The sequence below is a fragment of the Megalobrama amblycephala genome, linkage group LG5, assembly GCF_018812025.1.
Source record: "Megalobrama amblycephala isolate DHTTF-2021 linkage group LG5, ASM1881202v1, whole genome shotgun sequence".
Lineage (NCBI taxonomy): Eukaryota > Metazoa > Chordata > Actinopteri > Cypriniformes > Xenocyprididae > Megalobrama > Megalobrama amblycephala.
Window position 1 is genome coordinate 41886928 of NC_063048.1, and position 72089 is coordinate 41959016.

Genomic DNA, 72089 nt, shown 5'->3' on the forward strand with positions numbered 1-72089 from the left:
ATTTTAAAATGTAATTTAATGTTGTGATGGCAAAACTGAATTTTCAGCAGCCATTTCTCCAGTCTCAAGTATTGTTTATTTTCTTTTAAAGTCTTTACTGTTACTTTTGATCAATTTAGAGCATCCTTGCTAAAAGAAAAAGTAAAAGTATAAATGTAAAAATACTTACTGGCCCCATACTTTTAAACAGTTTTCTTGTTGATTTTTGGGCAGACTGTGGCTGCATATTGAATTTTACCCAGATAAAAACAAGGCTGTGAGGGACTGTCTGACAGTCTATTTAATGGCACACACTGTATAAAGGTCCTAGATCATGTAATGTTCACAACTTTAAACTGTTTTATGGAGTTTTTGTGAACTGAGAGTTTTTTCGTCAGCTGAACAATTGCCATTTTTTTAAGAGTACAAGAGTACAATCCATTGAACTCACTGTACTTTCACCCCTCACAGCTATCATTCCTGTCAGAAATTAAATATGGCGCTACCTTCATCTGTAGCCCAATTTTGTCAATTTAAGTGCATGGTCTGAGGCTCATGGCACAAGTGCACTTAGGGCATGTCCGAATTCACTTTTGCTAGTTTAACGACGGAAAAAATGGTCAGTGGGCCAGATGCATGGTCCAAAAGAGTTGCACCTATTCTCTTAATGAGTCATGGGTGTGTTTTGGCTGTAACATGCAATAAACCAACCAGAGTGTCATCTCCCATTCCCTTTAAAAGCCAGGTGTCCTTGCAACATAGCGGATTCACTATTTACATGGTGGAATATAGACACTCTCAAACTGACGAGTCAGTTTAAAGGGTTAGTTCACCCAAAAATGAAAATAATGTTATTAATTACTCACCCTCACCTTCGTTCATCTTCGGAACACAAATTAAGATATTTTTGATGAAATCCGATGGCTCAGTGAGGCCTCTATAGCCAGCAAGTTAATTTACATTTTCAATGCCCAGAAAGCTACAAAAAACATATTTAAAACAAAGTATTCTTGTCACTTTATAACATTAAGGTTGAACCACTGTAGTCACATGAACTGTTTTAAATATGTTTTTAGTAACTTTCTGGGCACTGAAAGTGTAAATTAACTTGCTGGCTATACAGCCTTCACTGAGCCATTAGATTTTAATCAAAAATATCTTAATTTGTGTTCTGAAGATGAACGAAGGTCTTACAGGTGTAGAACAACATGAGGGTGAGTAATTAATGACAGAATTTCCATTTTTGGGTGAACTAACCCTTTAAATACATGCGTGTATTTCCACAATTGGTCAAATAATTAGCCAGTTTCATTCATCATTATGGCAAATATATGCAATGACTATCCATTATGACATGTTGGCATTTTTATCCTTATGTACACAATAATAACCTTTTAAATTGTAATCCTTTTATTTTTAATATTTGGCATGTTTGTGTGCTGCTGCGCATCCCTGTGTGTGTAACAAGCAGAGTGTTTGAGCGTTGTGCACCCGCCTATAGGAGCATATCACTAACTCACCCTTTTAAATAATAATAAAATACTGACTTTAGAGCAGGTTTTTGTTGGTCAATGGTGCAGTCGTTTTCAGTTCACTCAAAATAGCAACACGCCAACAATGCACCTGAACACACCTCGTTTTCAGACCAGCACGCCCATGAGTGAACAGATGGGCATGAGTACATTTTCTATTTAAACAATGCGTCGCAGGATGTGAAAATGATAACTGCGTCGGGCTCAAACTAGCAAAAAACACTTGCGTCGCGCCTAGTGTCACATTGCACCGGGTGTATGATAGGGCCCTAAATCTTACACGGGTTGGCCGTAGCATAATCCAAAAACAATGCGTGGTGCAGAATGAACAATAACGTTATGCACAGAGGGAAGAAAATCAACAGAACCAGGAACAGGTGTGGATCTAAAACTTACACGACAACGATATGCTTAAAACAGAGTTTTTTCCTTTGAGTTTTCTGCGTACAGACGACACCATTGCCAAAACGATCTCCATTCACAACAATCCTCGAAAACGACTAAAAATGCTGTATTCTGCTGCCAGGCCATCAGATGGCGATGAAACACCATAGACTGCACATGTAATACGCATGTGCATGACGTCATCATTTTCACAGATTCATGTTTTTGTTGTTTACACGGAGGCAGTTTTCAAAAGCTTGCGTTTTAAGGCACCCAAAACGCTGTTGTCGTGTAAATGATCAGCCAAAACGCATTAAAAGCTTTACATTTTTAGTTGAAAATGGTGTCGTGTAAACGGCCATTCAAACTGAAAACTAAACAAGACAGAAACAACATGACCGTGACAATAGCAGTGATACCTTCAAGGTGGAAATGAGAATTGCACCTATAGATCACCTTTTTTAGTCTCCAATATTTTCCCAGATCACTTTTCTCTGTCTCTGCCCTCTCACTCTATCTTTCTTTCTTGAAATGGCGTTTTGAAATGAACAAGACGAATACAATGCACGAACACAATACCAGTGAACCTTGGCTTTTTTGTTAGTAGTGTTTCTTAAGCACACAACAGTGAGGCTGTCAGTTGTCCTTTGTGATAATTGTGTTCCAGCCCAATGTTCTGCCTCCCTTCCTCTGTGCCTCCGCATATGAGCCCTGGAGACACTGCTTTGATCGCTTCATGTTGTGGCTGTTACACATGGGAGCATACCTTTATTTCATCACGTAAGCCGAGCATTGATGACTGCATCTTTACTGTGAGGAATGACAGAAAGGAAATAGGGTATCAGTAATACAAAAGAACTTGGACCTGAATTTGAATCTGCTGAACGTTGCAATTTTAAGTTGCTGCATTTCAGGGGTTGTTTTGTCATCACCAAGTTTTAATGGGTGATTTTCTATCACTACATGACTTGAAGTCAAATGAAGTACTGAGTGTTTCTTTTAGGGAGCATGGAGGTACTTCATGGTACCAGACATTTAGCGCAATGTCATTAGATTAAAGAGGTCATATACGTTTTCCCACTGTGGTCTACTTGTAATCATCATACTCTCATACATCATACATGCCGATTCATAAATATTTCATGTTTTGGCAAATTGGTAGCAAATTTCGTAATAAATTCGTATGATCTCATTTATACATTTTTAAGATCTGCTTACACCCAACTGAGGGTTATGTTTAGGGGTGGACCTTAGAGCTTTTTTTCTAAAAATCATACATTTTCATACTGCTGAAATCTTAATTAAAATTTCTTATTTGGTATTTTTTTGTCATGTTTCCAGTCAAAATATCTAAAAATTCTTAAATCAAGATACATTTTCTATACAAATAAATGACATAAGATATTTAGTCTTGTTTCCTGGGGGAAAAAAATCTAAAATTTAAAAGTAAAATGATCTGCCAGTGAGGTAAGAAAAAAATCTTGTTTTCCGTTTGCATTAAGATTATTAAGGGAACTGAAACACCTAAAAATATTTTTATTTTTATTACATTGCATGAAATGTATAGCTAATATTATAACATTAGTAACCTATATTACATGTTTTACCATGGCCGATTCTTTTTGGAGGGCTCTTAAAGCATGAAATGGAGTTTGTTGTCATTAGTTTTCTAAACAGTGTTTAGAAAATGTGTTGAAATGTGCCAGTTAAAGGCACAATATGTAAGATATTTGGATTAAAATATCCAAAAACCACTAGAACAGTGTTATATATTTTGTTGACTTGTTTACTCACATATTTACTTTACCAAATGTTTCAATGAGCAACTGTTTGGATACATTGATCGACAGAAAACTAATCATGTTATACATCTCAACACAGTGAGTCTTATTGTTTAAATCTTGTTTTCTTGATTTACCGCAAGTACCATGTTTTACCATACCTAATATCAATCTGGCTTACTACAGTGTGCGACAAGTGTCTCATGCAGCCGCCGAGAGTAGCATTATAACAACTTTCAACACACAAATGTATCTAATATAATAAACAGCGCTGCTTTACCTCACATATGCTTGACCGGAAGAAGCGGAAGTGGCGACTGCGGCATAATAAAAGCTCCGCTGCCCTCCAGCCATGTGTCGTGCTCGTCTCTCATTAGCAATCACTCCAGCAGCCTCTCGCCGGATTCTTTTCCACTGGCTGTAGATCTGAAGACAACACCTCCTATGATTCCGCAAAATTTTGAATAAGCGACCTCTAGCGGCGAAAACTACATGTTGTGCCTTAAAGCTGTTAAAGGTGCCATCGAAATGAAAATTGAATTTACCTCAGCATAGTTGAATAACAAGAGTTCAGTACATGGAAATGACATACAGTGAGTCTCAAACTCCATTGTTTCCTCCTTCTTGTGTAAATCTCATTTGTTTAAAAGACCTCTGAAGAACAGGCGAATCTCAACATAACACCGACTGTTACGTAACAGTCAGGATCATTAATATGTACGCCCCCAATATTTGCATATGCCAGCCCATGTTCAAGGCATTAGACAAGGGCAGCCAGTATTAACGTCTGGATCTGTGCACAGCTGAATCATCAGACTAGGTAAGCAAGCAAGAACAATAGCGAAAAATGGCAGATGGAGCAATAATAATGATCCATGATAACATGATATTTTTAGTGATATTTGTAAATTGTCTTTCTAAATGTTTCGTTAGCATGTTGCTAATGTACTGTTAAATGTGGTTAAAGTTACCATCGTTTCTTACTGTATTCACGGAGACAAGACTCGTTATTTTCATTTTTTAAACACTTGCAGTCTGTATAATTCATAAACACAACTTCATTCTTTATAAATCTCTCCAACAGTGTAGCATTAGCCGTTAGCCACGGAGCACAGCCTCAAACTCATTCAGAATCAAATGTAAACATCCAAAAAAATACAATATTTACGCGATTAGACATGCTGCATGACGAACACTTTGTAAAGATCCATTTTGAGGGTTATATTAGCTGTGTGAACTTTGTTTATGCAGTGATAGAGTCGAGAGCTCAGGAGGGGGCGGAGAGTGTGAGCAATTAAAGGGGCCGCAGCCTGAATCGGCGCATTTCTAATTATGCCTCAAAATAGGCAGTTAAAAAAAATTAATAAAAAAAAATCTATGGGGTATTTTGAGCTGCAACATCACAGACACATTCAGGGGACACCTTAGACTTATATTACATCTTGTAAAAAAACGTTCGATGGCACCTTTAAGATCACACAACCAGGAACATTGTTTAGGAATAATAATATCGATGAATCTTTTAGTTTCTCATTGTGAATTGACAAGTTCAGTTTCTGATTACCCAGAAATTATATCAGTATAACTGACATGGTGAGAACAAGTCATTTTTTGGAGCTCAGTTTAAACTTAAAAAAGGAGAGCTAAGGAAGTTTTGAGTTCTGAAAGTTACAATATGTTTTCATAGTGCAGTAAGTTCATGTGTCTCAAAAGATCAAGGAAGATTAGATTTCTCAAATAACCCCTCTAACCGCAGGAGAGGAATGAGAGTTGTTTCATTAAGCAGGTTAATTATAAGTATGTTCAGGTTCTGATGACTAAATTCTAAATCAACTGTAGAAATTCGTAAAAGACTGAAGAGAAACTAGCCACCCGTTTCAGCATGAAAACTCTCTCTCTCTAGCTTCATTTAATACCCTTATTTCACCTTTATTCTCTCGTTTTATCTATCTGTCTGACATGATCGACAGCCGGTTCTGGGGGGTGGGGAACAGAGATGCTGATTATCTGGGTTGAGCTGGAACAGTAGAGAAAAAGTGCAAATGTCAGTGAAACTGTCTGCTTCATTTACCCAGGACCAAAAAAGTGGCTTATTACAAAAGATTGATTCAGGATAGAGAGCTCAGGAGACCTTGAGGACCTGCAATGAAGGCAACAGGAATTCATACTGAGCCAAGCATCCTAATAGAACAAATGATTGCTCCATTGAAGAAACTCAATGCAACTTTTTTTGTTGCTTTTGACCTAAAGCTAACAACTAATAACTGATATAAAGGACAGAAAATGAAGGTATAGTTCACCCAAAAATGAAAATCCTCATGTCATTCCAGACATCATTCTGTATGACTTCTTCCATATATGAAACACAAATCAAGCTATTTTGAGCAAATGTTAATTACATATTGTCAAATAGACTGAAATCTCACAAAGCTAAAATAAACATCACAATAACAGCTCCCAGTTTATTTTGAATCAGACAGCTCTCAGTATTTTCCTATATGCCATCATTCTGTATGACTCCATTCATGTGTGGAACACAAATAATGCTTTTTTGAACAAATGTTAATTACACACTGTTATATGAGTCAGTAGACTGAAATCTCACAAAGCCAAAATAAACATCACAGTAACAGTTCCCGGTTTATTTTGAATCAGACATAATTGAAAAACTACTCATATGATTCATTTTCTGTCCATCATTATTCTCCTTTTATATGTAGAACACAAATATCAACTTTTAAATACATATTAATAACATATACAACTGTTTTGGGGAAGAAATTTAATTAATGTTAATAACACATATGACTCATATGTCTGAGTTAGCAAATATACTAAAATCTCACAAATCTGAAATGCATCACAGTGACCCGAGAGTCAGTGAGGGAGTCAGTAGTGTACTTAGCTCTGAATAATGGACTGACTAAGTCTGATTCAAACTGCAAGTTTCAGAATATTTTGTGATTATTTTTCAAAATGGTTCATAAGAGTAATTTGTTCATGAATTGGACATTACGAATCATGCTGTAGCCTATGGGTTGTTCCATGAAGTAAACACTGGTTCTGAAATAACTCACAGCAGCTCACAAAATGATATCTGAAGAAGCCTCATATTTACTGATGCAGAGTTTTCCTGATTGATTTTAGTTTTAGTTGAAGTTTGGATCTGATAGCTTTACATGAAGAACATTTTTTACTACATAAGAAAAAGAAATCATGCTAATGTAAATCATTTAATGAGTCAAAATTATGACATAAAACACTGAAATTATGACATTAAGGGCCCTATAATACATCCGGCGCAATGCGGCGCAAGGCGCAGCGCAAGTGTGTCTACTAGTGTGTCGCCGTTTTCCCGTTCAGCGCCACGTCCTTAAATTAGTAAATGCATTTGCGCCAGTTAGTGCGCCCGTGGGCGTGCTGGTCTAAAAAAGAGGTGTGTTCAGGCGCATTGCCGGCACATTGCTATTTTAAGGAGCTGAAAATAGACTGCGCCATAGACCAACTCAAACCTGGTCTAAAGTCTAAAGTCAATGGCGCAATATTTTTTTGTTAGAGCGCATTGGTAGAAACTGCACCTCTGGGCGCGTCCACAGTGCGCGTTGACTTTGCTTATTACACACAGGGATGCGCATCACACAAACATGCCAAATATTAAAAACAAAAGGATTACAGTATAAAAGAATATTATTGTGTAGGCTACATAAATATAAAAGCGTTCAGCTTTTCCGCCAACAAATTCCACCATGTAAATAGCAATCCGCCGTGGCGCGAGCGCATCCGCTCTTAAAGGGAATGGGAGATGACACTCTGATTGGTTTATTGAACGTTACGCCCATTACTCATTAAGAGAATCGGGACAACCCATTTCAAAAATGCGCCCCGGCGCACGGACCGTTTTTCCGTCGTTAAAATAGCAAAAGTGGATTTGGACACGCCCTGAGTGCACCTGCGCCGTGCGCTTTACACTTTGCGTTTAGATCGTTAAAATAGGGCCCTAAAAGTCTAAATGTAAATGAAAAATCATAATTATGACTTATCTCACAATTTTACCTTTTAAGACCTTTTTATTTCGATTTGTTATCTCAATTTATTTTTTGTCATAATTTATTTTTTGTCAATTATAACGTCCGTCAAAATTTCGACTCATGTCATAATTTCATGTGATATGAAATTTTGACTTTAATCTCATAATTATGACTAAATATCGCATTTCAACTCTCTATGTCTCAAAATTATGATCAAAGCATGACTAGTGAAAAGTAGTGAAAATCAGGAATAACATTGGTTCTCATAAATGAATGATGCAGCAGCACAGAAAAGTTGATATGTGTGAACAGAAATTAAAGAAATTACAGGATTTTGATTGTTGAATGAATAAATCTTTTTCAAGCCATAAATGTTTCAAGCCATGCTATGAGAAGGTTATACAAGGTTATACAAGTCCTGAAATGCAGTGCAATACTGACCTTTCTAGAAGAATTAGGCTATTCATGCTCATCCTAGAATATATTAAAATAAATGAAGGAACATTGTTTGCATCATATGGCCTTGGTTCAGTAAAATTACCTAATGTTCCTGAACATTCATCTACAATGGATAGCAAGCTTCAAACCAAATTACTCCTGTGAGAAGGCTGCATGTGCCATTGTGAACCTCCAGCAGGTTTAGCAGCTGGTCACAGATGTGAACCAACAGCATTCTTTGGCTTTCCCCAAACATAAACCCTTCATGGTGGAGAAACGATGACACATCAGACCATATTGGGCAATGCGATTTTGTGCTTTGGATTTGAATATAAGCGATCTGCCGAATGGCAGCCCTGCCACAAATTCCCCAACTCCATGAAGTTGACAACAACAGTTTAAGATTTGAATGAGTTTAGGATCACAAAACAGCTGATTCAGGAGATGTAAAAAACTATCTGAAAACATTTAAAGCATGCACTTCTGTGCAGTGTTGGGGGTAATGCATTACAATTAATGTGAGTTATGTAATCAGGTGAGTTATTTTTCAATTACTTTAAAATTTACAACAACGTGGATTCATCAGATATTTTAAACAACCAACAAGGACTTTAAATACTTAGTAACTGAGAGTACATTTGAGCCACGCATCTCATAACCATAAGCGGCGCTGCCATACTAGCCATTAGCATCTGCTCTAGAGTTTTGTTTTGTGTGAAACATGACAGGGGATCAGGGATGAATATAAAAGTGCATAATCAACATAATCGATTATGCAGACAGGTCGTTCCAGCCATAATGTGAGCTTTTGTCTTGAGACTTTCTTACCTTTTCACTAATATAATTTGTTTAGTTTTGCATGTGCTTTCAGATTTTTTTTGTAACTGCTGCTCCTACAATTTTAGCATAGCCTTTTGGCCTCTGTTCCTTTATTTGGTTTTGAAAACACATGTCAAAGTGTTAATTGTCACACCTCTTCTGTTGCTCACATGTGCTGTTAATTGGCAGTCATTGTGACTGAGCTGTGCTTGCAGGTTAGAAGTATCAAATTTCTGAAACATTTTCAGTTTTATAGAAAGCATTTAGTTTACTTGTAGCAAGTAAACTAGATATCCGTGAGCAGTGTATCCCACTTTTCACACTCTAAAAAATGCTGGGTTAAAAACAACCAGTTGGGTTAAATATGGAAAACCCAGACACTGGGTTGTTTTAACCCAGCGGTTGGGTTAAATGTTTGACCAACCTGCCGGGTAGTCTTATTTAACTCAACTATTGTTTAAAAATTACTATATGTCTGGCTTAAAATGAACCCAAAGTATGTTGGAAATTAAACAAATCAGACACATAATTACTAGAGGCAACAATAATAATCAAAAGGTGAACATTTATTAATAAGCAATTTAATTAATGTTTATTATTTAATTATTATTTATTCAATGTATTAATAAATGTGAAACGGATTTATAAATGTTAATTTCCAACCTGTTTTGGGTTCATTTTAGGTGAGCAATACAGTCATTTTTAAACAATAGTTGAGTTAAATAAAACTACCCAACAGCTTGGGCAATCATTTAACCCAACCGCTGGGTTTGTCCATTTTCAACCCAACTTGGGTTATTTTTAACCCAGCATTTTTAGAGTGGAGTATTGCTTTTAGTTGGACAAATTACCGATTACAAAATCTACATATTTTTCACATAACCTCTTAAAGTGTTCTGTACAGCCTTTTGTGGATGTGAATCATGATTGTGGTAGCCCATCATAAATTTAAGAAATATCACACTCACAAACATGATATTCATCCTAAAGGCTGTGCTTAACTGCTGCATACAACAATTTAATAAACACAAAGTTAATATTAAGTAAATTACACTTTAGACCCAATAACAAAACCAAACCACGATAGATCTGAATCACAAAGTAAAAAAGGTTAAGTGAGGGATTCAATGACTCACAATGTGCATCAATAATGCGATTATTTCTCATAATCAGAGTAAGGTCTTAATTGTAGTAAGATGTTTACATGACATGAGCAGAACTCTTCACTTCAGTTTACATGCAATTTTCTTTACTCTGATTTTTCGCTAACAAGTATGGTTATACAACACTCAGTATGCATGTAACCAGCCATTGTTTTAATCTACTAACATCAAATTCAAAATAAAGTTTTATGGATGTACTGGATATTATTTGGTGCTGTGATGAACATCACAACACGAGTTGTGTTGACAGAGTTTAGTGATTTGGAGAAGAGAAAACATCAGAATAATGTCACGGAGTTCATTCATGAATGTGTGAGCAACACACGGTATCCGTGTACGTCCGAGCACATGCGCACTTTGGTCAGAGCAGGAATAATGTGATTAAGGTGTTTATTGCGATTAAAATCAGCGTGCACCACCAAATTTAATGCGATTATGGTTACTACGAGTAAGAGCGTAATCGCATTCATTTGATCTAAGTACTGCGTTTACTTGAGGTAAAGTTCAAAATCCCATTATAATCACATTATGAGGGTGCATGTAAACGCACTCAATGACTCAGTCACTTGCTTGTTTCATTGATTAGTGAATCAGTGTTTTGAATGAGTCGTTTTAATGGATGTTCATTTATAAAGACAGTCACTTGTTATATTAATGTTCCCTGCAGATCCCCGCCACTATTACAGTCTGTCTGGAAGGAGCAGACAAGCCGAGTGATACAAACAGTAAAAGTCCCAGAGCTGTCTGCTAATGCTGCAAGGAGAAAAGTGCTACCTGAAAGAGTGACAGTACTTTAATGATGTTAGTATGCTAATTGTTCTGGGTTCTGGGCTTTAACAAAAAGGTTAAAAGTTCCTCCCTAAATTGGTGTGAACCCTGGACTGAAGTTAATGAGATCGCAATGCTTCTCCATCACCAGTGTGCCCTTCGCACTCAAGGTTACTCCAAGAAGACTGTCCTTGCAATCAGTATACTGTCATTATCATTGGATTAACAGCATATGTTTAAATGACAATTAGCTGAATGCATGGTAGATAAGAGAATAAATAGCATGAAATCTAAAGCGAGTAAGGTAAAAGATAAAGGTAATATATTCATCTATTTGGTTAGAACTGTTATTTAAGACATTCGACAAAGGCTTCTGTCTTCTGCTTCTTCCATTTTCTCATTACCTGTTCTCATAATGTGTTAACATCACCAGAAATAGAACAGTAGCATCAAATATACTTACAGTAAATATTAACAAATCTAACTTTTAATAATGATAATTAAATTTGAATTTGAGAATACATTGTTCAAACCGGAGTCGACACTGATGGAGAGACTCAGGAAGAAGTTACAACTTTTAGAATGAAACTGGACATTTCTGAATGGTTAGTGGATAAATTTATATAGTTGCTGTGGAGTTGATTCAACTCATCCACTAGCATGTGCCGTCATGTTCATCTTTTGTGCAAATCCAGTGTTGAATTGATCCTCGTTTGTGAATCATAATCAGCCGCCCCTTTAACAGTTACAAATAGATCCTACTTAAAATGAGAGAAAGTACCTAAAAAACACTATTTAGGGGCCATTTACACTATAACTAAAAACTGAAAACTTTTTATGCATTTTGGCCATTCATTTACACAACTGCGGTTTGGGGGCCTGAAAACACAAATTTTTGAAAACGGGTTTCAAAGTGCAAGTTTTTGAAAACTATATCGTTATAGCCTCCATGTAAACTACAAAAATGTGAATTTGTGAAAAAATATGAAAATACATTCTATATTCATGTTGTGATCCACTAACTTAGTGATGCATTAAAATTAATTTAGAAATCCATTAACAGTTGAAATTTTGCTATTTTCAAAATGGAAAGTAAAATATATATATCAAGAATCATTGTGATATTCTCACTAGGCAGTAATACCAACAAACTTTAAAAGCAGCAGAAAGTCTAGGCTCAGATCAGCTCTTGCATCCGGCTTTGATTTAAATGAATTTTGCAAACATAAGCTGCTTCATTTTTCTCTGTGGATGTTCCCACGTCCTTTTACCCTTTTGGTGCATGATGAAGATAAAGTAAGACAGCGGAAGAAGAAAATAACAAATTATTGCTGCAGAGTCACTGATGAACACGCGGCTGCATGTCTACTGTTATCCTACTGGAGAAATATACACCCAAATATCATTAATGGGGGAATTATGCGTGCCAACAGCCAAGTCATTTAATGACTTATACAGCAGTATAACATCTCGGAGCATTTTAAATGAGACTCTGGAGAGCTGTTCATATTTATGGATGCGTGAACATCACAGACATAAACAGATCACATAATCTTAAAAATACTTGAGACATAATATGCACCGTGCCATCTGAACAGTTGCACAAACAAAGGTGACAGGCACCTTAATTGAGTTGTATTTTTCATACTCAACATATAGACAGTCAAAGTGACACAGATCCATCTTGCACTTACAAGTTTTTGAAAAGTTGGAATTGTTAAAAAACATCTTTTGAGGCTAATGGCAGCAAAAAAAAAGCCCAAAAGAGCTCACTGAAAACAGATCTCCTGGAGCAGCTCAGCTTGTGGTTTGAATATTTGTAGAAATAAAGATACATTAAAGAATTTGAAAAACTTTGTTGGTAAATTCATCATACTTATCTTCTTTAAATAGCAGTAATGCAACAAGAAAATGTTTTACGGTCAACAGCACAGTTCTCTGCCTGGGGATCTTCAGCTCTGACTAATTCTGAACCACCCAGAGGAAAACTGTATTTCTTAAGACATCGCTTTTATGTATAGCTCAGGAGAATTAATACATTTCCAATTATGTTTCTTTTAAGTATCGACTTTGTCTGTGATGTTTCTGCTAAAAAGTCTTTGGAGAAATTAAACTAGACTCAAATGAGACATTTGTTGACATACAGTAAAGACTATAGAGCTGATTAAGCATCAGAGAATTCTGATGAGAAACATTTGTGTTCATATTAAAATATCTGACGCTTGACAGCAGTATCTTCAAATCTGAGCACAGTGTGAGGTAATATCGATTTGCTCTGGAACTCTAAAGGTAAGTCTTTTTCTCGTGAGAAAAGTACGAGCGGTAGATTTAAGAAAAAATATCTAATCTAATACTTAATTTTATACTATTGGCACAATAAAGGTGTAAGAGATTTCACTGGTCATTTTTTTCTAAGGGTACAGCTTAATTTAAAATGTGTTTTGAGCAATCTCTCACCATGTAAATGCCCATGTAAATATCTTTGTATTCTTTCATGCTAGAGTTGTACAAATGAAGGTACTTTCTAACCTCTTTGCACAATCTCTTGTCTACGTAGGCCTCCATCGTCAATGTAGCTTGCATGTGTTCCGTTCTGTTATGTTTATGCAGTTTTTCTTTGACTACCTTGTGAATTGACACCCCTGGGCATGGTTGCCACCTTGTGGATAAACTAATTACTGCAACAACAAAAAAAAGTGTGACCTGCGTGTACAAAGTACAAAAATGCTAATGAATAGCTATTGAAAATAGCTAAGTGAAAATGGCAATATATTCTATTTACACTAGCCTATATAAAAGTAGCAGTTCTTTGGAAGTAGTTGTTAGATGCAATTTATTCTTAGAAATAGCAGCAGGATACTATTTCCACCTGAGTATTGTTGTACATTAGCAGGATGCAATAATAACATAGAGTGTAAATGATTAAATTATTAAATGGATGCTGCATTATTGGCCCTCCCTACACCTACCCCTAACCCTACCCGATAAATACTTTATTATTAAACACTAGTTAGGCACTTTGTTTCCACTTTATCAAATATTTTCTTCATTTTTATTGAAAATAAATGCCTTTCCAATCTGATAAGTGATGAGAAAAGGGAGGTCCTGTTTCCACCTGGTATTAAGATGTGTTTTAGTCGATCGGATCACAAGTAGACGAAGGAGACAGATTTTACCTGGTGTTTTAATCCGTCTCTTTTGTCCACTTGCAAACACTTCTGTCCTGATTTCTTCGAGGGGAGGGTTTATGGGCGGGTAAATGTAAGGGTTTTTTGTCAGATCTTTCGATCTAATGGACAAAATAAGCTTGTGTAATATGAATGCATCCAGAGACGACTGAAAAACACACGGAGAGGAGCAGCTTTTGTTTCTTCTCTGACAGCCACAAGAGCACAAGTGTGTGTTAGAAATCAGGAATGGTGAAAGAAAATTGTGCTTAGTACATTTTTCATCTTCGAACCAAACTTGGGTCTTCAGCGACAAAGTTTAAATCCTGTCTGGCTAGTGTGCTTCCCATAATGTCTACGTGTTGGGTCAGTAGGTGGAGAGTAGGCGGTCTTTTGTGGCTGAACATTAGTGAATGTGTTTTCTACTACCTCTGGAAGTGATTGAAAGTGGATAAGCTCAAAAAGTTTTACACCCCGTTTACACCTATATTTAGCGTCTTCCACTTGTGATCCGAATGACCAAAACGCATCTTAAAGGTGCCGAAGAACATGTTTTCAAAAGATGTAATATAAGTCTCAAGTGTCCCCTGAATGTGTCTGTGAAGTTTCAAGCTCAAAATACCCCATAGTTTTTTTTTAATTAAATTTTTTTAACTACCTATCATTATAAATGCGCCGATTCAGGGTGTGCGGCCCCTTTAAATCTCGTGCTCCATGCCCCAAGAGCTCGCACTTGCCTTAAATAGCATAAACAAAGTTCAGACAGCTAATAAAACCCTCAAAATGGATCTTTACAAAGTGTTCGTCATGCAGCATGTCTAATCGCGTAAGTATGGTATTTATTTGGATGTTTACATTTGATTCTGAATGAGTTTGATGGTGCTCCTGTGGCTAAAGCTAACATTACACACTGTTGGAGAGGATTTATAAAGAATGAAGTTGTGTTTATGAATTATACAGACTGCAAGTGTTTAAAAAATGAAAATAACGACAGTCTTGTCTCCGTGAATACAGTAAGAAACGATGGTAACTTTAACCACATTTAACAGTACATTAGCAACATGCTAACGAAACATTTTGAAAGACAATTTACAAATATCACTAAAAATATCATGTTATCATGGATCATGTCAGTTATTATTGCTCCATCTGCCATTTTTCGCTATTGTCCTTGCTTGCTTACCTAGTCTGATGATTCAGCTGTGCACAGATCCAGAGGTTAATACTGGCTGCCCTTGTGTAATGCCTTGAACATGAGCTGGCATATGCAAATATTGGGGGCGTACATATTAATGATCCTGACTGTTACGTAACAGTCGGTGTTATGTTGAGATTCGCCTGTTCCTCGGAGGTCTTTTAAACAAATGAGATTTATATAAGAAGGAGGAATCAATGGAGTTTGAGACTCACTGTATGTCATTTCCATGTACTGAACTCTTGTTATTCAACTATGCCGAGGTAAATTAAATTTTTGAATCTAGGGCGGCTTTAATACCAGGTGGAAACAGGGCCGGAGAAGAGCTAGTTTGTCAAAAGCTACTTTGACACACCATTTTCCCTATGGACTATGCCACTACAGATGTTGAGTGATGTGCATCTTTTTTAATCTCATGTGGCACAACCAGACATTGGTGGGTGGAGTTAGTGTAAATAGACACTCCAAAAAAGTAAACAGAAGGTCTATAATGTGTTTAAGTTGAGCTTCTTTTAACTTGAGCCTCACATTTTTAGAACGCTGTGTCATGCGTGAGATTACAAAAGACAGCAGGCGCAAACACAAATGCACTAGACATGGCTGTCTAGTGCATATTTACATAGAAAACAGAGAAAAACCATTGTACAGTGGAATACAAAAATGCCAAAAACACTCCTAAACTCTACTGAGTTAGCAGTTGCCGACACAATGTGATGTACATAGTTTGAGATAGTAGAGGTCTAATACAGTAGACTTATGTGAAAAAAAGCTATCAGTTTGCATTCATCACCCATTCATCTCAGTGACAGTTGCTTGGCTGGCACAACCTCACATAAGTATACAATGGTACATTCAAGTACTCCTGGGATTTTTATTTTTACAAGTTGGGAAGTTGTAATTACAAAATCATGTGTGTTCAAGTGTAACTTTAGACAAAGCAAGGTGGTAATGTACCTTTTGTACAAAACAAAGAAAATATTTTAGCTCTACATCTACAAGATGATGAATAAATAATGTGCCTCAGGTGTGGTTTTGCTTTGTTATGTTTTTATCCAATGAACAAAGGTGTTGTAAATTGAGTCTTTATATGTATTTGAGTATAATTGTACTATACTGTTGTATTTTGTACATGCAGCTTAGCTTTAATTTCTTTAAATTCAGCAAATTTTCTGATGGACGCTGAGGCACGTCCTGATATTGCTGATTTATATGCGTTCCTGGGTCAACATGTTTTGTTGATCCTGAAACAACATTCTAGTCTGAAAATTTAGTCTTAACTCTATTCCTACCCCTAAACCTAACCCTACCCATAAGTTATCCCTAAAATCAGAGGGAAATCATAGATGAATAACACTGATATAGAAGCACCAATTCATGATTTTAAGCCTAAACGTGACATAATCTGTAAACTTGTCCCTCAAATCTTATTGGTTGATTTGAATGTTGTTCCAGGATCAACAAAAATGTTGACCCAGGAACATGTTGAACTCAGCAATATCAGGTTATGTGACGCGGCACAGATGTTGTTGCATCTATTGTGTCCCTTGTATTTTCTTTTAGTAATATGCCCCCAACTTGGAAACTCAGGGCTTAAAAATGAGTAAATGAGTTTAGAGTTTCCCACTCATAATTACGACATTGTGGTGTCAACTTGTAAATACAATCTTTCCGACATGACTCAAAATCAATGATTTTTTGAGAGAATCACCTCTGGCTTACAGAAACTTCCTATCTTAATTCTTTAATTAAGATTTGAAAAAGTTGGTTTGGTTACTAAACTATTATGAGATTTTCTTTCTGTAGTACAGCCCCTGGAGGTGTAAATGTCATGTGACTAATACTACAACAATGACATCGTATCAAAGCTGATTGACAAAGCTGATTGCCTTAAATACCAACTATTCTGAGCTGTGATATGAAAAATATTTCATATTTTCAATAAGTCAATTTTCACTTTTAAAAGCCTTCAGGCACTGGTAAAATATGTTATTTTATAGAATACATGCCCATCAGTGGATTCTTTTGTACCAATAATGGTTTATTTATCTGCACAGGCTAACTGGTCCACACTAGCCATCCAAATCTAGCCACTGAATGAATACTGAAATGTAATATCATGATTTTAAATTTCAATCTCCTCACTAAACAACAGGTATAACCCCAGTGAACAGGAAAATGTCTCTCTCTGTACCGAGAAAAGTGGAGAGATTTTTTAAGAAGCTGACTTCTGAAATCCAGGGCTCATGTGATATTGCCAGTGCTGGGGCTGCATTTTTGTGTTAAACCCTGCTGTAGGCGACTGTACGAAAACTCAATGCAGCTCTTTAACACCTTGCCGTCAGACAGAATTTAAGTTTTAAATCTGTATCCCAGCCAAATACAGGTAGTGTAACCTGTAAAGTCTATTATACTGTGCTTAAAAATGGAATCACTGCCATTCAGACTGATGAAAGCTTTAAAGAAGAGCACAAAATAGGTTTTTAGGCCAATTAGTGATGTTTTTAGGTGTAATGTTTTACTTGTTTTGTGTGTATGTGTGTGTGTGGTCCTGCTAAACCCTATGTTATGGGGACAAAATGTCCTCACAAAGATGGCAATATACAAAATCTTTGTCCATTTTATTGGTAACCATGAGAAAAATTGCTTATACATCATACATCTGTGATGTTTTTTGACAATGGAAAAAGCATACTCTTTTCTGTAATGGGTAGGTTTAGGGTTAGGGGATATAATCTATCCTGCAGTTTGTATAAAAATCATTATATGTCTATGGAATTTCCCCATAAAACATGAAAACTCAACATACTGTATTGTGTACTTGGTATGGTGAACAAATCCCCCAAATGAGAGTAATACCAGTCATTTTTGACCTTGTGGGGACATTTTTTGGTCCCTACAAGGGAAACAACTTGCAATTCATATTAAATTACATGTAAGTGTTTTGAAAATCTAAAAATGCAGAAAGTTTTCTGTTCCTTCAAGTGCTGTTCCAGTGTGGAAAAGCCAACAGCCATACAACCAAAAGTCACACACTGCCATCTGCTGGCCACATATTTCAGGAGTATTTCTATTACATGGCTGAAACCTTGTGCTCAATCTTTCTTAAAAAAAAAAAAAAAAAAAAAAAAAGTCTTAAAGTGAACAAGTGCATTAATGTCTTTGAGTGACTCTATTATTACCAGATGAGAAAATGACAAAGTGTAGCTGACAAAGCAATTTCTCTCTCCTCTCACACGGACCTCCCATCTGAATGAGATGACAAGACAATTACGGCGCCAAGATTGATCTTTCAAAAGGCTCTTCACTTTTTCTGTAATTACATACTTGATATAAGGTCTAATAAAGATATTGTCAAGTTTGCAATGCAGTTAAGGGGGGAAAGGAAGAAAGTTACTCCTCCCACTATTTCTTTTTCTGTCTTAGTTCTAAGATGCTGCTGTCATTTTATTATTTTTTTTATATTCTCTTAAGTCCCCCTGGGGTGAAAATCAAGGTTTTCTTTTATTAATGTTGTTTATAGTATGTCTATGTTGTGTTTTTAATATGCTTTAAGAAAAACCAAGTGCAAATTCATAAGTCAACATCACAGTGATCTAAAGACAAGCAACCTTGTAGCCAATCACGTCAACTTGCTTCAGCATATCATTAACTATGACCGAATCTCAAAGAGAAGGTTATCCCGGTAAATTTTTCTGTTGATGTGAAAAATCGGGTAGATTTAGCAATATAGCGGGTGTATGATGTATATTACAATTTTGATGAATATGCCTTCACTGATGTTCTAAGGTGTTCAAAGCATTTCTAAGGATACTGATTTTTAAAAGGCGGCTGTCTGACTCACGAACAGGAGCATGGTTTGTGTAACAATAGCAAGATATTATTAACTGTTTGATAAAGTAGTCAAGCATAAGGCTAATCATATTAATTACCATAGTTATATGTCCGACATTGTAAAAAAAAAAACATTGATTGTGCAGCATTTACCTTGGTAAGTTGACCGAGTGGATCTTTGAGCTTGTGCAAGTGAGTGGGGGCGGGGCTAATTGGCATATTCATAGATCCATGTATACTAAAGGAAGCAAGGGTGTAGAGTTACATTCTTTAATACGTTAATTCTTTAATAAGTTATTTTAAGGCATGAATGTATTTTTTCCACAGGAAAAAAACATTTAAATATGTAATTTTGTTGATCAAAGATGAGTTTTAAGGGATAAAATTATTGACTGCATAGGGACTTTAAGGAAGAATACATTGATTTGGTATACAAACCCAATTCCAAAAAAGTTGGGACACTGTACAAATTGTGAATAAAAACAGAATGCAATGATGTGGAAGTTTCAAATTTCAATATTTTATTCAGAATACAACATAGATGACATATCAAATGTTTAAACTGAGAAAATCTATCATTTTAAGGGAAAAATAAGTTGATTTTAAATTTCATGGCATCAACACATCTCAAAAAAGTTGGGACAAGGCCATGTTTACCACTGTGTGGCATCCCCTCTTCTTTTTATAACAAATGTCTGGGGACTGAGGAGACAAGTTGCTCAAGTTTAGGAATAGGAATGTTGTCCCGTTCTTGTCTAATACAGGCTTCTAGTTGCTCAACTGTCTTAGGTCTTCTTTGTTGCATCTTCCTCTTTATGATGCACCAAATGTTTTCTATGGGTGAAAGATCTGGACGGCAGGCTGGCCATTGCAGTACCCGGATCCTTCTTCTACGCAGCCATGATGTTGTAATTGATGCAGTATGTGGTCTGGCATTGTCATGTTGGAAAATGCAAGGTCTTCCCTGAAAGAGACGATGTATGGATGGGAGCATATGTTGTTCTAGAACTTGGATATACCTTTCAGCATTGATGGTGCCTTTCCCACCTCTTATTGCTACCTGTCCCAACTTTTTTGAAATCCAAAATGAGCCAATATTTGGCATGACATTTAAAAATGTCTCACTTTCAACATTTGGTATGTTATCTATATTCTATTGTGAATAAAATATAAGTTTATGAGATTTGTAAATTATTGCATTCCTTTTTTATTCACAATTTGTACAGTGTCCCAACTTTTTTGGAATCAGGTTTGTCATCTTGCTTCTGTGTGTATAAGCGCATACAGCATCATTCAGAGACAACTTATGAGCTAATTAACGTTTCTTGAGTTAAATAAAAAAGGAACTAACATCATACCAAATTTATCTTCCTCAGGTACAAATAGCAAATTTGTTGTCAGTGTCCATGAATAAGACACTATTAGCCTTGCGTTCATTACACAGCAGTCTTGCATATATTGAGAAGAGATTTTTCTCTCTCTACCACTTCTGTGATCTCACATATGGAATCGTCCAGGAGATTAATAAGCATACACTGGCTTTATGTGTGAAAATGTCAGCTGAGACTGCAGACCTGACTGAACAAACAAGTCACATTTCCATATTTCATCAGTCTGTGGTGTAGCCTACCTGCCGTGGCATCATGCATTATTGGGTTTTTATGTCTCTGGCTTTTGAAAAAAAGTAAATGTGATGCAGTATCTCACTGCTAGAATCTCATTAGGGGTGAATGCAAATGTGCTTCCAACCTGTTAGAGCTTTGAAGGTGGGAGTAGAGCATGTCCTAGATGGGCTCTAATGAAGTACGGCGTAGGAGAGGAGACACTTTCATTGATGGAACTGACTTACTCGCATAAAGAGCACTTTATGTCTTTATCTCATTAATCTTAATAAAAAACATGGGAAAATAACCACAATTTAGCACATAAACACTTAGACAAATCTGTCATGATGGACAGGAGAAGTATGAGAGCTGGTCTGAGGAGTTATTACACTGTCAGGTAGATTAATGACTGCAGATGAAAACAAATCAAGTAGTTATGGTATCAGCTGAACCCCCTTTTGCCTTCAGAACTGCCTTAATTTTTCATGGAATAGATTCAACAAGGTGTTAGAAACTTTCCTCAGAGATTTTGGTCCATATTGACATGGCAGAATCACACAGTTGCTGCAGATTTGTCGGCTGCACATCCATGATGGGAATCTCCCATTCCTCCACATCCCAAAGCTGAGCTGGATTGAGATCTGGTGACTGTGGAGGACATTTGAGTTTAGTGAAATAAATGTCATGTTTAAGAAACCAGCTTGAGATGATTTGAGCTTTGTGACATGGTGCATTATCCTGCTTGAAGTAGCCATCAGAAAATGGGTTCACTGTGGTCATGAAGGGCTGGACATGGTCAGCAACAATACTCAGGTCGGCTGTGGCGTTTAACGGACCTCAATTGGTATTAAGAGAAAAGTGTGTCCAAGAAAATATCCTTCACACCAGCAGAAGAAGCCTGAACTGTTGATACAGGATGGATCCATGACCCCTCCTGTTCGAACTTCCCACTCTAAGCGTGATTCGAACCCTGGTCCATCTACATGGGAGTCAGGGGCTCTAACAAGAAGGATAAAGTCTCCAGTGTCGGTCGCTAGAGCACCTCTTGAGTTCAGGGGAGGTTTACACACACAGCTCGTGCTGGCTTACGATAGTTACACTCACCCCCCTAAAGCTCACTCCCATCCGGGTCACGGCACCAATGTAAACCCTCCTGTTCAAACCACCCGCTCTAAAACCCAAAGTATAGTTCACTTTTTACGTGTACACGAGGGTCAGCGTACAGCGTGTTGCGAATTTCATCATCAGAAGAGTAAGCACGTACTGCACAAGCATCGCAGGATTTTTGTAACTGTACTTTATGCGCAGATCGCACATGCACATTTAATTGTTTATGCAGTACTTTGTTTATCCACAAGGTGGCAACTGTGCTCTGGGGGCATCGATTCACAAGGTAGCCAAAGAAAAACTGCATAAACAGAACAGAACAGAACGCATGCAAGCTACAGTGTATACAAGTATACACAGGGCTTAAGTGGGACTCAACCCGGGTTCATCCACATGGGAGTCAGGCGCTCAAACAAGGAGGCTAAAGGCCACCTTCTACAGTGTCAGTCGCTAGAGCACCTCTTGAGTTCAGGGGAGTGAGGTTTACATGCTCAGCTCTTACTGGCCTACAGCAGTTACACTTTCATATTGTTTACTAGAGCTGGGACAATATATCAATGCATCGCGATTCGTTGAGCGATTCTGATATTTTCCAAATGCATCGCAAATCGATTCTGAGCTTAGTTTTTAATCACAGATGGCAGTCTAGGCTATTTTTTTTTACTGCATTCTCAAATGCTCATGAAAAAGAACACTTGTGCATTCGGCTGAGACTGTATTTGCACCTCAGAATGCTTTTATGACATGAGATTAATGTAAATAGCCCACTGCAAACAGCCTTCTAATTTGCTTCAACCTTTTTGAAATTTATGAATGATTATTTTATAGAAGGTTCAAGTGGTGTGTGTAAGGATTTGGAAGGAAGCAGAATACAGCTGTTTCTAAAGCATGCAGTGCCATCTGCTGTTGAAAACTAAGCTCAGAAGAGAGAGAGAATCGCATTACATATGGAAAATATCAGAATCGATCCAGAATCATTTCTCAAATCACAGTGCATCGATGTATTGTCCCAGCCCTGTTGTTTACGCCAAATTCAAACCTTACCATCTGAATGTTACAGCAGAAATTGAGACTCATTAGACCAGGGAACATTTTTCCAATCTTTTTGGTGAGCCCGTGTGAATTGCCACCTCAGTTTCCTGTTCTCAGCTAACAGGAGTGTCACCAGTGTGTCTTCTGCTTCTGTAGCACATCTGCTTCAAGGTTGGTCGTGTTGTGTGTTCAGAAATGCTCTTCTGCAGACCTCAGTTATGAATTACTGTTGCCTTTCTATCAGCTCGAACCTGTCTGGCCATTCTCCTCTGACAACCTGCCATCAACAAGGCATTTTCACCCACATTTTCTCTTTTTTCAAACGATTCTCTATAAACCCTAGAGATGGTTGTCTGTGAAAATCCCAGTAGATCAGCAGTTTCTGAAATACTCAGACCAGCCTGTCTGGCATCAACAACCATGCCACGTTCAAAGTCACTTAAGTTTGAACTTCAGCAGATCGTCTTGACCATGTCTACATGCTTAAAGGGTTAGTTCACCCAAAAATGAAAATAAGGAAATTTATTACTCACCCTCATGCTGTTCCACACCTGTAAGACCTTCATTAATCTTCAGAACACAATTTAAGATATTTTTGTTGAAATCTGATGGCTCTGTGAGGCATGCATGACAGCAAGATCATTTCATTTTTCAATGCCCAGAAAGGAACTAAAAACATATTTAAATCAGTTCATGTGAGTACAGTGGTTCAATATTAATATTATAAAGTGACAAGGATATTTCTGGTGCGGCAAAAAAACAAAATAACGACTTATATAGCGATGGCCGATTCATTATGCTCCGAAGCTTCATGAAACAGTGTTTTGAAATCGGCCATCACTATATAAGTCATTATTTTGTTTTTTTTTGGTGCACCAAAAATATTCTCGTCGCTTTATAATATTAATATTGAACCACTGTACTCATATGAACTGATTTAAATATGTTTTTAGCACATTAATGTATTTTGAGAGAGGAAATGTCATTGCTGGCTATGGAGGCCTCACAGAGCCATCGGATTTCAACAAAAATATCTTAATTTGAGTTCCAAAGATTAACGAAGGTCTTACGGGTGTGGAACGACATGAGGGTGAGTAATTAATGACATTATTTTCATTTTTGGGTGAACTAACCCTTTAAATGCATTGATTTGCAGCCATGTGATTACTCATAAATTATTATAGATATAATACATTTGATCAAATACAGTACAGTTCAAAAGTTTGGAACCACTAAGATTTTTAATGTTTTTAAAAGAAGTTTCGTCTGCTCACCAAGGCTACATTTATTTAATTAAAAATACAGTAAAAACAGTAATATTGTGAAATATTATTACAATTTAAAATAACCGTTTTCTATTTGAATATATTTCACAAAGTAATTTATTCCTGTGATGCAAAGCTGAATTTTCAGCATCATTACTCCAGTCTTCAGTGTCACATGATCCTTCAGAAATCATTCTAATATGCTGATCTGCTACTCAAGAAACATTTAATGTGTACAATTGTACAAAATATTTGTGTACAATATTTTTTTTTCAGGATTATTTGATGAATAGAAAGTTCAAAAGAACAGTGTTTATGTGAAATCTAATCTTTTGTAAGATTATAAATGTCTTTACTGCCACTTTTGATTGATTTAATGCATCCTTGCTGAATAAAAGTATTCATTTCTTTAATTGCATTTCAAAAAAATAAAAATAAAAATTCTTACTGACCCCAAACTTTTGAACGGTAGTGTATAATGCTACAGAAGCTTTGTATTTCAGATAAATGCTGTTCTTTTGAACTTTCTATTCATCAAGGAATCCTGAAAAAAAAAAGTACACAACTGTTTTCAACATTGAAAATAATCATAAATGTTTATTGAGCAGCAAATCAGCATATTAGAATGATTTCTGAAGGATCATGTGACACTGAAGACTGGAGTAACGATGCTGAAAATTCAGCTTTGCATCACAGGAATAAATAACTTTGTCAAATATATTTAAATAGTACACAGTTATTTTAAATTGTAATTATATTTCACAATATTACTGTTTTTTACTGTATTTTTAATTAAATAAATGTAGCCTTGGTGAGCAGACAAAACTTCTTTTAAAAACATTAAAAATCTTAGTGGTTCCAAACTTTTGGACTGTACTGTATATAACCATTATTACAATTATTTAAAAGATAAAAGCAATAAAACATAGTTTCAGAATACCAACTAGACTATTTCACTGAAATAGTGTGAGATTCAAAATATAATGTAGCCTAGAAAAATTCTAGTTGGAGAAAACTACAATAATTAATGTTATTTTACTGAAGTGAATGTAAAGCTGCATTAAACCAGTCACTAAAAAGTGAAAGTGAAACTCTGCAAGATTTTTGTGAAAAATCAAATGATAGCCTATGTGACACTGCACTGAACTCTAGAATAGTGTAATTGTAGAATTAGACAACACAAATTCATCAATACCTACAAGCAAAAAAAAAATATATTTATTTCATTCCAAAACATAAAATATAAATGCCTAGTTTCATTTTACAGACACCGAGCTAAAATACGTCGATGCATTTTCAAGGCTTGTACCGCCATCTTTAGGAAGCATAGTGATTTACAAGCATAGTCTCTTTTGCAATGTATCACACACACACACATTCTCATAATTGCAGATTTTTAAGACTGTAAACCTCACAATTGTGACTTATTATATGTTTTTTTTTTTTTTTTTTTTTTTTTTTTTTTAAGATTAAATATGACCTATTTTAAAAATTTCAAAAGAAATATGGGGCACAAACAATAACACGTGGGGGAACATAGCAAACGAAAATGACCGGACCATGTGTTGTGCCGATTTCTGACCCCTGTCAGATTATCACCCCCCCAGTATTGGTAGGTTCAGGATTAGATGTGGGGTACAGCATAAACATTATAATGTCTATGGGGGAGAGGGGTTAGGATTAGGCAATCAAGTAGCGATTTAATCGAGGGGGGTAAGAATTTGGCAGCGGAACACCGGAACCATTGTTTCGAGGTCTCGTGTTACCCGTGCCGTTCTACTGCTGCGCTCTGACAGCAGGCGGCGCTGAGCAGCTTTGCGGCTCGTGAAGTAGTTTGGTGCTGGAAGTGTGACAGGGCCACTACGAGAAGACCGGGAGCAACGACATGGCACTAAACTTGACTATAAACAGCAGCAACCCACCTCTAGGTAAGTACAAATGCGGTGTTTTGCATATATTACAAGCTACATTGCATTTTGCAGATGATCTCGCGCATCGGCTCAATTGACTGACACGCAGAATATCCTCGTGCCGTCGTGGCATGATCTAAAATTATCTGTCTGCCATTCACAGTGTTCATAGGGCTTTTCACCGCTTTTCAATTTTAATAGATTCAAAGCAAGATCATTTACAGTAGTGCTAGTTTGGCACTGCTTCCCTAAAAGTGATTCAGAAGTTAAATTTTTGCATGTTTTCATTATTATGAAGGGAGCTTTGTGAGTTTTGCAGTGATGCACAGAGCAAAACGAAGGTTTCCTTGAGTTTAGAGATGTTCTACCATGTATCTAAGATGTGAAAAATGTCGTTATAGCTGCTGAATGAGATTTATTGTTTGCTTAATGAATTAAAGTGCGCCATCCAGTGCTGGAGAAGCTGTGTCACCGGCTGATGCAAGTCATTTGAAAGAGCTGTCTGAATCTGTTTACTCCACGCCTCTCTTAAGCAGCAGGATCATCACTCTCTTTCTGTTATAAATCTTTGTTTGTATATGTGTAATCTTTTTAATAGTGTTGCCAGAGTAAAATTAGAAATTAAAAATTAAGTGGACTTGCTTACTAAAATCTTTGCAAAATCAGTGAGATAAACCAAAACGAAAATGGGTGTGACAGGTTTTGTGCAGTAAATTTTGGTTACACCTTAATTGTCAAACCTGATTTTCATCATAAATGAAATTCAGAGAACTAACATACATGCCAAATGCTTGCATAATATTCATGCAGATGTGTATTGAGGCAATAGTATCTAGCTGCAGTATCTAGTTTCAGCTTTTAAAAAAAGTTTAATTTTAAAATTCTAGTGAGAATTTTATATTAATAAATGCTATAAACAGTGCTTATTGATATTAGTTTTATCTAGTGTATTTAACTAATGTAGCCCTGTTGTAAAGTGTGTCCCATTTGACTGTATTGTGTGATAACATTATTTCCTTCATGTTCATATTGTTACAAGTAGCACAGAGTATAAATATATTGTATTTGATTAAGTCAAATTCAAAATAAACATTTAATACAAAGTCTTGAAAAAGTGGAATGTGCATTTGAAAACCAATAACACATTTAAATAATAAAATGAAACCAAAACAATCATTTTAAAAACATATAATTAAGCTCATAATTAAATAAACTTAAAAAAAATAGATAATTTATTTTTTGGATATTTTCTCATTGCATTCTTGCAGAAAGATCTCCATGTCTTACCTAAAAACAAAACTTTTCTAAATAAATTGAGAATCACTATTGTTTTGTTGTTGTTGTTGTTTCAAACTGATCATGATTCTCTTACAATTCTGGACAGACAACTAAATAATATAATAATTTGTTTACTAGAGATTCTGACAAAATGTTAATTGCTGCAGTCTATTAAAAAAAATAAAAAAAATAAAGGGTTAGTTCACCCTAAAATTAAATTTCTGTCATTAATTACTCACCCTCATGTTGTTCCAAATCCGTGAGACCTTCATTCATCTTCAGAACACAAATGAAGATATTCATCGACCCCCTCCCCCCAGTGGTGAACCATTGAAATTTCAAAACACTTATGACATAAGCCTCGTTTACTGAAATCATGTGACTTTGGCAGTTTGATACACGCTCCGAACCACTGATTCGAAACAAAAGATTCATAAAGCTTCGAAGCTTCATGAAGCAGTGTTTTGAAATTGTCCATCACTAGAAATTGTTGAATAAAGTCGTTATTTTGTTTTTTTGGCGCACAAAAAGTATTTTCGTCGCTTCATAACATTAAGGTTGAACCACTGTAGTCACATGATCTGTTTTAAATATGGCTTTAGTAGCTTTCTGGGCATCTGAAAGTGTTAAATATCTTGTTGTCAATGAAGGCCTCACTGATTTTATCAAAAAAAAATCTTAATTTGTGTTCCGAAGATGAACGAAGGTCTTACGGGTGTGTAAGACCGAAAAATCTGTTTCTTTGAATGAATGATTCAATGACTTGCTCATAAATACTTCACTTCTTTTATTACTGAATAAATCAGTGTTTTTTTTTTAAATGATTCAGGGGGTGGGGGGGCTTGACAAGGTTTTTTTTTTTAATTTTATTAATTTTTTTAGGGTGGCTGTTATTTTTATTTAAAGAAATTAAACATTGGTTTATAATGGATTTAAGGGAATAAAAAATAAATAAGAACAGTAGAAGAAGTTCTAGGTCTGATTATAGTATATAGTCCATTAAAATATGCACACATTTACTCCTGTTTGTATGTCTAATATGTCAAAAAAATGAAAAAAAAAAAAAAAACAACATATCTTTTCTCATCACTTTCAGTTATGAGTGACCTCATTTAAATGATAGCATATTTTCAATTCAAAATGTAGAAATTCCATAAGCTGAGTATTTTGCATCACTGCATGTTACTGTGGGTCGTTAAACATTTCCATCGTAAAATAATAAATCAGTGTTTAGCTAATTATATCTTACCATGCACACACTCTTTCACTTTAAAAACTAAGTGTTGCGTTGTAAATTCACACGCGTCTTCAGTGAGCAGTAGGCCCCGCCTTCTTTTATCTGATTGGCCATCATTTTGACATTGACGTTAGAGAGCTGAGGCAGACCAGCCTAAAACTGTAAACTATCTGTCATCCTGACAGTGCTGTGTAATGGAGAGCAGCATGAAGAAATGAATGGGAGTGGCTTGTCCCCCTCAATGCCTGTGGTGGTTACGGCCCTGCTCTGCTGTTTGCGATATAGGATCAGAATAATACAGGCTGTTCATAAAGGTTTATTCAGAAGCAGATGAACCACAAAAATGATTTGCAAAGTGTTTCATAAGCACAGAATCTAGATGGACCAGTTTGGTTTGTCTTATTTTTTTGTTGTTGTTTTGAGGCCTTGACATGTTATTATGACTATGACATTATTATGAAAGCACACCTGTTTCTGTTACATTTAAGGTTGGGCTTGTTATTGTCTGCTCGCTCAACCTTTCATGATTAAAGAAAATGTGTAAATTAATATTATTGTGACAGTTCAGTTTAAGGAGTATTTGTTTGCAATGCATCAATTTAATTTTTCAATGTATTAGGTAATGTTGTACATAAAAGAAGGGCAACAGTGAAGTATAAATCAGGAAGTTATGTTAATTTTTTATAATGCAGGAGCATGTAAATTTCAGCTTGGTTTTGTGTTTGCATGGCTTTGCATACAGCTGGTACAGTATTAGATTTACATTGCCTGTTTTCTCTGTAATTCACCTCTCTGCCTGTAGGGGCACTGTTGACTGCTGAACATGTGAAGGGCAGCGTCAATCTTTCTGTGGAGGAGGGCAAAGACACCATGCTCCATGTCTCTGAGTGAGTATATGGCCTGTTTGAGAGTAGAAGAGCATGTCTTATCTATAATATAATAATTATAGAGTTTTATCGACACATCAGGAGTATACACATACACACATTTTTCTTGTTTTGTCATTTATATGCATCATTCTGTCTTATTTCTTCCATTCGGTGTGTCTCCTTCAGTCAGGTGCAGTTCAGTGACGTGAACTCCATCACGCGTTATCTCGCCCGAGTGGCTCCGGCGTTGGGACTGTATGGTTCCAACATGATGGAGCAAACTGAGGTTAGGTTTGGGAATCATTTAGATGACGACATTCCACTGACTCTCTATAGCATGTTACAGTTATTTCATCGGTTAACAATGTTGTTGATTATGTTCTGTCTTTTGCAGGTTGATCACTGGCTGGAGTTCAGTGCCCGTCGTCTCTGTGGTCAGTCAGATCTGTCTTCTGCTCTGGCAGATCTGGATAAAGCTCTGGCACTGAGAACCTTCCTGGTGGGTCACAGTGTGACACTGGCTGACCTCTGCATCTGGGCTGCTCTTAAAGGTCAGTAATTTGGCTATGAGAGAAATTAGACTATATATTTTTTTTATTTATTTGAGATGCACCGATTGACCGGCCAGGGATCAGAAATGGGCCGCATGATTGGCCCGGATCGGTGACCGGATGGTCAGTCTTGCATCATTCCGATTCTGAGCCGATCATGTTTTATTGAAAATTAATCAACACTTGATCAAAGTTTAATAACTGCCTTAAAGGATTAGTTCACTTCAGAATTAAAATGTCCTGATAATTTACTCACCCCCATGTCATCTAAGATGTTCATGTCTTTCTTTCTTCAGTCGAAAAGAAATTAAAGTTTTTGAGGAAATTATTCCAGGATTTTTCTCCATATAGTGGATTTCAACAGGGTTCATTGGGTTGAAGGTCCAAATGTCAGTTTCAGTGCAGCTTCAAAGAGCTCTACATGATCCCAGACGAGGAATAAGAGTCTTATCTAGAGAAACCGTCGGTCATTTTCTAAAAAACATAAAAATGTATGTACTTATTAACCACAAATGGTCGTCTTATACACTTATAACAAAAATCTTTTATTTAAACCCCTGAAAATGCAGATCCTGTTGTAAATAATAGTGAAAAATGTATAAAACTGTTGTTCCATCATTACTCCTTAGCAGATTTTGATGCATAAATATATGCCAAATCAAGACATCTTAACATTTGCATAACATAATTCCTCAAGGAAATGGCGAGTCACAGGCCAAGCCAAGCTCCCACCCGCATCTGTGCCGCTGGTTTTCGTTCCTGAGCTCTCAGGTGCCATTCAGTTCTGTGGGCAGTAAATGGGCCAGCAAGATCGCCCCCAGCAAAGCCACTGTGAGTTTATTATTTTGTTTGCTTATTGACAGACTATTGCAGTTGTGCCTGTCCTTTTGGGAAAAAAAAAAAGAAGAAAAAAAAGTTTGAAAGCAAGCCACTTTTATGTTTAAAGCTAAAATTGACTTTGAACTTGGAGCATACCTTTTAAATGTTAATGAAGTTGTTCATTTGCATGGTTTTTAGTAACTTTAAACCACAAACATGCAATGCATCTCCTACACTGATCCCTTTTTAAAGTTCCAAACTATGTTTTTAGCCTGTGGAGAAGGAAAAAAAGCAGGATCTAGGAAAGTTTGTGGAGCTGCCTGGTGCTGAGATGGGCAAAGTGATTGTGCGGTTTCCACCTGAGGCTAGTGGGTAAGTAGCCTTAATGCTTAGACAATAAAAGTCTTTCACACAATATATCTAAGCCTTACATTGTTCAAACCGGAGTCGACACTGATGGAGAGACTCAGGAAGAAGTTACAACTTTTAGAATGAAACTGGACGTTTCTGAATGGTTAGTGGATAAATTTATGTAGTTGCTGTGGAGTTGATTCAACTCATCCACTAGCATGTGCCGTCATCTAATTTCTTTTGTGCAAAACCGTGTATGGACGGCCACTATGTATAGCGTACCTGTTTGCCAAACAGAGACATACACACCAAGTTAACATTTATGATTGCTGTCAAATGCTGTGAATGGCCTAATGTTTTTTTCCAAAATATCACTCTGGCAGAAACGCTCCTTTTTTAGCAGTCAAGCTTGCCAGGATCAACTTTCAGGCTATCGAAGCTAACGAGACTCTAAATAGTGTTCTGTGCTTGTTTGTGCAGCCAATGACAGAACAGTTAGCATGCTTTGCTCAAACGGCGCTGTGTGTGGAAACGTGTAGATTAAGCAGCAGTGATATTATAATAAGATGCCCTTCCTACATGACTAGGGGAAAGAAATCTGAGCAGCTCCTTTTTTACATGCTTGCAGAGAAAGGCTTGCCAAAACAAAGTTACTGGGTGTCCTTTTTTATTTATTTATTTATTTATTTTTTACATTTTTTAAGTTGGTGGATGCACTGGGGACCCGGTTATAGCACTTAAACATGGAAAAAGTCACATTTTCATGATATGTCCCCTTTTAATTTTTTTTTTTTAAAAGACTTTTGAAAGATTGTGTAAATTAGTGCGTCTCTGATATGGTTTTTTTTTTTTTTTTTTTATTTGTTTATTTGACAGGGACAATGCAATCAAACATAGTTACAGAACAAAGTTTGCAGCCGATGTGATGCACATAGAGTTTATAGCAAGTGCTAATTTTCAACTCCCGTCCCTGGATGGGCCTTTCTACTATAAAAACACAATATTCAGTTCTAAGAAAAAATACACAATGCCATTTTACATATTCAAAACTCACTTATTCACGTTCAGACATCTACAAAATGGGTACAGTTTTGGTTTGTTTTCAGCCAAGCCTTAAGCCTAGAGGTGAACATTTTAAACTCAGAAATGATCTTAATCTCTGTGGGCAATGAGTTCCACAGTTTACAAGCCCTGTAAGAAAAGGCTGATTTGCCAAAAGATGTTCTGCACTGTGGGATTTTACAGTTTTGATTTGAGGAACCTCTTGTCACTCTACTGCTGTTTGGTCTCTGGATAAATGTACTCAGGGGTTCAGGAGCCAAACTATTGATGCACTTAAATAACAATTTGAGAAAACATAAATTGCTAAAGCTTTCAAAACTTAATTTCCATCGCAGATACCTGCACATTGGTCATGCCAAGGCAGCTCTACTCAACCAGCACTACCAGGTCAATTTCAGGGGCAAGCTCATCATGCGTTTTGATGACACCAACCCTGAGAAGGAGAAAGAGGACTTCGAGAAGGTATTTTGCCTGCTTTCATACACAGTTATTTCTCATGTACTCTATAAATAGCCCATTTATACTCTTTTACCCCAAAAAATAAAGTTTTATTTAGGGTTTCCTCACATTAATTAACCCTTTAAGACCGGATGGAGCGTCGGCGCTCCCATTTGCTTGTCTCTTTTTAAGAGCCAATAAAAATTGAATCCATATAGATAGCACAAAAATTATTTTTGCATACAAAACCAGAGACTTTAAACTTTCATATCAAGCCTCCAACATGCTTCTGTTGCGTTGTTTTCACCCTCTAATGAGTCTGAGTCATATGCATTTACAACAAAAATAGCACAGCCGCTAACTGAATACAAATATGTATATTTCATGTGCTCATAACTTCATGAAAAATGCATAGATAAAAAATGGCACATCAATATTTAAATCAGATTCTCAAGATTAAAATGAATCCAAAATCAACATAATATATTACGTTGATCACAAGATATTACTCACGGAATGATTTAACATACTTTGCTCTATCCAATATCCAATGTTCCCAGACCCATCCCTCCACAAAATAGATATCATATAAAAGCTTAGAATCTCATCTTTTTAATGCATCTAACCATTTTGAAAAACTCCTATTGAGTGTTGAGAAGTGCCTCTAAACTGGAGTTTACCGCCCGTTGGCGCCACCTAGCTGCGGAAAAAATGAATAACAATTTATTAAACTATACTTTATGCTATCTCCATGAAATTTCAACCAGATGCAGCTCACATGTAGGAGAGCATCACCAAAAAAGAATTTTAATCCAATCTTATTGCGTTCCTGAGTTATTCCATGTCAAATAAAAAAAAAAATATTATTAAAAAAATTATATATATTTTTTGTCTTTTATCAGCTGTTTCTCAGCAAGAAAATGTCCAAATGTAATGTAATTTATATTTTCTTAAAAAGGGTTCTATCAAATGATACCTACCTTTTGACTCTCCTTGCTACAGTTTTGGAGTTATGAGTCTTTACTTTTGTGTGTGTCGCTCAGAGAAAAAAAAAAAAAACCTCTAAAAAAGCCTTCAGGTCTTAAAGGGTTAACACAGTATTTAAACTGTACCTGCATCTTTGGCATGAGCACCAAGGCTCAATACATGTCTAAAACATGCAACTTCCAAATAATTATCTTTTGCACCCCTGGCTAAGCTAACAACTTTTGCTGCAGGTCATCTTGGAGGACGTGGCCATGCTACAGATCAAACCAGACCAGTTCACCTACACAAGCGATCACTTTCCTGCTATCCAGCGCATGGGGGAGAAACTTCTACAGGAGGGCAAGGCCTACATAGACGACACTCCTCCAGACGTCATGAAACAAGAAAGGGAGCAAAGGGTCGAGTCTCGCAACCGTACCAACTGTGAGCATTACCAGTATTGGTCTTGTTATTGTTTTTTCACAGTAATTTGAGGTTTTATACTGAACATATTGTTCGTCTCTTGTCAGCTGTGGAGAAGAACATGCAGATGTGGGAGGAGATGAAGAAAGGCACAGAGTTTGGCCAGACCTGCTGCATGAGAGCGAAGATTGACATGAGCTCCAACAACGGCTGCATGCGTGACCCTACACTGTACCGCTGCAAGAACGCTGCTCATCCTCGCACCGGCAACACTTACAAGTGAGTGAACGACATACAGTTGTGGTCAGAATTAAAATTCTTTTCCTTCAATGAAAGGTTAGATTTTTGCTAATTTTATGAATTAAAGATCAAAAGGATAAACAATGCAGATTTATTTTTACAGTCACATTTGATCATATTTACCAAGGGCGCCAATAATTCTGACCACAACTGTACTAGTTTTTCCAGCATACTAGCTATTTTTTATTTGGTCTTAGTCTTGTCAAATGTCCTTTTTTATTTTTTTATTTTTTTTTAAAAAACAGGAAAATCCCGCACACTATCAACTTGCAAAACAATAAAAAAGGTACCTTTTTCATTGTTTTGCAAGTTGATAGTGTGTGGGATTTTCCTGTTTTTTCATATTTTGACTATACCAGTCTTTTTTTCCTACGCACCTATCTATTACCTACAGGTGTGCAACGCTAATTGTTCATATATATATTTTTTTTTTTTTATCATTTTAGTCAACCAATCTGTTTGTTGTTGGGTTTTTTTAGTCATGTTTTAGTTGACTTAGGCCCGGTTTTACATATATATCTTAGATTAAGCCAGGATTAGGCCTAGGGCTGCACGATATATCGCACGATACCAAAAATAACATTGAACTTGAACGTGATTAACGCTTTAATGCGATTCTTAGTGCGATTATGAAATCGCAAAGGCTGTGATTGTTTTTTATGCGTGACTTGTCAATGAAGTATGGCTCCAAATGCTAATCTATCTAAAAGCACTGCGAGTTTGAGTTGCTTATAATGTACATTTCAAAAAAGCAACACACGTCAAACATCTTTTCAGACATGAGAAGCATTTATTGCCCAACAAAAGAAAACATTTAATAACATTTTACTCCCAACTCACTTCATAACGACAGTTGAGCATCCTTCTGTTAGATGATGTGGCTTCTTACACAGAATAAGGCAGTCTCTGTATTAGTCATGTTTAATCAATCAAAGCATTTCAATCTTCTGTTTATTCAGCTACAGCAATAGGATGCATGCTATCTTCTGCGGCAGGGCATATTTTGAGTTTCTGCGCAAGAGCGCCATCTGGCTTTCAGGTGGAGAAGCATTTACTACTGATTATAGAGCCGTAAAGCACTGACAAGCTGCGCATTAAATAATTGCAGCCTTTGCTATATCGTGTGCGATTTTTATCGTGATAAATCGTGCAGCCCTAATTAGTAGGGGTGTAAATCGGACAGTTCATCACGATTCGATACAATATCAATTCTCTTAGCCAGCGATTCGATATTTTCCGATACCTCAAAAAGTTCTGTGATATGATTATGATTCGATTCGATCAATATTTCAATATTTTGAGCCTATTTTACACAACCAGTTACATTTTTATTAACTCACAACTGCAACCAAAATATATAACAAACATTTATTTCAAAATTTCACATCCTGAACCCTGATTCGGACATCCACAAATAAAAAATTCACACAGTAATCTAATGACAGCTTATGACATGACAACAGTCAAGAAAGTATTTTAGTTCTGTGCTAAAATGTGTAATGTCAAAAAACTGATAAACAAGGAATACATATACACACACACATAATTAAAAGACATTTCTTTTAAATGTATAGCGCAGGTTTTTAATGAAGCAACAACATATTATAGGTAGGACAAAACAGGACAGACAGGCTATTAATATTCTTTCATTGTGCAAATGTATTATAAAGGCTCTAATACAGAGCGGCACAAAGCACTTACGCGCTTTCCGTGTGCAGAATGATGCGCTTGAAGCAACACAGAGTCACAGCGCACGGCGCTCCTATGCGGCAGTTTATTGACCATATTCTTTCAGTGACAGTTCCATCAACTGTCCCGAGTGTCTTTCACAAGTTCTGAAAGGTAGTTTAAATGAGAATGCACGCGTTGGCGATAATGCATAGACTGATATTGTGTGAAAATGTGAAGAGTGTTAAAACAAAGGTGCCTCTATAATTAGCCCACAGGTATCGATTTTTTTTTTTTACGCATTGCATCGATGCATCGGATCGTTAGACATTAGATCGATGATCTATATCGATGTATTGTTACACCCCTACTAATTAGGCCTTACATCAATTAGGACATTTAAAGGATTAGGACATTTTCTTCAATACTGAGTGTTGATATATTCACAGTAAGTGTTTAGGGATGTTGGTGTCATCTGTGTCCTAGTCACGGGGAAAAAAAGGTTGTCATCAAACATTTTCCATCATTGTTTTTATTAACAAATTTGTCACTGTGTTATACATGCTACTGAATATGGCCAAATGATGGCCCTCATTGATGTTCTTCTTATACTTTTCTTTTTCACTCCTTCCATCCAGAGTGTACCCCACATACGATTTTGCATGCCCCATTGTGGACAGTGTTGAGGGGGTGACTCATGCCTTGCGTACCACTGAGTACCATGACAGAGACGAGCAGTACTACTGGGTAATAAATGCAATTGGTCTGCGTAAACCGTACATCTGGGAGTACGCCCGACTCAATCTTAACAACACTGTGCTCTCCAAGAGGAAGCTCACCTGGTTTGTCGACCAGGGCTATGTGGATGGCTGGTGAGTATCATGAGAGCCCTCACTGTCTTCGCTTTATAGAAAAGAACTCTTTTGGATTGCATGGTAAAATGTTTTTCTTGCTCTCCCCATCTTTCCTTCCTGCAGGGATGACCCGCGTTTTCCCACAGTCAGAGGTGTGCTACGTAGAGGAATGACTGTGGAGGGACTCAAACAATTCATTGCAGCTCAGGTATGTGTATTTCTTGTAGGAGCTGTCAAACGATTAATCGCGATTAATCGCATACAAAATAAAAGTTTGAGTTTGCATAATATATATGTGAGTAATGTGTGTAAATAATATGCATATATATAAATACACACAAATTAATGTATGTATTTAAGAGAAATATGTTATTTATGTACAAAAAATGTATTTATATATATATATAATATAAATTTGTATAAAAATATAAATAAATACTGATAAATATTTCTCAAATATATACACGGATGTGTTTGTATTTATATATACATAATAATTACACACAGTACACCCACATATATACGGCAAACTCAAACTTTTATTTTGTATGCGATTAATTGTTTGACAGCCCTAATTTCTTGCAATGACTCTTGGGCAAGAATACAAAAGTTGTTTCAATGATTTTACCATAGCAATGGCTGTTTTTTGCTGTGGCACTGGTAAAATCTCTGTAAATTGCACATTTTATAAAATGGCGCAGACAGCAGATTTATAGAAGACATCAGTAGCTATGTTTCCATCGACTTATTTTTATGCACATTTTGGGAAATCGCATAAAAATAACGCTGGATAGAAACGCCAAGATGCGCATAAATTCTGAAAATGGGGATGAACTTAGGAGCTCAACTGAGACGGATAAATTTTAATACGATAGGAAAACGTGCATAAACTACGATGGAAACACTAAATTCCTTGATTTGCATAAAAAAAAAACGTGACTTTGCGATGGGACAGCTTAACTGGACCAACCAGCTGACTGATCTTGTTTCACAGCATCTGAAATGCTGTTTCGGTCATTCTGTAATGCCTGAGCAAAGTCTGTTAAAGTGGTTCGGTATAATTCCCTCCCAGAAGCGCCAAACACCAGGCATCTGAGTGCATGGTAACATTACAGCGTTTGAGTTTAGTAATTTATTATATACGAAATTATTATATACAGTGGCTACTGTAGCTACTTCCATTTTTCTTAGTGATATTTAGCGCTAGTTTATCAGGAAGTGATGATTTTGTTCTCTTCGACTCACTGGATGGAAACAGTGCTTTATTAGCAAATGTTTTATGTGATTTCCCAAATTTGCGCACAAGTTAAATTCGTACCTTTGATGGAAACACAGCTATTGGTCCATAAACAGTTTTTTTTAATCAGCTTTTATAGCTATTAAACCTTTTCTTTTTTTAATATATAAATTATAGTTAGTTTTTTTCCTCCACATCTGCAGTCTTTACACTTCAGATTAAATTTTTTTTTTTATCAATCTGATTCACATTTTTCTTTTCTGTCCATTCCACTGTGTTACAGGGAGGCTCGAGATCTGTAGTCAATATGGAGTGGGACAAGATCTGGGCTTTCAACAAGAAGGTAAATATTAAAACCACGTCCAGGGTCCATCATGGCTGCACCTGTTCTCCAGCTGGTCCTTGTCATCCCACTCATTCACTGGTTTAAATACCCTGAATAGCTGGCTAACATCTCTGTATTCTTTCAGCAATATTCTGTTAAGCAAAACTTTAATTTGAAACTAATTTTCAACAGTTTAGCCTCTAATCTCTCTAGCCCTCAGTATGCCATTCAAAATTTGTGCTTCACTCTGCCTTTTACATTTGCACGTCACCCTCCCTCCCACTCTTTCTCATTCTCTGTGACTAACTTAAAAGCACTTGCATTTACTTGTTGTTTATTAAAGTCAGAGTAATTGAGAGTTTTCCTAATATTAACTAAGTAGTAATAATTAAAATAGGAGCCACTTGTTCTGTGTTGCTTTTGTGCTTTCATGTCTTATAGCCACCATCTTTCAAAAGCTGCACACATTTGTAATTCTGCGTCTGACACGTTATCTAGACCTCATTTCCTGCATCAAGCATGACCTGAGCTCTTTAACACACTGCTCATTAGCTGCAAACTTTAGTTTTTCCATTCATTTCTTCACCCATTTCTTAAATGGAATACTTCACCCAAAAATGCATCATTTACATTTGTTTTCATTTTTGGGTCAATTATTGATTTAAAGGGCTAGTTCACTCAAAAATGAAAGTTCTGTCATCAATTACTAGCCCTCATGTCCTTCCAAAGTTCATCTTGGAAATACTAATTTAAGGAATAGTTCACTTCAGAATTAAAATTTCCTTATTTTCTCACCCCCATGTCATTCAAGATGTTTGTCTTTCTTTCTTCAGTCAAAAAGAAATGAAGGTTTTTGAGGAAAACATTCAGGATTTTTCTCCATATAGTGGACTTCAACAGTTACCAATGGGTTAAAGGTCCAAATGTCAGTTTCAGTGCAGATTCAAGGAGCTCTACGTGATCCCAGACGAGGAATAAGAGTCTTACCTAGAGAAACCATCGGTCATTTTCTCATTTTCTTTAAAAATAAACATTTATTTACTTTTTAAACACAAATGCTCATCTTGCATTGCTCTGCGATGCGCCACGCATTACGTAATCATGTTGGAAAGGTCACACATGAAGTAGGAGGAAGTACCAATCTCATTATCTCCTCCAACTTGAAAATCGTTGTTTTACCTTTTTTTTGTAAAGGGCGTTTGACTAGTCTTTGCACGTCCGCTTTGTAAACACTTGCTCGGTACTTCCGCCTACATCATGTGTGACCATTCCAATGTTTCCAATGTTTCCAATGTAATGTGTGGCGCATCGCAGAGCTAGTTGCAGGACGGTCATTTGTGGTTAAAAAGTATATACATTTTAATTTTTTTTTAGAAAATGACTGATCATTTCACTAGATAAGACTCTTATTCCTCATCTGGGATCATGTAGAGCTCTTTGAAGCTGCTCTGAAACTGACATTTGGATCTTCAACCCGTTGAACCCCAGTGAAGTCCACTATATGGAGAAAAATCCTGGAATGTTTTCCTCAAAAACCTTCATTTCTTTTCGACTGAAGAAAGAAAGACATAAACATCTTAGATGACACAGGGGTTTATAAATTATCAGGAAATTTTAATTCTAAAGTGAACTAATCCTTTAAGATATTTTTAATGATACCCAAGAGATTTCTTTTACTCCATTGAAAGTCCATTCCAACAAAACCTTTGACCTTTTAAAAGATTTCATAAAGACGTTGTTAAAAATAATCCATATAAATCAAACCGTTTATAATTACATATAAACATTGATCACAGCACATACAAAAATGATGTACAGAAGCTCAAACATGCATGCTTGACACATGCAAACCTCATATGTTCTTGCAAGTACGGATGAGCTTTCGTTGATCATATATGATATGCTCTACATACAGTGCTTAACAAATTTATTAGCGCTTTTCATAATAAAGAGAGAAAACAAATATTCTAGGAATCTGTCAAACACGTTTAAAACTAAAAATTTTACTGTCATTTATTAGACAAATAACAAACTGAAATGACCAAATAGTCTTTATTTACACATAATAACCAAAAAACGTAGATGTTTTATTTTTTATTTTGTATGGTCTGTTTTGTTCTTAATAAGAGCTTGTGTTCTTGCTGGCATTGTTTATGTACTTTTCCACAGTCTCAAATAGTTTCTAGTTGTTCCCAAAGACTTGCTTTTGTTGCGATCTATCTTTCAATCCATTAAATCCGAACAATAATTATATTTTAGCATTAGAAACACTACTGTGACACTACTCGTGTGGATTAACCATTACAGAAACATAAAAAAAAGATTTTTGTAATCACCAATACTGTTAGTCTAGGGCAGCTGTAACACAAACCTTACATTGGGCAGTGGTCTAAAAAAAAGCACTATGTGCTTTGATCAATGTTCATATGTAGAGCCTAATTTGGATCTTTACATCTTATAAAGTGAACTTGTCAGATTAAATCGCTCGATTCAAATGGGCCCCTTTTTGAAAATGTCTTTATGAAGCTTTTAAAGTTTGGAGGAGCTTTCAGTGGAGTTAAAGAAATCAGGTTTCATTATTTCAAAGATGAACAAAAGTCATACAGGTTTGGAATGACATGAGGGTCAGAAAATGATGACAGAGTTTTCATTTTGGGGTAAACTAACCCTTTCACATCATCAACTCTTGGTACTAATTTGTCTAAGAGCAGGAATGTTGTTTTTGTAGCAAGGAATTATAAAGCATCTTAATTTGTTCAGAGAAATTTTAGCCATTGCCTCTGGTGGCTCAACTTCTGGTCCGAGTGCCCTGATTTAGGTTGGCACATGAGCGGTAATGCTTGTGATTTCATATCACATTGAAACACTTCCCGTTCTGTCTGTCTCTGAGCTCTGTGTCCCCAGTTCTACATTAAATTGCATCTCACTCTTCTGTTTACAAGCTGCCAGTTAGCTGTAAAAAGGTACTCCTCTTCCTCCTTCCTCTTGTTCCTCTTCCTCGTGTTTCCCCTGCCCCTGTGTTGTCTGCTCTTTCTTTCCCTATAACTTTCTATTTCCTGATCTACGGCTTTCACAAAAATCCAAATTGTTCATCTGGCAGATGGATTCTTCACTCAAAAATGAAAAATCCCTCATCATTTAGTCGTTCCAAACCATATGATTTTCTTAATTTCTGTGAAACACAAATATTTTGCAATTTCCTGGCTGCTTTTAACATAAAAGTTTGACCTTACAACCTGAAAGACCTGCTGTCTGTTATGATGTTAACATGAATATGAGATTTCAAATCTTTTTTTTCTTTTTTCTGACTACTTAAATCATTACATGGGAGGAAAAAAACAAATATCTGCCGATATGTCTGCCTTGCATATATATCGGTTAACCACTATTTAACAGCATGTTCGTTTTTGATGTGCTTAAGAACTGTAAAATTTCAGTGGTATTGTATCGCCTACTGAAATGATTGATATTTGGACAACCCTGGTCTGGAATCTTGCTCTTTTTTCCTTCTGACTTCCTCTCATTTGCAGCTTCTATCTGTGTTTATCGCTCATTTCCACCCCTCATACAGCTTCTGGCAGATTCTATATTTTAAAGTGAAAATACATTAGAGCAATTCATGGTGTTCAGTCAAACTTACTCAGCTTTAGCGCTCCCCAGTGACACATTTCAAAACTCTTGATTTCTCTCTGAAAACCTGATAACTGTTGTCAGCTCCCTCATTTCCCAGTCAGATAACATTAATACTTACTGTTTATGTTATAAACCTACCAAAATAAAGGCTCCAAGCAGTTTTGGGCAGTAATTATGTTTGGCTTCCCCTGCTCTTCATATCACTCTTCTCTACCTGTCCTTGTTCATCCTGTTTCATCAGTTGATCTGTCCACCATTCAGAGCAATGTGAGAGCAAAGAAGCTGGTTTTATGTGGACTCTTATCTAAAGAATCATTTGTTCCCCTCTCTCTCTCTCGCCCTCCCTGTATAGGTTATTGACCCAATTGCCCCAAGATACACTGCCCTACTAAGCTCGCAGGTTGTGCCAGTCTTTATTTCTGAAGCCAAGGAGGAAATGAAAGAGGTTGCCAAGCATCCCAAGGTAATAAAATCTGCATGCACACATCTCTAAAGAACTTGGCAGTAGTTAAATTCATATGTAGGTAGGTAATATACTGTATAAAGAGAGACGGTATAAATTAGGCCTTGTGATTTGTGTTGCATCCTATTTTGTGGGGATTTGCAGAATGCAGATGTGGGAATGAAGCAGGTGTGGTACGGGCCAAAGGTCTTTATCGAGGGTGCTGACGCAGAAACTTTCACAGAGGGTGAGACCGTGACCTTCATCAACTGGGGAAACATCATCATCACAAAAATCCACAGGTAAAACTTTCAAAATACAAGACTCCTTTGCAACTCTGGTACAATTTTAAATATCTATTTTCAGATGTAATACATTTTGAAATGTTATTTATTATTTTGATGTCAAAGCTAAATTTTCAGCAGGCATTACACCAGTCTTCAGTGTCACATGATCCTTCAGAAATCATTGTAATATGCCGATTTGATCCCTTAAGAAACGTTTCTTTTCACTATCAGCATTGAAAACCGCTGTGTTGTTTGATATTTTTGTGGAAACCGTGATTTTTTTTTTTTTTTTTTTTTTTTTTTTGCAGGATTCTTTGATAAATAGAAAGTTCAAAAGCATTCATTTGAAATAGATTTTTTTTTAACATTATAAATGTCTTTACAGTCATTTTTTGATCAATTTTATGTCATGGCTGAATAAAATATTTCTAGGGCTGCCCCTTAAAGGTGCCCTAGAATCAAAAATTGAATTTATCTTGGCATAGTTGAATAACAAGAGTTCAGTACATGGAAATGACATACAGTGAGTCTCAAACTCCATTGTTTCCTCCTTCTTATATAAATCTCATTTGTTTAAAAGACCTCCGAAGAACAGGAGAATCTCAACATAACACTGACTGTTACGTAACAGTCGGGATCATTAATATGTACGCCCCCAATATTTGCATATGCCAGCTCATGTTCAAGGCATTAGACAAGGGCAGCCAGTATTAACGTCTGGATCTGTGCACAGCTGAATCATCAGACTAGGTAAGCAAGCAAGAACAATAGCGAAAAATGGCAGATGGAGCGATAATAACTGACATGATCCATGATTACATGATATTTTTAGTGATATTTGTGAATTGTCTTTATAAATGTTTCGTTAGCATGTTGCTAATGTACTGCAAGGAGCGTGCAATTTAAAGGGGCCGCAGCCTGAATCGGTGCATAGTTAATGATGCCCCAAAATAGGCAGTTAAAAAAATTTATTTAAAAAAACCTATGGGGTATTTTGAGCTGAAACTTCAGACACATTCAGGGGACACCTTAGAATTATATTACATCTTGTAAAAACTGGTTCTAGGGCACCTTTAATACTCGATGAGAAAAGGCTTCGTTGACTAAATTTTAAATAGTCAGTCACAGAAAGAAAAACTTCAGTGCATGACGGACAGATCAATAACACAACTTGTCCATGTGGTAATTATGTCAGACTGGAAATCTAAAAGTTTGCCTATTCATCAACCTCAGACATGACTTGTTATTTGAAATGATGTAAGTAGTAGCCTAACATTAGCCACTTTACATGGCCGCTCACTCTGTTAACCTAGATAAATGTGCTCTATTATTAGGCGCAGATCCAAGTGTGTGGAGTGGAAGCTAAATTAGTGCCTTTATGCGTTTAACTTAACGTGCATGTCTCTATAGGCATGTCCACTATATTGAAATTCATTTTTGCAGCTGAAACTAAACCAGAAAATGCTTGTTTATTAAAGGGACAGTTCACCCAAAAATGAAAATTATCCCATGATTTACTCACAACAGCACAATTGGAGATTTAAAAATATCCTGGCTCTTTCAAGCTTTATAATGGTAGTGAACGGGGGCTGCGATTTATGTTTTGAAGCCTCAAAAAATGCATCCCTAAGTTATAAAAGTAATCCATATGGATCCAGGGGGTTAGTAAAGGCCTTTTGAAGCAAAACGATGTGTTTTCATAAGAAAAATATCCATATTTAAAACTTTATCAGAAGCTCAGAGAATAGAGCAAAACAAAACACTGGTCATGAATTAGAAGTTTTTAAAGAGAAATGTCAGAGGATTTTGATCTAAGAGAAGAGGAGCTTGAGCCGTCATGAGTTACTCATTTGGCGCAAGTCGACTTAGGCAGTATGCATACGGTCCTCTGGCGGAAGCTAGTTATTTGAATTTATAAAGGTGTAAATATGGATATTTTTCTTACAAAAACCCATCGCTTCACTTCAGAAGGCCCTTTTTAACCCACTGGAGCCGTGTGGATTATATTTATGATGGATGGATGTAGGGCTGGGCTGAAAAGCCACGCAATATCGCGTTCATATCGCAGATGAATCGCCTTCGATAATGAACGCGATATTGCGTGGCTTTTCAGTGATCTACGGCTCTGTCTATTAAATGCCGCTCCATTTGAAAGCAGGTGATGGCGATTTAGCGGTAATCAGGGAACCGGCTTTACTGACAAAATGCGCGTGACAATCGCATGCGATATATCGCCCAGCCCTAGATGGATGCATTTTTTTGGGCTTCAAAACAGGCCCCCCATTCAATACCAGTATAAAGCTTGGAAGAACCAGGATATTTTTTAATATAACTCAGATTGTGTTCGTCTGAAAGAAGATAGTCATATTCACCTAGGATGGTTTGAGGGTGAGTAAATCATTGGATAATTTTCATTTTTTTGTTGTTGATGAAACAGTCACAATCACTACTCAAGATTTTTGCGTGCACTTGAGAGCTTAATTTATATTTTTAAAGGCTTATTATTATGGTTTAGTATTTCACTGTAATGTAGAACTACAGGTATGTAAGCAATGTTACACAGGTCTATAATATTCTTGCTCAGCCCTATACATGTGCATTTACATGTAGATGTGCTGTCTTCTGTCTTGGTGCCTGCAGGGACAGCAGTGGAGCGATCTCGTCTCTAGATGGTCGTCTGAACCTGGAGAACACTGATTATAAAAAGACCACTAAGATCACCTGGCTCACTGAATCCAGCCGTGCCCCCCTCCTGCCCACTGTGTGCGTCAACTACCAGCACCTCATAACCAAACCAGTCTTGGGCAAGGATGATGATTTCAAGGATTACATCAACAAGAACAGCAAGGTGTGTGGTACTCAAGTCTGCTGGGGTGTTGTCTGGTGTCATTTGCGCCACAGTTGAGCAGTTTTTTGGTAGTGTGAATGGCAAAAAAATAAAGATCACATTTTTTTTGAGTTCTGTTCTAGGCTACATTTGTGGAAATAAAACAGACATAAATTGCGTGAATTCTGACTTAACTGTTCATCACATTGCAAAAAGGCATGTGTATCAGTCTAACTGTATATTATTACAATTTAAAGTAGCATTTTTAAATATATTAAAATAGAGAAGAGCTGGATTTTCAGCATCATTACTCCAGTCTTCAGTGTCACATGATCCTTCAGAAATCATTCTAATATGCTGATTTGCTACTCAAGTAACATTTATCAATGTTGAATGCAAAAAAACTTGCTGCTTTTTATGGTTTTGTTTTTCAGGATTCTTTGAATAGAGTTCAAAAGAACAGCATTTATATGAAATACAATTTTTGTAGCATTAATATGTCTTTACTGTCACTTTTGATCAATTTATTGTGTTTACAGTAGTTTATGTAGTTTAAATGCTGCAGTGTATTAACAATAATTTCTGTTTCCAGATAGAGGAGAAGATGATTGGAGACCCTTGCTTGAAGGACTTGAAGAAAGGTGACATCATACAGCTGCAGAGACGGGGTTTCTATATCTGTGATCAGCCTTATGAGCCAATCAGGTGTCACCTCTCATCTGTTTAACACATTCTTATAAATCTGTTGTAACATTTAAAGTCCACATGTGGTCACTAATTGTATCCCTTAAAACTCATCTTTGATCACCAAAATTATATATTTAAATGTTTTTTTCCTGTGAAAAAAAAAAAAAAATTCATGCCTTTTAAAATAGCTTGAATATAACTCTACACCCTTGCTTCATTTAGTATATGTGGATAGTATATGTAGCCCCGCCTTCACTCATTTGCATGAGCTCAGAGATCCACTCGGTCAACTTACTGAGGTAAACGCTGCACAATATTGCTTTTTACAACGTCGGACACATAACAGTAATTAATATGATTAGCCTTTTGCTTGACAACGTTATCAAACAGCTTATAATGTGTTGCTAAAGTTACAAACCATGTTCCTGTTCTCCATCTCAGAGTCACAGACAGCTGACTTCTAAAAACTGGCATCCTTACAAACGCTTTAAACAACACAACGTCAGTGGAGAAAGGCATAGTTCATCATAACATTGTAGTATACATCATATACATAATTCACCCGCTATATTGCAAAATCTACCTGATTTTTCATATCAATAGAAAAATATACCGGGATAACCTGGCTTCATTTGAGACTCACCTGCTTCAGAGCGGCCATAGTTAATGATATGCTAAAGCCCGCCCGCACATTGACATGATTGGTTACAAGGTAGTTTGAGATGTTAGAAACACGTTTTTGAAACTGTCTTTAAATCACTGCTGTTTTAAAGAGAAAATACTCAGCAATGGTGTTGACTTTCCATTTAAAAACACCACACAGACATATAAATAAAATTTAAAAACTTGATTTTCACCACAGGGGGACTTTAAATATTTATTTGTTTCAGTTTTTATGCTCTGTTTGTAATTCTGTACTTTGTTTGATTATATATTTAGCCCGCACAGCTGCAAGGAGAGTCCCTGTGTCCTGCTCTATATCCCAGACGGACACACGAAAGAGATGCCCACTGCTGGCTCCAAGGACAAGAGCAAGAGCCAGACAGCTGCTAAACCTGTGAGCACAGAATTGGATCCATCCATTTGTTCTCTGGACAAGTCTGTTTTCAAACAATGAAGAAAATGATCACTCTTGTCATATTGTTCTTCCTTCAGGTGAAGGCTGAGTCTGCTGCTCCGAGCAAAGCAAAGCCGGCTCCTGTCTCCGGCCCTGCGCCATCAGCATCAGGAGACGCTTCCTCCCTATACTCCAGCATTGTGGCTCAGGGAGACCTGGTCAGGCAGCTCAAGACAGACAAGGCGCCTAAAGAGCAAGTGGATGCCGCTGTAAAGCAGCTCTTGGCTTTGAAGTCGGAGTTTAAACAACTGACCGGACAGGAGTACAAACCTGGCATGGCTCCACCTACTTCCACCCCAGCACAGAAGAGCTCTGCCCCCACTCCTGCAGCAGGAAGTCCAAGCCCCGCCTTCACCGGTTGTCCGTTCACTCGTGTTGCTGAACAAGGCGAGGTGGTCAGAAAACTGAAGGCTGAAAAAGCACCAAAGGTCTGTTTCAGTTGCTGTTGCATACAGCATTTCTGGCCTGCCTTCTACTATCCAGTCACTTTTTAAGAGTCTGCTTCATTTAGGGTGCTTTTGGTTGTTTTGAGAGTTTCATTGTTGACCGCATCTTCATTTTACAGGAGCAAGTAGATGCTGCAGTAAAACAGCTCTTGGCTTTCAAAGCTGAGTTCAAACAGCTCACTGGTCAGGACTACAAACCAGGCATGGCTCCTCCCACAGCGGCTCCTCCCACAGCATCTCCCCCACAGCCCGCCCCTACATCTGACTCCTCCCCTGCTGCCATATACGGTCATGTGTCTGAACAGGGGGAATTGGTCAGAAAGCTGAAATCAGAGAAAGCACCAAAAGTGAGACTATAGTTACATCTTTACTTAGATTTTCTATATATGAATGTGTGTTTGTGTATAATTTGTGTGTGTGTGTGTGTATATATATATATATATATATATATATATATATATATATATATATATATATATATATATATATATATATATATATATATATATATATATATATATATATATCCTAACCTATTTCTGTTTTATAGTACTCAATATCTGTTGCAGAAATGTCATTAAATATATATTGCAAATAGGGTTGCAAAGGAGTGGAAAGTTTCCAGAAACTTTCCACGGGAACTTAACCTGGGGAATTTTGGAAATATTCCAATTTGGAAACATAACAGGAATTTATGGGAATTAATTGGAAATGTTGGGAAATTTATACAGATTTATAATATTTATATAAAATGTATCATATAAAAACAAATATAAACATTTTGTTTGGTCATAACATAAAATAACAGTTGTTTATTTTTCGCATTCAGTTAATTCTAATTTAGTAAATATGTAAATTAAATATATTTTTACTGCAGCAATTATGTGTTATTTATTTCAGTGTCACATGATTCTTCAGAAATCAGTCTGATTTTACTGATTTGATACTTATTTGTTATTATTGTTGGAAACAGTTGTGTTAGCATGTTAGAATGATTTCTGAAGGATCATGTGGCACTGAAGACTGGAGAAATGATGCTGAAAATTCATCTTGGATCACAGAAATAAATTATATTTTTATGTATATCAATTATTATACCATTATTTAAAATTGTAGTTGTTTCACAATATTAGTTTTTTTTTTTTTTCTGTATTTTTGATCAAATGTGCATGTTATGGACTGGGGGAAGCACAGTGCATGCAGGGGGTGTGTCCTCAATAGTCCTGCAGTAAGTAGTGTGCTGTGTGAGGAATGTGAAGTGTAAAAATTAAACTAAAATTGCATTAAATATGGTTGTTTTTCCAAAATTATGTTGCAAGATGTTTTTTTCAACTACATTTAAGTACCCTGTTATAGGCTAACCTGCAATTTTGCAAATTCCCTGTTTATTTCCATATATTCCTGTTAATTCCCATATATTCCCGTTAATTCCCATGGAAATTTCCAGCTTTGAAAATTCCTGGAATTGTGCAACTCTATATGCAAATAATAGCTTTATATTATATATAATTATTATATATAATTAAGTCATATTATTTGTTTATATATACATGTTTATAACATAAATATAATAGGTTTGTTTATTTAATATATATAAATGTATATCTTTTTTTTTTTTTTCTTCTTATTCAGTAAACAGTGTTTAATTTGTAATTTACTTGTTGGTAAAGCATCATATTTTGTTTTTTTCCTCCTCAGGACCAGGTTGATGCAGCAGTCAAGCAGCTTTTGGCTCTGAAGGCAGAATATAAGCAGGTGACAGGGCAGGACTACAAACCTGGAGTTCCCCCTGCTGGTAGCTCTCCATCAACTCCAGCTCCAGCTCAGCCTGCCGCCACCACGGTTTCAGCGTCTGTCTCCTCTGACAGCTCTAAGTCTATTTACGATCGAGTCACTCAACAAGGAGACCTTGTGAGGAAACTGAAAACAGACAAGGCACCCAAGGTTTCTGACTTCTTTCAGTTTGTCAAAGTTTTTACAGGGTTTGTTCACCCAAAAATGAGAATTGTCATCATTTACTCGCCCTCATGGCATTCTAAACCCGCAAGACAAAGTTTCAATTAAGTATGAGGGACAGAAAGATTTGCTTTTCATTTGCTTTCTGAAGATCAACTAAAGTCTTAGGGGTTTGGAACGACATGAGGGTGAGTGAGTAATGACAGAAGTTTCATTTTTGGGTTAACTATCCCTTTAAAATTTTTCATTTTTAAATGATTCTACATAGTATTCAACAATTCTTCATATTTTTACAGGATCAGATAGATGCTGCCGTGAAGCAGTTGTTGAGTCTTAAAGCCGAGTACAAGCAGCAAACTGGACAGGAATACAAACCAGGCATGTCTCCTTCCTCTGGCCCCGCCCCTGCACAGTCTAATCCCACCCCACCTCAATCCAGCTCCTCCCCTCAGGCTCAGGCGCTGTTTTCAGACATAGCCCAGCAGGGGGAGCAAGTGAGACGTCTTAAAGCAGAGAAAGCTCCTAAGGTTTGTTTGAATTTGTTTGCAAACATTATTAAATATTACATTTTTATTTTAGCGCTCATGATATTCTAATTTAATTTTTAGGATCAAGTTGATAAAGCAGTGAAGACTCTGCTTGAGCTGAAGGGTCAGTATAAAGCCCTCACTGGGGAGGAGTACAAGCCTGTGACTACCCCAGGAGGCTCAGGGAACACGGGGGGAGAAGACAAGAGCCGCAAGGAGAGGGAGAACAAATCTGAAAAGCAGGGAGGAGGAGGACGTAAGCAGCAGAAGGGAGGAGAGAAACCTCAACAAGGTCAAGACTCTGGAGCAGCTGGAGCAGGAGACGGCCAAGGGCCAAAGAAACAGACACGGTGAGAGGCAAAATCGCAAAGTAACCCGTACAGTGTAAAATGCCCTTTATTTGTTTCCTTGAGACATGGATAACTACTTAAATGGAGGCTTGAGAAAGTTTTGCAGTTGAGTTAGTACTGCCACAACTGGTTTTGTCCTCCAAGACTAAACCCAGAATGCAGCCTCTCTTGTCTGAATGTCTCTTTCAGACTGTAAGCTGTGTACATGGACACTTCACTAAAGGATATTCAGTTATGAATTAAGGAAATGTTGTATTTGCAAGAAGGATTTATAGATTCACTCACTTATTTTGTGTTTCTCAAATGTAGGCTGGGACTGGAGGCAAAGAAAGAGGAAAACTTGGCTGATTGGTACTCACAGGTACACTGTGCTTATATGATTTTGTAAACTGTTAGAAGAAGCTATCTTTATAAAGTTCATTTTGTTCAGCTGTTTAAAAATCTTCATCTTTGCTGGTTTCAGGTCATCACTAAAGCAGAGATGATCGAGTACTACGATGTCAGTGGTTGTTATGTGTTGAGGCCCTGGTCGTACGCTATCTGGGATGCCATCAAAGAATTCTTTGACCGGGAGATCAAGAAGCTGGGTGTGGAGAACTGCTACTTCCCCATGTTTGTCTCTCAGGCTGCCCTTGAGAAGGAGAAAACTCACATTGCGGATTTTGCACCAGAGGTGATGAGTTGGAAAGAATGAAAGAATAGAAGCTTAGAAGTCAGATTTTTTTTTTTTTTTTTTTTTTTTTTTTTTTTTTTTAAAGAAATTAATACTTGTATTCAGCAAGTATGCATTAAAGGATTAGTTTACTTCAAAATAATTTACTTCCTGATAATTTACTCACCCCCATGTCATCAAGATGTTTCTTTCTTTCTTCAGTCGAAAAGAAATGAAGGTTTTTGATTAAAACATTCCAGGATTTTTCTCCATATAGTGGACTTCACTGGGGTTCAACAGGTTGAAGGTCCAAATGTACAGTTTCAGTGCAGCTTCAAAGAGCTCTACATGATCCCAGACGAGGAATAAGAGTCTTATCTAGAGAAAAGATGTAATTTTCTTAAAAAAAAAAAAAAAAAAAAAAAAAAAATTGTATATACTTTTTAACCTCAAATGCTCATCTTGCACTTAGCTCTGGCGATGTGCCACGCATTACATAATCACGTTGGAAAGGATCATGCGTTTATGCGTATAAGTGGAAGTACTGAGCAAGTGTTTACAAAGTGAATGTGCAAAGACTAAGTTAAACTGCCTTTACAAAAAAGGTAAAACAAGCGGTGTCGGACGATTTTGAGGTTGGACGTGAAAATGAGAGTTTTTTTTTTCCCCCCACAGCAGTAGTTTTCCGCCTTATGTCTACCACATGTACCTTTCACCTATGTCGCGTATGGCCTTTCCAGCATGACCGTTCCAAGACAAGCATTTTGGTTAAAAAGTGTGTGTGTGTGTGTGTGTGTATGTGTATGTATGTGTGTATATATATATATATATATATATATATATATATATATATATATATGTATTTTTTTTTTTTTTTTTTAGAAAATTGACCTGATTCGTTTTCACTAGATAAGACCCTTATTTCCTGGGTGGGATCATGTAGAGCCCTTTGAAGCTGCACTGAAACTGCAGTTTGGACCTTAAAACCGTTGGTCCACTATATGGAGAAAAATCCTGGAATGTTTTCCTTGAGTAAACCTTAATTTCAGGAAATGTTATTGATCTAAAGAAAGACATCTTGGATGACATGGGGGTGAGTAAATTAGTTCAAAAGTCACAGTAAAGACATTTGAAATGTTAATGCATCACTTTTTCCACAAAAATGTTAAGCAGTACAACTATTTTCAGCATTGAAACTTTACTTGATAATTTTATCAGAATGATTTTTGAAGGACACTGTATTTTTCATTTTCAATGTATTTACACTGTTTGGCCAGTATTGAAAGGTTTTAGATTTAAAAAGGCATTAATACTTATTAGAGTCTATGATTGGGTCATTATTGCAGTGATTATTATGTTTTTAGCATGATGATGTTTGGCAAAAGTTCTTCTAACCCTAATTGATGGAGAGTGACTAATTTTTGGTCAAGATCTTGTATTGCTCTCCTCCAGCACATCCCAAAGACTTTCAATAAATTTCAGGGTCTGAAAAGGTGCCAATTCATGTGCAAAAATGATTCTTCATGCTCTTCCCAACCATTGTCATCCTGGAATATGGCCATGATGTGTCTTCCATACATGGTTGTTTAAGAAATGAAAAGCTACACACTCCATCAGTTAGGTTTAGGAGAACTGTTGCCAAACATAATAACATGCTAGAATCATCAATAATCACTGCAATAATGATCCAGTCATAGACTCTTTAAGCATTTGCCTTATTTAAATCCAAACAGTGACTTTTTTGAGGGTCAGGTGGTGTATATTAAAATAGAATTTTTTTTTTTGTTTTTTGATAAAATAAATGCTTATTTTTTATATTATGATAATGGGTGATTGGAATGAGATCATATTTATGGTGGATCATATTTGGGGCTTTATCAGTGTGAGGATAAGGGGATGCATATGGTATGAAAAGCCACTCAAAGATCTGTGCTTTTTGATCTGCAAATGTCTTTAGGTCGCTTGGGTGACAAGATCAGGAAAGACGGAGCTGGCTGAGCCCATTGCTGTGCGTCCCACTAGTGAGACAGGTGAGCAACTGCAGCTGTACCTGAAATGCACTGGATTCTCATCTTTTTTTTTTTGTTATCTTTTTAATAAATCTGCATTCTTCTTGCATTGATGCAGTGATGTATCCTGCCTTATGCCAAGTGGGTCCAGTCGCACAGAGACCTGCCAATCAAACTCAACCAGTGGTGCAATGTTCGTGGTCAGTTTCAGCCTCACTTGTACACTTTTACTAACACATCTAAATTAAAGGCCTGTGTATTCATTCAGTTTCTTGCTGTTCTCAGCGTTGGGAGTTTAAACACCCCCAGCCCTTCCTGAGGACCAGAGAGTTTCTGTGGCAGGAGGGACACACAGCATTTGCCACCAAAGAGGAAGCTGAAGTGGAGGTTGGTTGGATGTGATCAGTCACACCTCACTCACAACATAATATTTACATGCTGATCCTGAAATGATTGTACCATGTTTCTGACCCTCCCACTCTTTTAACCGTCATGTGTGCAGGTGTTGCAGATTCTGGACCTGTATGCTCGGGTGTACGAGGAGCTGATGGCCATCCCTGTGGTCAAGGGCAGGAAAACAGAGAAGGAGAAGTTTGCAGGAGGAGACTACACCACCACTGTGGAGGCTTACATCTCAGCAAGTGGCAGAGCAATTCAGGTAAGCAAGACCTCAAGGCCCCGAAGTACTTCAAGTGAAACTGAAGAACGAACTATTGTGACGTCAAAAAAAAAAAAAAAAAAAAAAAATCAGGCTAAAACAAAGTTTGTTTTGAATTCGAAACTGCTTGCTAGGGGTGTAACGGTGCATGTATTCATCTTGAACTGTCACGGTTCGGTGCATACACTCCAGTCCATAATGCACTGTAGCCTAACCACTTTTAACCAGCATTAACCACTAATAATCACAACAAGCTATGTGTTTTGTTACTTCTGATAAGAAACAAAGTGTCATCTTTCAAGTTCTGTCCATTTTATCATGAAATTCAAACAATAAATGCATGTTAAAGTGAATGAATGCAATCTGAAGCTATGTTGAAAGATACAGCACAACTTACTGAAACATATATTGTGTAATTGCTCAATCAGTGTTTCAACCACGGAAAGACGTCAATAAAACAGCTCATAAACAATGTCACATGACAATACATTTACCCCAGAAAAGCCATTCAGTGTCACAGCTTGTTAGTTTGCTCTTTCGCTAAATATATGCACTATATTAGCTTATATATTAATTATATTTTCCAGTGGTATCTTAAAAACACATGCATGAGATGCTGCAAACCACCTTAAGACACAAACACAGCGTTCAAAGATGTCCAACTAGTGCATATTTATGCAAAAAAAACAAAACGATGGAAAAGCGCAGTGGAACACTGTGGAAGTCGAACATATTTAAAAATCAATTAAAAATCGATGGTTTTTTTTAAAAAAGTTGTTTGACTCAATCATTCCCCCACGGCAACTCTTGTTTAGTAGTAGTGCTTGCTAAGGAAAGAATCACTATTACTATTGGTTATATTTTGGGTTAAGGATGTGCAACATGTTAAAAACACTCAGAACACCTTAGCAATGCCCTGGAGAACCCCTGTAGCACCCTGAAATGTTAACATTTTAAAATGTAAAAATGTACCTATAGGGTGTGTAAAAGAAGTATTGTAGCGGTATCGGTGTGCTGCAGTAAGATCTAAAACTGTCCTTATCACTCTCAGGGTGCCACATCCCATCACCTGGGCCAGAACTTCTCCAGGATGTTTGAGATCATTTTTGAGGACCCTAAGAAACCAGGCGAGAAGCAGCTGGCCTACCAGAACTCATGGGGAATCACCACTCGGACCATCGGAGTCCTGACGATGGTTCATGGAGACAACATGGGTCTGGTGCTGCCTCCCAGAGTTGCATGTCTACAGGTGTGCTGGAGATCCATCATTTCTTCTTGGTTATAATGGATCATAGCATTGTATGCAAACTTACACTCTGATTCGCAGGTTGTCATCATCCCTTGTGGCATCACAGCCACTCTACCAGAAGCAGAGAAAGACCTTCTGTTGGCCCAGTGCTCCAAGTATCTTTCCAGACTACAGGAGGCCGATGTCAGAGTCAAGGCCGACCTGCGTGATAACTACTCACCTGGCTGGAAGTTTAATCATTGGGAGCTGAAGGTATGGAGGTTCTTCATCTCAGCAGAATCACACCAATTAGGGCTGCTTGATTATGGCAAAGATCATAATTGTGATGATTTTGGTCAGTATTTTAATCATGATTATGATGGTTAGGATTGGGTGATATGACAAAATCTTATATAATCATATAGGTTTTGTTGTTGTTTTTCAATGATATACAGTGGCATGAAAAAGTATGTGAACCCCTTGCAGAATCTGTGAAAATGAGAATTAGTTTAATAAAATAAGAGGGATAATAAAAAAATGCATGTTATTTTTTGTTTAGTACTGTCCTGAGTAAGATATTTTACATAAAAGATGTTTGCATTTAGTTCACAAGACAAAACAATAGCTGAATTTATTAAAATAACCCCATTCATAAGTATGTGAACCATTGATTCTCAATACTGTGTGTGGTTACCTGATGATCCACGACTGTTTTTATGTTTTGTGATGGTTGTTCATGAGTCTCTTGTTTGTCCTGAGCAGTTAAACTGAGCTCTGTTCTTCAGAAAAATCCTCCAGCTCCTGCAGATTCTTCAGTTTTCAAGCATTTTTGCATATTTGAACCCTTTCCAGCAGTGACTGAATGATTTTGAGATCCATCTTTTCACACTGAGGACAACTGAGGGACTCAAACTCAACTATTAAAAAAGGTTCAAACATTCACTGATGCTCCAGAAGGAAACACGACGCATTGAGAGTCGGGGGGTGAAAACTTTTGAACAGGATGAAGATGTCACAATTTTTCTTATTTTGTTTATTGTTTTTCATTTATATCAGAAGATACTTGCATGTTTCCCGACAGAAAAATTAAGTACAATTTACCTTGATATTTGAATTCAAAAGTTTTCACCCCTCGGCTCTTAATGCATCGTGTTTCCTTCTGGAGCATCAGTGAATGTTTGTTTTTTAATAGTTGTGTTTGAGTCCCTCAGTTGTCCTCAGTATGAAAAGATGGATCTCAAAATCCTACAGTCACTGCTGGAAAGGGTTCAAATATGCAAAAATGCTTGAAAACTGATGAATCTGCAGGACCTGGAGGATTTTTCTGAAGAACAGAGCTCAGTTTAACTGCTCAGGACAAACAAGAGACTCATGAACAACCATCACAAAACATAAAAACAGTCGTGGATCATCAGGTAACCACACACAGTATTGAGAATCAATGGTTCACATACTTATGAATGGGGTTATTTTAATAAATTCAGCTATTGTTTTGTCTTGGGAACTAAATGCAAACATCTTTTATGTAAAATATCTTACTCAGGACAGTACTAAACAAAAAATAACATGCATTTTTTATTATCCGTCTTACTTTATTAAAATAATTCTCATTTTCACAGATTCTGCAAGGGGTTCACATACTTTTTCATGCCACTGTATACTGGGTGGTGAACTCCAGTCCTGGAGAGCCACAGTCCTACATAGTTCATAAAAACTCACCTTTCTAGTATCCCTTCAGACCTTGATTAGCGTGCTCAGGTGTGTTTGATTAGGGTTGAAGCAAAACGCTGCAGGACTGTGGCTCTCCAGGGCCTGCGTTCGCCACCCCTGATATATATCAAATATAATTAGCTGGAAATAAGGTTGGTATGATATCAAATATTTGGATACTAGTGAAGTTTCATAATTCTTGATACCGATTTTGATACCACAGCAGAAATTAATACTAGGCTTAAGTAAACAATCAGTAATGCAATAAAACCAAAATGTTACATTTGGGCTTTTATGGAGGGGCTAGGGTTGTCAGAAACACCAGTACTTTGGTAGCAAGTCGATAATAAACCTAATAAAAATTGACAATACAATTTCTGCGTTTCTAACATTTCTCATAGGTGTTTAAGTTAGTCAGAGTCCACACAACACCGCTCAAAACACCAGATTTATTAGAGTTTGTACACTCGCAAATCCTTTCATTATTACCAACAAAGTGTATGTAAATAAGATGTAAAGCCACTGCTTTAAAGGGATGGAACAGATTGAGGCACAATAATTGTTTTATCTTGATTATGGCTGACATGCTGTTTCTGAATGCAGGGTGTGCCCATAAGGTTGGAGGTTGGGCCAAAGGACTTAAAACAGGGCCAGTTTGTAGCAGTAAGAAGAGACACAGGACAGAAGGTTGTCGTTCCAGAGGCTGACGCCGAGAAGAAAATCTCAACCCTTCTGGAAGAGATCCAGAACAATCTCTTTAAACGGTACAAACAAACTCCTGCTTTTCAGTTCAACTAATATCACTACATTCTGATCTGCCATTTCCTTCGGAGGCAGACTGATTGACTATTTTCAACTTGCCACAGGGCCTCTGATGATTTGAACAAACACATGGTTGTGGCCGATACGATGGAACAGTTCCAGAAAGATCTGGACCAGGGAAGGGTAAGTAAACTGTGGGGATCCAGAGCTCTTTGGATACTATTTATTTATTCAAAACCAGAAATATGGCTAATTTATGTGATTTCTCACAGATTGTGCAGATTCCCTTCTGTGGAGGCATTGAGTGTGAGGACTGGATTAAGAAGACAACAGCCAAGTAAGAGACTAGTCAATGGTTTTGGGTAGTTTTTCCTTGGTAACCAGGATTTAGTTACCTACTACATTCTTTTTTTTTTTTTTAAACAATTACATGCCAAAAAAAAAAAAAAAAAAAAAATAGTCTGGGATGATTTTTTTTTTTTTTTTTTTTTTTTTTTTTTGTACAATATAAAGGCAGCTATATATTTTAATGTAGAAAGACCTAAAAATGTTAAGTGTGACAGAGACACAGGGTCCTTTAAAAAAAAAAAAAGTTTATGCTGGTTTCATAAACTAAACTTCATAACTTTAATTCAGTTACATAAAAACATACACTGGTCTAATTTTTGATACCAAAATGTAAGATTCTTTGCTAGTCAGTTATAGTAGTACTAGTTTATGCAGATGGCCCAACTCCATCAAATTTAAAGCCATAAAAATTCTTAAATATCTTAAATGGTGTAAGAAGTCTTCATTTTCATTTCAAGAGGTCTTAAATTTGGGGACAGTAAAATAGGAATGGTGATGTACCTTAATATGGTGATTGAACTTCAAAAGGTGATGAATTTGCAATTTTGCATGTTCTACCGAACGTTTATGCCAAGCAATTTCTTTATAACATCTACTGTTGATGAATTATGAATTATCTTCTAATAAGCGCAGCTGCATTGCAAGTGCCACCCTTAAAGAGGAAAGATAAGCTAGATATGGTTACTCTTAACACATACACTTTTTTCCTGTGTCTTCAGGGATCAAGACCTGGAGCCTGGTGCACCTTCAATGGGAGCCAAGAGTCTGTGTATCCCCTTCAAGCCCTTGAAGACCCTGCAGGCGGGTCAGATGTGCGTCAGCGGCAAAGAGCCTGCGCAGTTCTACACGTTGTTCGGTCGCAGTTACTGAAACAGTCTGTCATCCCCAAAATAGTGACTCCCCTTATCATCAAATGCACTAGTAGGATAACTGCAAGACATCTGTCATCATCTCTAATCACTCTAAATACTGCTTTTTACTATATTTTAGAGGAACCCTCTATTTTTCAGGTCACAGGTTTACTAACGGACAGTTTTAGGCTGAGATTTGACGTTCTATGCGACCATACTAAACCTTTGCACATCTTTGTCCTAAATAAATGTCTGACAATTATAAACTAAAATAATCTGTAATAAAGGGATTGTTAATTTCTATCGTTTTTGTGCTCTTTTTAACTTGTGTCTGGTATGTTTACATGGAGATCAGGTGTTTTATTAAATGATTGTAACGTTCCATAAACCAAGGGATTTCACTCTTTCACTGTGATGAATGGTTTAGTGTCCATGGAAACAGATGCGTGGCGGGAAACTCAAAGGAGCACGTGACTGATGAAAACAAATTGAAAGTCCGTGAAAATGAAACTAAGGATAAACTTAACTGTATGGGTGAGACTGTTATAAGTACATTGCAAATTTATTATGAGTGTCTATAAAACACACAAGCAATATACCATGAATATATTATTTTACAGGTAATGGTATGTGCTCACCAATACCTTTGGCTTATCCCAAATACAAAAAAGTGCACACTTTCTATTCAATAACAACCCAGCTGACAAATATTAATGGACATGCTCTGACACTGAACACTGACTGCATTAATGAATACACCCCCTTTGAAAATTAACAAATTCAGCAATTACTCTTTGCTTAGAAGACATGTCTGAGTTCTTCAGAGATATAGGTCTGGTTTCACAGACAGGGCTTGGACTAAACCAGGATTAGGGCTTAGTTCAATTGGGGCATTTAAGTAGCTTTATTAAACGTACACTAGAAAAAAAACATTACTGGTGTGAATCTTGAGACAAAACAGTGGCACTGACATGTTTTAAGATATATTAGTACAAGTTACTTTAAGTTAAATAAACTCAAACATGCATTTTAGTCTGGAATTAGCTTAGTCCTTGTCCCATAATTAGAGATTGATAATAAAGGCCACAGTTAGTTGTAATTCTTCACTCGCTGTGCTTCAGGTTCGAATGGGGTTGATGTCACAATTACATTACAAATAATGTAAAGCCCAGTGCACTTGTGTTGGAGAATCTGGCATCTTATGTCATTCTCGCCAGTGCATTGAGGGTCATTTTTGGCAGACCCATCAGCTCTGAAATAAGAAATTAAATGACTCGCCCACATCTGCCATCTGAGATGCTTTTGGCCATCGCAGGGATCAACGAAGACAGTGCAACCAATGGTACTGAGGCTTATGATTCAAGAGCAGAATGTTGAGTCAATCATGGGTCAGTGGTCCTTGAAGGGTTTGTGTATTGTATTGACTGCTATGATGTCGAGAATTGTTTCAGCGATGTGAGAAAATTCAATCCATCACACATACTTGGGAGGATGTGAGCTTTTTTTACTTAACCAAGTATCAACTAGTTTAATAGTTTTTTGAAACACAGCCGTGGTATTGTCCCAAAAAAATTACAGCGATGGTACCAAGGTATCAGATGGTAGTACTATAGTACTTTGATCCATACCATGGTACCACTTGGCTATAATATTTAAAGACACTGTAAAGTACTTCAATGAATTCTGTAGTATTTGGCAACATATACATTTTCTTAAGCAGCCCTAGAGGTCAATCATTAATCGATCTACCATAGCAAACAGCATATATTTTGTGCTGTTTTATGCATTTGAGAAATGGTGTTTTCTCTCAAATTTTGCAAATGTTTGAAAGTCATGCGATTATTTCTATTTTATTATAGCAGTAACTGAAAAAGGACTATTGTGGGTAAATCAAATGTAGGCTTATATACTGTAAGCCAATTACTAAATTAAGATTCATCTTACCAGTTACATTTTAGTCTGTGCTGTTTTTATTCACAAATGAATGATTTGTTCGTTTCAGTCACTTATGAGTTCCCCTTTTATATATCCTCTTGAAGTGTTATTTTCAGCTCTTGTTATTTGAATTAGTTGTATTTATTTATATTCTAATTGTATAGTTTGAATTATTTTTAATTATTCCTTTAATTTGAGTTTATTTAAATTAACTAACTTTTGTAGTTTAATAATTTAAATTAGAGCTTTTGTTATTCCATTTGGATTTTGGTTTGTTTAGCACTTATATTTTTTGACTCTGACATGGAAATATTAACCCAATAACACTGAAATAAAATAAAATGAAATAATAAAAATACAGTATAACAGAAACCAGGTTCAGATCAATAAGAGAACAATTAAACTCCTCAAACAATGTAACTCAAACTCAATAACATCTCAGCCTATGAACACATTTCTTAGTCCATCGAACTTTGTATGTGTATGAATCATAGACTAAAACAAATTTGGATGTAGTGTCCGTGGCGTCGCCCGTAGATTTTTGAAGCGAAAATGAGGCTGCTGCCATTTTAGCAGCACGTCACTCCTGGATAACTGAAAATGGCAGGACATGGTTGGAGCTGAGGTGCCTGCTTGCTGAAACGACGCCCAACTAGCGTGGCATGATCATGTTAGCAGGCAAAGGAGCTACACTATATTGCCAAAAGTTTTGGGACGCCTGCCTTTACATGCACATGAACTTTAATGACATCCCATTCTTAATCCGTAGGGTTTAATATGCAGTTGGCCCACCCTTTGCAGCTATAACGGCCTCAAATCTTCTAGGAAGGCTTTCCACAAGGTTTAGGAGTGTGTTAATGGGAATTTTTTACCATTCTTCTAGAAGCACATTTGTGAAGTCAGGCAGTGATGTTGGCGAGAAGGCCTGGCTCACAGTCTCCGCTCTAATTCATCCCAAAGGTGTTCTGTCGGGTTGAGGTCAGGACTCTGTGCAGGTCAGTCAAGTTCCTCCACACCAAACTCACTTATCCATGTCTTTATGGACCTTGCTTTGTGCACTGGTGTGCAGTCATGTTGGAACAGGAAGGGGCCATCTCCAAACTGTTCCCACAAAGTTGGGAGCATGAAATTGTCCAAAATGTCTTGGTATGCTGAAGCATTAAGAGTTCCTTTCACTTGAACTAAGGGGTCAAGCCCAACCCCTGAAAAACATCTCCACACCATAATCCCCCCTCCACCAAACTTTACACTTGGAACAGTGCAGTCAGGCAAGTACCGTTCTCCTGGCAACCGGCAAACCCAGACTCGTCCATCGGATTGCCAGACAGAGAAGCGTGATTCGTCACTCCAGAGAACACGTCTCCTCTGCTCTAGAGTCCAGTGGCGGAGTGCTTTACACCACTGCATCCGACGCTTTGCATTTCACTCGGTGATGTAAGGCTTGGATGCAGCTGCTCGGCCATGGAACCCATTCCATGAAGCTCTCTACACACTGTTCTTGAGATAATCTGAAAGCCACACGAAGTTTGGAGGTCTGTAGCTATTGACTCTGCAGAAAGTTGGCGACTTCTGCGCACTGTGTGCCTCAGCATGCACTGACCCGCTCTGTGATTTTACGTGGCTGACCACTTTGTGGCTGAGTTGCTGTTGTTCCCAATTGCTTCTACTTTGTTATGATACCACTAACAGTTGACCGTGGAATATTTAGTAGTGAAGAAATTTCACGAATGGCACAGGTGGCAACCTATCATGGTATCACGCTTGAATTCACTGAGCTCCCGAGAGCAACCCATTCTTTTTCAAATGTTTGCAAAAGCAGTCTGCATGCCTAAATGTTTGAATTTATACACCTGTGGCTATGGAAGTGAAAAACAAACTAGAGCACTTTTTGTCCACAAAAGTGTTAAATCCATGAAATATTGCTATATTGTCCATTGGTTTGCATCATATTTCTTCTGAACGATCTGCTCTCCATCATCGTTTTTTGTGGACTTTGTGATTTTGTGGTGTCTTGAGGCATATTCTCTAGCCACTGTCATTGTAGTAAATCTCACGAACAAAACTTTTAACCAATTCCAAGACGATCCAACAATGTTTGTTTTGTTTATCTTCCGCATATGTGCACATGTACACAGTACACAGTACACATCTGTCTTGACTATAAGAACAGCAAGCCATATTATTTGATAATTAAATGAAATAATCCCGAAAAAAAAGCAAAAACACGGCATAGATGCCAAATTAAGTGGGTGGAATTAGCTAAGGTAAAGTGACGACTCAAAGACAGCAGCGCAATCTACCTGTCACTCAGGTGACCATACCCTTAATTATACTGAACTTTAAGGCTTCTGTATAATATAATTTAAACGGATGAGTTATAAAAAAATTAATCCCCCTCAGAGTTGTCAAGAAGGGCAAAATTAGCTGTATACATCAAAACCACAATTTGTACCAAGCTGTAAACATGTTTTTTGTTTCTGCTGTAAAGTTGAGCATTTTAATTTGGGGCTCAATAAGATTCTGCTCTCTTTTGGAGCCTGTCCCTAGCAGCCAGTCGATGAATTGCAGTTTAAGTCACTTCCGTATTGGCTTCAAGAGAAACTGGGGGAGGTTGCTGCTTGGTATGAATGAGTGTACTTTTGTGGAATCCATAGTAAGGAAAAATCTGGAGTGCAGCAGTCAGTATAGTGCAAAGGAATCGTAAGAGAAATGTCAGTTCAGTCCTAGCAATTAGAATTCAACGCAATTGAATGGGTTCCACTTTAATAGAAGAAAGGCACTAATCTGTTGTCGTAGTGCAGAATTTCTTCTCTCTTCTCTTTAAATCAATAGTCACTCTGTGGGTGGCCTACCATCTCAGTTTTTGAAGGGTTCAAACCAATCACACACACAAAAAAACCTGGTCTGTTCATACAAACAGTGTTAATATAAAATACAACATCTCTTATACATTTAATCCTTAACCTACATGAAGATACTACACAAGTGCCCTTTTTTCTCAACTCAGTACATATGTAACATTCATGGATATGTCATCATGTGCAATTTAGCATTGGAGTCCCTTATTGGAATATCATATTACATTTCATACCCCTTCTTTAACTTTTAATGCACATAAAACACTCAGAAAATGTTTCAGAACAACAATACATAAATGTAACAGTCAATTTAAATAAAATAAACACAATATTATATGGAAACTTACCAAATCCGGGGAGTTCCCACACGCATTTTCCATCCACATCAGATATCTCTCTCTCGCTGCTTCCTGCCTCTCGTCTTGATGACATCATGCAGTGTAACATTTTTTCAGTGTTTAGTTATTTTAATTATTTTTTCTCTTATTATTTCAAATGACTTCGATTAAACATTTCAGCATTAAACATTTCTTAGCCTGACAGTTAGCCTGCCCTAGACCAGGTTAGAGTCCCAGCATGAGTTGCCGGAGCGACTGAGCTTGAGCTATGTTAAATTAGCTATATGAAACCAAATCATTTGACAAAGAGTCAGACTAACTGAAATAAGCCTGGCTTAACTTGTTTTATGAAACAGGCCTTAGGTGGCCGAAGGGCGATGTTATGTTAGTGTAGTTGTTCTGGACTCATTGGTGGTTTTAATGAACATGAAATGGCTAAAAACAGCAGAATGCTATGATCCAAACACCAACCAGTTGACAATGTTGGCGCCAAGCGTGCCACACGAGTAAAGAATCTTGAATACTCCCAAATGTTTGGAAGCAGTATATGTCATAAACCCCGCCCTCTACATGAAATGTAATGTAATGGGACATGAGACAAACTAAAAAATCAAATTACACTTAGAATTTTTTTTTTTTTCCATAGACAGTTTCTGTCATTTTAGGCAGTTTTTACCACACTGGTGTTAGTTCAGATGTCTGTTCTTTAAAAAAGTTTGGTTTTAGGTAGCTATTTGATGCTATAAAAATGGGGTTGTGACATCATGATTGACAGGTGCCAACAGACTTTTTTCTGGATCTTCGCGAGGAAATATGTAAATACAAAATTGTACAAAAATAGATACTTAAAAATCCATGCATTAGTGCAAAACCTTTTAGGGCTGCTGTGCCATATATTATAGTTTTTCTCCATTGGTTTGGCCCATTTCTTGAAACAGAAATTACATTCTCAAAACTCTAAGATCATTTGGCAAAACAGTCTTACAGTTCAGCACAACACTATAACTCACTTGCAAAAGCTCATATCTCTCCCAAAACTGTTCACTCATGCTTCAAAACTAAATTCCTTTCCCATATAAAGAGTCAGCACCACAGAAATGGCAAAAATCCTTCCCAATTGCTTTGGCTCATTTCTTGAAACGAACCGGACATTCTCAACACTCTTGGTGCTTTTGCCAAAATAACGTGGATGGTTCGGCACAACACCATGGTTCACCTGCAAAAGCTCATACCTTTCCCAAAACAGTTCACTCATGTGTCAAAACTAAATTTCTTTCTCATTTAAACAGTCAGTGCCCCCAAAATGCTTCGTCCCTTTGGCATTGTGTAAGCACTGCAAGTCAAAATGTTTAGATGTTTTGTCACTATGGCAGAGGACCATTGAAATATCCCTCATGTCCACCTTTCAGTCTTAGCCCAGTCCTTCATTGACAATGGTTACTGTACTGTTTTTTTGTCTGGCTAACAGAATACAATTGTGTATAAAACTGAAAAAAAAAAAAGAAATAGGATTTTAGGGTAAGAGTAGCCTCCAAGGTTTGACATCACACATTGCACAATAATGTCTTATAAACACACAGTTATAACAGCCAGAGAAAAACTAGTGTTTACAAATCAAAGGTCAAGCCCAACTAAAGCAAACTCTGAACACCATAATGGTGTAACAGTCTCATTCTGTTTTAATTTGACAAGGGACATTTTTTAATTCTGTTCCCTGTGTTTCTCTGCCTATTTTCACTGTCATTAGTTCTATCATTCTTAATTAGTTACACCTGCTTCAGTTTTAGTTACAACCCAGTCTCACGGCAGTTCGTGACATAGTCACGAAATTTAATCTATTGGTTCGTGTTCGTGGACACGAATTTCCCTTTTTTTTCGTGTCACTCAGCACAACTTTCGATCTAATGTATTTCAATAGGAGGCATCTTTCGTGTCTGCACCACGTTTTTCTTTCTGCCACTCGGAAGCATTGTTTTTTTCTCATTTGTTATTCACTTTAAGCACTACATTACTCAACATTTAACCAGGAGATTGTATCCTTGTGTTTATTGCTTTATATTCTGTAGGCTATAACCAAAGTCCCTTTAAGACAAGTCATTTCACTCGGCGGCCATCTTTGAAACGCCTCTCGGGCATCCTGGGCATCATGCAATCTCTTTGAATGGGGAAACATCAAATTCTTCAAAACTGTTCGCCAACCTTACGATTAAATTTCATATTTGAAATCGCCAATGAAATCTAACAACAACCGGCTCATAAATTTAGTTTCTAAACGCTCGAATCATGTAAAAACTGTATTTTTCAGGCTGGATCAAGCTAATGCGCATGCGCAGACCTAAATGCGCGTCTCTTCGGAGGCGCGCGTCTGACTGTTTCTATAGAAATCGGTGATTCTAACGGCCGCTGCAGTGACGCGATGACTTTACCAGTCGGCGATTGGCTCTTATTTAGAAGGCGGGACTTATTCCGCCATATTGCGCGTTACACTTTCTCCCATTCAAAACAATACGAGTGGCAGGTTTTGTGTTATTCTATAGTCTTTGCTATAACCTTTGTGCTACGGTTTCTTTTCTGAGAAATGCCGTTTTTCCATCTATTTGGTTTGTCAAATCGCAGTAAACTAAATATTACAGTACCCATGAGCCTTATCTACTTTTACTATGTTGAAGACGTCAGCTAAAACTACCTGATGACCCACCGCCGATTCTCTTTTAATGATATCCTCATCTTTCTTTCAACACATAAACACGAAAGTGTGCTTGATAATTCAACAATACGATGTTCATGACCATCAGTTTTATTTGATTCTCCTTCTATTGTGAGAACGGTGGATTAGTTGTGGTTATTAATTAAATTAAAATAAAATAAAAAATAAATTAAATTAATTAGTGGACGCCCGCATTACCCGTGAGCCTCAGCATCCGTTGCTATGGAGACGGAGCCAGTCCGCTTCGCGATTGGGTGATTTCTGCAGGCCGCGAATTCTCCGTCATTACGCTCGAACCACTTTCCAGGTAAGCCACAAGACTTGAATGTAATGATCAAATTTGTTTAAATGTTATAATTGATGCTTTTCTTTGCCATTAGACTCACATGGTTTATATGTTATGTGTTAGAGCAACGAATTAAAGGCCGACCAATGGTTTCCATATCAACAGTAAAAAAAGAAGAAAAAAGACGCGCCTTTTGTGCAGTCATACAGAAAATGGGAAAAACGTGAATTTCATTGTTTTATTTTAAGAAAAAAATACCAATTTTCATAAAAATATATCTCTCACTATCGGGGTACACATTTTAAACCTTTTTCAACATATCTAGCCTTCACTATATAATTAACATTTTCTGTTCTCCTGCAGATCCTGTCAAACTTCACCTTCACCCTATAGATACACCTGATTCCCAAAACCCAAAGGCACTTTTAAGAGCCAACCTCTATCTTCATCATTTTCTATCTCTATCACAACCTCTCTGTCCATCTATATTTCTATCCATCTCTTCAATCTATATTAAATACTGTTATCTATTTCAATTTCTCTATTTCTCAATTTTTCCTCTCTTTTGTATTTTATAAATTTTTGAACAATTTTTGAAATCAGACATATTTCTGTTAAGTACTTGGTAATGTCTTCTATAATAGTGCCACAAAAAGGTTTATTAACTTTTTAATGTCTTTTTGGATATTGGGAGTATTTTAAATTCTCAACAATCAATTACAGTGTTCTAATTTCAGTTGGTCCACCATTTACATAGTAAATTCCAGCAAACGTCAAATAATTCACATATAACCTGTAGCTGAGGCTTGGCGTCGCCCTCCTCGCCTTCCCCTCGGCTTGCCATGACCTACAAAGACCTTTTTAGAGGTCCGTGGAGGGTCTCCTCCAGAGCCTGCACGTTTCCTCTCCAAAGCTGCTCTCTGTGTGTTGGAGTGAATATTTCTTGTAAGACTGATGTTGTTAAATGTACTGGAACCAAAAGAAATGTAACTAGTGAAAAGAAAACACAACATAGTGTGTTAGTAAGGTGTTAACGGCTTGAATGAGCCTTGGCATAGAAGTCTCTGTAACTCAGGGGGATGGAGCTCCATTCTTTCAAAATATATTCCCTCATGTTCTGATGAGTTTTGTGAAGTTACCATTGTGCATAGTAGAGCCTATGCTTCAGTCTAGTTGTGTTAGATGCATTCTGGGATACCTAGCTGTCTCAAGTCTGCACAAGTCACCTCTCAGTGCATCCTCGATAAAAGGGGCGGATCAAGAACACATCCGGGGATTTGAACTGTACTTGGCTAGATGTGAACTTTGAATTGGAACAGCGACTGATGACGTTTCACAAGTCCACAAGAATACAAGTAGAGACAAGAACACAGCAAAACTTCCTGATTTGTTGTTTGTTGTGTTTTCATAGTCAAGACATTATTAGCAAGATGTAGCTTTTTTGGATTCACATCGAATGTTCTTCGACTTTTATACATAATACATTTTTTATGAATAAAGATTGATATGTTGAAAGCAGTTATTTTGTGTTAGATACCAAATGTTCTCCTCCTATTTAAATTTGGGTAACACTTTACATTAAGGTTACCTTTGTAAAAGGTTTATAAAGGTGTTTCTTAACGATTAATAAGTCATTTACAAATGCATTATAAATCATTAATAATGTACTTATAACTGCATGAATAAAAAGGGCATCAATATCTCATGACTGCAACTTTTCTTACTATGTTGCTTACCAGAAATGTCTGTCTTACCCATGATACTCTCTAAAAAGTTAATGATGACTATCCACAGCTTGTTTATCAAAATGAAATTGAACCATTTTTTAATAATATATGTATTATTTTTTTACATGAACAATTTACAGAATCAGTTCAGTAAACTATTTTTTTTTTCTAAACACTCTCTCAGGCCTGTCCCACCCCTCAAGATTCAGAACACTTGCATGGACATTATTACAAGGCCTTGAGCTGATGTGTAAGATAAAAATTATAATAATAATAAAATAAATATATATAAAAAAATAAAATTAAAAAAAGTTAAAGAAGGGATGCATTATCACATCAGCTTTTTCAATCAATGTAACATCCAAATTATTCAAATATTCAATACATTTGCCCCAAATCTTTTTGAGCATTGATTATTATTATTTATTTTTTCACATTATTTTTTACCACAGGCACATAGGACAAAAGTTCACTAAGCCATACAGCATGACTGGGCAGTTCTTGTGATTTCCAATGTATAGTTATACATTTCTTTGCTGCTATCAGATCCATCTTAACAAAACATAAAATCTTCCTTTGATCAAATTGGAGGACTGATTCATTGCCCGAAAGTGAACCTTAATGTAAAGTGAACACATATGAATAATTTATTTATGAGTTATAAATATTAATAAACTGTGAAAGTGAACCTTAAAGGTGCCCTAGAATGCTTTTTCACAAGATGTAATATAAGTCTAAGGTGTCCACTGAATGTGTCTGTGAAGTTTCAGCTCAAAATACCCCATAGATTTTTTTTTTATTCATTTTTGTAACTGCCTATTTTGGGGCATCATAAAATATGCACCAATTCAGGCTGCTTCCCATTTAAATCCTCGTGCTCCCAGCCCCCAAGCTCGCAACTCTAATACATTGCATAAACAAAGTTCACACAGCTAATATAACCCTCAAAATGGATCTTCACAAAATGTTCGTCATTAATGCTGCATGCATGCATCAGATCATGTAAGTATAGTATTTATTTGGATGTTTACATTTGATTCTGAATGAGTTTGAGGCTATGATCTGTGTCTAATGGGCTTAAGTTAACATTATACACTGTTGGAAAGATTTATAAAGAATTAAGATGTGTTTATGAATTATATAACTTTATATGTATATAATATAACCTTATATTATATATAACATAACCTTATATTATTGTTGGAGCTACATTAGTTTGTTTTCAGTAGTGGTAATTTTGTTAATTAATTTGTTTATTATTATGATTTTTGCTCACATTAGTAATATATTTTGGTAAAATTCTTTTGTTGTTTGTTTAGTCTTTATTTTTGGTTAGTTTAATCATTATAATGTTTGCTTTAGACACCTGGGGGCAGTAGTGGGCACAGGCAAAGGTGAATATAGGCAGGAAGTAGTTAGTTACCTGTAGGCATCTGGGTGATGGGCATATGGTTTTTTACCAGCGTGAGAAATGCTGTATTGCTTGCTCAGTTGGAACAAATAAACCAGCCACAAAATCCTGAATCCAGTTTGGAAGTAGACTCATTGCTTGCCTGCGTACATTACCTGCCCAGGATGCTAGAAGTTGTCGTTTGAAAGTTTGATTTGAGTTTTTTTTTTTTTGTTTGACAAACGGCCACTACATCAAGTAAAAAACCCGCTCATTGATTAAAGAAAGAAGAAGAACTTTCCTTGGAATTCGCTTCGGATATTATTGGGATACCCGATGGAAAATCAGCATGGATTGTTTGATTCACCACGTGTGGATTATCTGTTGGCATGAGACAGAGGCCTGGCACGAGCTAAGAAATCTCCAATTGGTATGTACCGCTAGAAATGCCGTATAAGAAGACGGTTTCATGAAAGGTTATATGAACTTAAAAGGACTGCTTAATTGGCTGTGTGTTTGTTGAATTATCAACGTTTACACTCATAAAAAAGTAAAGTCAGTGCAGTGTGCGCTTGTGTGGATGAAGAGGATTTGTTCGTATAAAACGAAGTTGTTTTAAGCAACGTTGCCATCTTTGCTAACTTTGTTGCCCGATTGTGAACATTCACTGATATTATTAACAAATTGGCTATAAGTGTGCAACAAAATGACAGAGGTGGAGAGGCCGGAATCAAAGCGGTCAATTAAATTGACTTCTAAAGGAATGTGCTTTTACATACAAACTTGTCAAGAAAAACGCACTGCAAAAACTAACCAGGCTAAAAAGCTTATGGATAAAATCCGTGTCCTAATGGAATTAAATGAAACTGCAGATGCAGTGAACACTCAGCTCGCTTTGTTCATTAAGTGTTATGAAGAAGCACTCGATATACACGAAACATTTATGGAATTGCCTCTGCCAGAAGATGAAATACTCATCAATAAAACTAAAAACTTTGAAGAGAAGATGAAATTATGTTATGCATTTATTGAAGATGTGAAGGAGTGGCTGTCTAAAGCTGGTTATCCATACTCACAGCCTAAAGAATCTATCGACGCAGGATGCGTTGATGATGGAATACAACCTGAAGACAGTATTTCTAACGTCTTAAGTGTAAGAACAAGTTCTGCAAAATCACGTGCCACTGGCATATCAAAGGCTTCTGTAACATCCGAGGCACGCATTAATGCGGAAGCCGAGAGAGCAGCTCTTCTTAAACGCTCCGAAGCTTTAAAAAGAAAACATCACATAGAGGTGCAGGAGGAAAGGCTTCGTAGAGAAAAGGAGCAATTGGCGCTTGAAACAGATTTGGCAGCTACAACTGCAAGGCTTCAGGTTTTAGAAATGAACTCATCACAGCGTGGTTCAAGACGATCTGATGGAATGAACTCTTATTTGGAGAGGAGCAAGGCTCAAAGATCCACCGGTTTAGATCCTTTTGCCAAAGTCTTTGTCCCACATGAAAATGATGTTCTTGCTGTACCTGATCCTGCATCAGTTGTTAAGCCAAGACAAGGATTTGCAGAACAAACGTATGGAAGGTCAGTTGGGCCAGAAGCTCCATATCAAGAAGTACAGACTGCAAATGGACGTCAAATGGGACATCTATTAAACTCTCAAACTCAAAGCGGTAACAACCAAAACGACATGGTGGGCATTATGCAAAAACAAAACGAAATCACTGCACTGTTGGTTCAGCAAAATATATCCTCTGCTCTTCCTCCAAGAAATCTGCAAATTTTTGATGGAGACCCTCTTCAATATAAATCCTTTATTAGAGCCTTTGAAAATGTAGTTGAGAAGAAAACGAATAATTTCAGGGACTGTTTGTACCTCCTTGAACAGTACACTAGGGGGCAGCCAAAGGATCTTGTGCATAGTTGTCAACATATGCCTCCAGATCAAGGCTATCACAGAGCTAAGAGTCTTCTTGCTCA

General features: G+C 36.9%; 1 protein-coding gene and 1 non-coding gene across 2 annotated transcripts; both read left to right on the forward strand.

Moving 5' to 3' along the window:
• The first annotated feature begins 25834 nt into the window (after nucleotides 1–25834).
• On the forward strand, nucleotides 25835–59172 carry eprs1 (glutamyl-prolyl-tRNA synthetase 1). The gene is given in 35 exon segments (XM_048192341.1): nucleotides 25835–26021; nucleotides 29321–29405; nucleotides 29574–29673; nucleotides 29782–29938; nucleotides 30636–30769; nucleotides 31029–31129; nucleotides 32506–32632; nucleotides 33826–34018; nucleotides 34105–34276; nucleotides 36604–36837; nucleotides 36943–37027; nucleotides 38340–38399; nucleotides 42367–42477; nucleotides 42622–42758; nucleotides 45384–45591; nucleotides 46163–46275; nucleotides 47197–47314; nucleotides 47413–47802; nucleotides 47940–48167; nucleotides 49519–49764; nucleotides 50073–50303; nucleotides 50385–50653; nucleotides 50963–51014; nucleotides 51117–51326; nucleotides 53263–53335; nucleotides 53433–53446; nucleotides 53448–53511; nucleotides 53583–53701; nucleotides 53817–53972; nucleotides 55024–55221; nucleotides 55300–55473; nucleotides 57514–57674; nucleotides 57777–57855; nucleotides 57945–58009; nucleotides 58740–59172. Coding segments are annotated over 35 exon segments (5058 nt in total). The 5' UTR covers nucleotides 25835–25978; the 3' UTR covers nucleotides 58891–59172.
• LOC125269423 lies at nucleotides 50736–50863 on the forward strand. The gene has a single exon (XR_007185105.1). It is a non-coding gene; the product is annotated as a small nucleolar RNA SNORA47 (small nucleolar RNA).
• Nucleotides 59173–72089: the final 12917 nt, after the last annotated feature.